Source organism: Lactuca serriola, chromosome 9, assembly GCF_051521515.1.
Source record: "Lactuca serriola cultivar US96UC23 chromosome 9, Lser_US96UC23_V15, whole genome shotgun sequence".
Taxonomy (NCBI): domain Eukaryota; kingdom Viridiplantae; phylum Streptophyta; class Magnoliopsida; order Asterales; family Asteraceae; genus Lactuca; species Lactuca serriola.
Window position 1 is genome coordinate 86182569 of NC_136416.1, and position 72089 is coordinate 86254657.

The 72089-nt window shown below is 39.3% G+C and overlaps 1 protein-coding gene across 1 annotated transcript; it reads right to left on the reverse strand.

Annotated features, from left to right (window-relative positions):
- Window positions 1-26308: 26308 nt before the first annotated feature.
- Window positions 26309-27610, reverse strand: LOC145077259 (transcription factor bHLH51-like). The gene is made up of 2 exons (XM_079022997.1): window positions 27185-27610; window positions 26309-27005 (listed from the first exon to the last, which is right to left on the reverse strand). The coding sequence occupies exons 1-2, from the start codon at window positions 27449-27451 to the stop codon at window positions 26544-26546; spliced, it is 729 nt and encodes a 242-aa protein (XP_078879123.1). The 5' UTR covers window positions 27452-27610; the 3' UTR covers window positions 26309-26543.
- Between the last annotated feature and the right edge of the window lie 44479 nt (window positions 27611-72089).

The following is a 72089-nucleotide window of genomic DNA, read 5'->3' on the forward strand; positions in this document are numbered from 1 at the left end:
CAAGAACTTCTTGAGCGCCAAGCCGCCAAGTCTTTCTAGAAGCCCAAAGCCTGTTGAAATAATGGATTGGATCTCCGAAATGGAGATGGTATTTGAAAGTTGCGTCTGTAGCAACAAACAGAAGACTGTCTTTGCAGTCAGACAACTGAAGACTGGAGTCTTGAGTTGGTGGAAGTTGTTGGCAGATACTATGCCACGAGGAGAAGCCCTGAAAATGTCATGGGAGGAGTTCTTGGAACAGTTAAGGGTGCAATATTGTTCAGAGATAGACCTGATTGATCTGAACAATGAGTTCCAAAACTTGAAGAAGGGGAAAATGAGCATAGATGACTATGCTACTGCATTCACTGAGAAAATGAAGTTATTTCCGTACCTAGTGCCAACGGAACTCTCCAAGATTGAGAGGTTTGTTAATGGACTGCCTGCCGACTTTGGTCCGACAGTCAAGATGGCAACTACTCTGAAAACGGCTGTTCGTGCAGCTAAGAATGTGGAGGCCCAGCAGAAGGAAAAGGGTCTGGAAAGGATAGAAGTTGGTGAAAAGAGGAAATTTGACGGACCTTCAGGGTCCAGCAAGAAAAGCAAATTCTCGAAATCTGGTTCGAGAGGAAGTGGAGGAGGTGAAGCGAAATGGTGCGAAAAATGTAAGAAGAAGCATCATGGAAAATGTGAGGTAGTGGCCACGTACTACAAATGTGGAAAGCCAGGACACTATGCCAATGAGTGTACCCTCTCTAAGAAGGTTTGCTATGGTTGTGGTGAGGAGGGACACATGTCGAGGGACTGCCCGAAGAAGGAGGCAGCTAGACCCAACATTCCGCCAAAGCCAAAGGCGAGAGCATTCCAGATGACACTGGAAGCTGCTAAAGATGAAGCTGATGTTGCTTCAGGTACCTTTCTCGTGAACAATTTGCCTGCCCAAATTTTATTTGATTCTGGAGCCAACTACTCCTTTATATCGCATGAATTTGGTAGAAAGCTAGCTTTGCCTGTTGTTAGACTAGATAATGCTGTATTAGTCGAAGTTGCTAGTGGCAAGTTTGTACCTGTTAGCCATCGTATGAAAAACATCTTAATTGATCTGAATGGGAATAAGTTCCACGAGGAATTATTGCCTATCGAACTTAATGGTTTCGACATCGTTTTGGGAATGGATTGGCTTAGCGCCAATGATGCCGAAATTTTGTGCAAGAAGAAGATAGTGAAGGTGAACCCGCCTGGGAAAGAGTCATTTATGGTGTATGGAGATAAACGCAGAGTAAATTCTGGACTCATTTCATTGATGAAAGCCAGAAAGTGTTTGGCTAAAGGATGTACGTCGTATCTAGCATTCGTGATAGATGCTAAGAAGGAGAAAAAGGCGATGCAAAGCATTCCGGTTGTGTGTGATTATCCGGAAGTATTTCCCGAAGATCTTCCTGGATTACCGCCTGATCGACAAGTGGAATTTCATATTGACTTGTTGCCCGAAACAACGCCAATTGCAAAAGCACCTTATCGATTAGCACCGACGGAGATGAAGGAGCTCATGATGCAACTTCAGGAGTTATTGGACAAGGGTTTCATTAGACCTAGTTCATCACCCTGGGGAGCTCCGGTGTTATTTGTGAAGAAGAAAGATGGAAGTATGAGAATGTGCATTGATTACCGAGAGCTGAATAAGGCAACAATAAAGAATAGATATCCGTTTCCGAGGATTGATGACCTGTTTGATCAATTGCAAGGTTCAAGTTATTTTTCAAAGATCGACCTAAGGTCAGGATATCATCAGCTGAAAGTAAGAGAGCAAGATATCGAGAAGACTGCATTCAGAACTAGATATGGACACTACGAGTTCTTGGTTATGTCGTTTGGACTAACCAATGCTCCGGCAGCATTCATGGATTTAATGAATAGGGTTTGTAATCCGTTCCTAGATAAATCTGTGATAGTATTCATAGATGACATTCTGATTTATTCGAAAAGCCAAGAGGAGCATGGCAGACACTTGCAAGAAGTGTTAGAAGTCTTGAAGAAGGAGAAGCTGTATGCTAAGTTCTCCAAATGTGATTTTTGGATTCGTGAAGTCCAATTCTTGGGTCACATGGTCAACCAAGAAGGTATAATGGTTGATCCGGCCAAGATTGAAGCTGTGATGAAATGGGAACAATCGAAAAGTCCCACGGAGATCCGAAGCTTTTTGGGATTAGCCGGATATTACCGAAGGTTTATCCAAGGTTTTTCTTCGATTGCTACTCCATTGACAGCTTTGACCCACAAAGGAGCTACTTATGCTTGGAATGATAAGCATAAAAAAGCATTCGAGAAGCTAAAGAAGAAACTATGCGAGGCACCGATACTTTCTCTACCCGATGGAGTTGAAGACTTCGCTGTTTATAGCGATGCGTCTGGGGTTGGATTGGGTTGTGTTTTGACCCAAAGAGAAAAGGTGATAGCATATGCATCTCGCATGAAAAGAACTACCCGACTCATGATTTGGAGTTGGCAGCGGTGGTTTTCGCTCTGAAAATATGGAGGCATTACCTCTATGGCACGAAGTGCAAACTTTTTACTGATCATAAGAGTCTCCAATATCTCTTTAATCAGAAAGAATTGAATATGAGGCAACGACGCTGGCTAGAATTACTCAAGGACTACGACAGCGAGATACTTTACCACCTTGGTAAGGCTAATGTTGTTGCTGATGCTCTCAGTCGGAAAGTCAATCTTGAAAGGAAAAGGCTAAGAGCGTTGAGAATTGAAGTTGTCTCGACCATTGTGGAAAGTATAATGAAAGCTCAAGAGGAAGCTTTTGAAAAGAATGACTGAAAGGAGGAACGTTTGGGAAAAACGTTGGTGTTCGGTGTAAACAGTCAGGGACTAAAGGTGTTCCAAGATCAGATTTGGATACCTAAGACAGGAGGAGTTAGAGATCTTCTGATGGAAGAAGCTCACAAAACCATATACTCGATTCATCCCGTTAGCACTAAAATGTATAGGGACCTGAAACCCTACTACTGGTGGCCGTCGATGAAGCTTGATGTTGCAAAGTATGTGGCTGAGTGTGTGACTTGTGCGAGAGTAAAGACGCAACATCAGAAACCGCCCAGAACAAAGAATGGTCACGACATGATTTGGGTGGTCGTTGATCGATTCACTAAGAGTGAGCATTTCATAGCAGCCAAGGAGAAATGGTCTATGGAAAAGCTTGCAAATTCTTACGTGAAGGAAATTGTGAGGCTTCACGGTGTTCCGTTAACGATTGTATCGGATCGTGATAGCCGTTTCACCTCAAGGTTTTGGAAAAGTCTACAAGAGGAATTGGGTACCAAGTTGTGTTTAAGTACAACTTACCATCCGCAGACTGATGGTTAGAGCGAACGAACGATACAAACGCTTGAAGATATGCTGAGAGCATGTACCTTGGAATTCCTAGGTAATTGGGATGAACATTTACTTTTGGTAGAATTTTCCTACAATAATAGTTTCCACTCGAGCATTAAGATGGCACCTTACCAAGCTTTGTATGGACAGAAGTGTCGTACGCCGTCTTGTTGGCTTGAGGCTGGGGAAAATCAGTTTATGGGACCGGAGATAGTCCATCAAACTGCTGAAAAGTTGAAAATAATTAGGGAAAGAATGTTATCAGCTCAGGATCGTCAAAAGAGCTATGCTGACAAAAAGCGAGGACCGATGACTTTTGAAGTTGGAGATTCGGTTTTGCTTAAAGTCTCGCCGTGGAAAGGACTTATAAGATTTGGTAAAAGGGGAAAGTTGAGTGCAAGGTTTATTGGACCGTTTAAAGTTCTTAAGAGGATTGGGAACCAAGCTTACAAGCTCGAATTACCAGAAGAACTGAATGGAATTCATAACACTTTTCATGTGTGTTATTTGAGGAAGTTCACGGGGGAAGTTCCCGACATGATTCCACTTTCGGAGTTGAGAATCGATGAGAACAAAAGGTTGATTGAAGAACCAGAGGCAATTGTTGATCGAAAGACTAAGAAGTTGTGACGCAAGATGGTCGAGTTAGTGCTTGTCCGATAGAAACACACGAATGGGCCGAATCTCACCTGGGAAACGGAGAGTGACATGATGGGTCGCTATCCGCATTTGTTTGTTGATGTGTGATTCCGGGGACGGAATCATTCTAAGGTGGAGAGAATTGTAATGCCTGTGTTTCTGGGCATGTCATTAATGTTGATATAATAGTCTAGGTTATTTGAGTAATTGCTTAATTATGTGGTTTGATTAATTAAGAATAAAAATAAGCGTCAAAATTAAAGTGTAAAATAAACTTGATATCTTTGGATAATGTTGTAGTAGTTGAAACGAGGTTTCCGAATATATATATATATATATATATATATATATATATATATATATATATATATATATATATATAGAACGCCCAAATCTGACTTCGTATGAGAAAGTTATGATTTACCGAAGTTTCGGCTTAGCGGTATGCAGCCTGAAATACTCGATCTGAGATCGAGCGGTTTTTAGCTGAAACAATCTAAACGAGGATCGAAGGTCTCGTTGTTGGTATCGAAGCGATAAAAAGTTAGGTGAGAACGGACGTCAAACGAAGAAGTTATGAATTTATAACGAAGTTTTTCTGTCCCGGCCTATTAAAAATAAATAATAAAAATAAATTCAAAATTAGCCGACGGAGTCTAAACGAAAGTTGTAGAGCGTAGTCTCACCTACGCGTGGATATAAAGAACGTCGAGAACGGAGTTCGTATGAAGAAGATATGAATTTCCGAAGTTTATTAAATAATTAATAATTAAATTTAATTATTAAACTCGGTATTATCCGAAGGGGAGTCACCGGGCATATCCGAAGTACGCCCAGCGTACGGCGAAGCATGACGACCTTCGCACTCGAGTTCTTCGGATGACGAACGCCATGATGATTTCGGACGAGTACGCCCCGCGTACTCCGAGGCTCCAGCCTCCTATAAATAGGATGCGAGGGAGCCGAGTTCTTTTGCTATTTTCTCTCTTCTCTCTCCCGTTTTACCTCGATTTGCGTGCCAGAAGTACTCCGAAGCCTCAGTAATATTCTCGAGCCCCGAAGCAAGTCCAGAGATCCCGAAGATCCCGAGAGGTGCGATTTCTGAGCCGAAGCTCTGCCCGCGAGAAGTTCGATTTTTGTAGAGATGTTCCAGATCTGCTGAGGATTACTACTTCTACAAGTCGTAGTGCTGTCTGATCGTCTTCTGATCAAGTGAGTGTATACTACCTTTCATAAACACGATAATAATACAAGTATGGTTTGAGTGTATTAAGTATATTGTTGTTTATGTGTATAATTTTATTGTTATAAGTGTGAATGTATATTCATTCTCTGCTATCTCATAGAAAATGATATACAGGTTTTAAACTATGTATGAAAATATATATATTTTTATCTACTAATATGTTGGGTAGAACATGGGTAGATAGTTGGTGTGTAATAAACAGATGAGAGGCCTCGATGTTGTTGTTGTTGTTGATCTAGTTATTCAGCGGAGTATGGATAACGACCACAGATTCTTTCTAGACAGTCCTGTGGAACGCTAGCAGGTTCATAACTTGTAGGTGTTGTGAACGATGTGTTCACCGGTGTACTCTATCCCCCTCATGGTTGCCTTTAGGATATCTATTGTTGAGGAAACCCCTTAGCAGTAATGTCCGTCCCGATGAAAATCCTAGATTAGGTCCCTTGAGATAGATGTTATTTTAGGGACGTAAAGTGAGGATAACGGGAATGGGTAATCGGGATAGTGATTGGTTGGTGAAATTAAATATAATTTATTTATTGTGGGTTGAAAACCCTATATGCTCACCAGGCTCCCAAGCCTGACCCACTCACTTTTATTTGTATTACAGGAAGTGGCGCAAGGGCATAAGATGGTTGAATCATCAAGTTGTTTTGTTTACAAGTCTGTATATGTATATATTTGTTGAATGACTTGTAATGTTATCGTTTATGCTTTATGGTCTGTATCGGAACATGACATCCCGAGTTTTGATTATATAATGAAAATGCATCTTTTGATGAAATGCTTTGATAAATATTATTTTATCATGTTTTGTTTTGGGAACAAATTCCGCAACTCTTTTAAATCAAAAGGATTTACTCTGAAATTATTTAAAAAGCATAAATGAAATCGGTCTTTTCTGGCCGAGATTTTGGGGATGTCACATTCTTTATATCCCCGGAATCCTTGTTTCGACCACTACAACTTTATGTAAAGATATCGGGCTTATCTCACTCTTTAATTTTGACGCTTATTTTTATCTTTTATTAATTATACATTTATAAATATGTAATAAGCACACAAATACACATAATTCACATAATACTCAAATATTTCATCTTTATTACTTCAAAAAAAGATTTACAATAGTTGACCTAGACTTTTACATTGTCTAAAATGCTTAGCCCCGAAACCCGGGCGTTACATTCTTAAGCCTTCTCGAAATTGGGGAAACCAGAAAGGAATTAGATTTCTTATCCAATTCCAGTATTGCCTTTCTGAATGTTGGTGGGAAGAAGAGGGAACATTTTGATCCTAAATGGAAAAGGAAAGGTTTCAACAAGAACTTCCCATTTTGAAAGAATGAAATTGGTGTGTCCTATATTCCACGTAACCATGAGTCAAAAAGGCAATTTGCAATTAATGCAAATACAAGGATCAAAGGAAAAGAAGTTTCCTTAAGTACTTCAAAGATCATGGAGATGGTAAAAGTCAAATGCTTGACTCTGCATCAAGTACTTTAATAATCAAACTTCAATTACATCCCATTCGTGGTTCCTTGATGCATGATGGCATTGGAGGATCTATTGGAAAGAAAGAAGCTAAGCATCAAGAGCTAAACCTAATCATTGAAATAGATGAATGTCGCATGTCTCAATGATTAAGGATTTCGAGCTTATACTTAGTAATAGAGTTAGGATAAATCTAGTTATTTGCAATTACTCTTTGGAGATGTGTAGAAAACAAAATTTTCATTTTATGAGTTGTATAAAAATGAATATCAATTTCATTTGATAATAGAAATGTGATATTCTAGTTTATAAAGATGGATGTTTTATGTTTAAAACATCTTCTTGTAATTGGCATTCATAAAAGTGTAGTTTGTGTTTCTAATAATAGTAACGTTAACTTAAATATTGATTCCTCCAAATAGTTTAGATATGATCGCGCTTGTGGCATAATCGTCTTGTCCACAAAAGTAATAATCACATCACTAAGCTCCAATTGGACCGGACTTGGAATCATTGAACTATGGGTTGGATGATGTATGTGAATCTTGTTCATTGGCAAGAAGTATCACCATTCGTGTGGATATGTGAATGAGGTGAAGTATTGTTGGATCTTGTACAAGTTAATGTGCATGGACTCTTAAAACTGACCACAAGGACGACATATACTACTACTTCATATTTAGTGATAGATTCAGTAGACCTGATTATGTTTATATGATTAATCATAAGTCTAACACTTTGGAAAGTTTCAAAGAGTATCAAAACAAAGTAGGGAATCAATTACGTATGAAGATAAAGGATCTCCAATGCAAAAGGAAAGGAGAATGCCTTGGTATCAACTTAAATGACCATTAAAGAAATTGTGGAATGGTTTCCATAATTGGCTTCTCCAAGGACTCCATAGTGTAATTGTTTTGCTAAAGAGATAATCGAATGTTGTATGGTTCGATCCATGATGATTCGTGCTTCGCTACCAATTATGTTTTTGGGAATACACACTTGAAATAATAAAGCATATCTTGAACCTTGTAACCAACTATATATTTTTTGAGGACACCTCTTGAAATGTGGAGTTGAAAGGTTTCCTCACATTTAGGCTGGTGTTGTAAGGTGTTTTGTTAGACGAGAAACCAATGACCAATTTGGATCAAAATCTAAGAAGTGTTACATTGTCGGGTATTCACTAAAGAATTTTGATATTATTTTTAAAGACCCATGAGAATGTGGTGCATATAGCTCAAATGGAATGTTCTTTGAGTGAAAGAACATATACATATCAAGAAGTCAGTGGGAGTCATATCGACCTTGAACAAATTCGAGATATGACCGAAAATGAGCCTATAGTTGGAACTAGCTCTCAACCTTAGTTTAAAACAACAATTGAGTCAAATGGCATTGTCTTACCTCTTCATAGATCTATCAGAGTTAGAGTACCTCCTAGGTTTTATGAGTTTCATATAACTGTGGAAGGAGACACGTTGATTAGTGATAAAACATTGGTCAATTTGGATAAGCTAATTACTACTAGGAAATAATTGTGGGCTATTAGCTTGCCAATGAAAGGAGGTTAAGGATAGCAGAATTCAATCCATGAAGTATAACCAAGTATGAGATTGGTTTATGCAAGGTCTAGTTTTGTGACAATAGGTTGCAAGTATATCTTAAATATGAAGACTAACATGTATAGGAATGTACACACATTCAAAACTAGTATGATACAAATGGTTTTCACTCAAACTCAAGGAATTGGTTATGAGGAAACATTCTCATCAGTAGATAGAAAGGGTCTATTTAGTTATTAGTTATCATTGTTGCCTTCTATGATTATAAGATATGGTACAGTGGATGTCTAAACGACTTTCCTTAACAAGAATCTTTCGAAAGATGTATGACATATTCTGAAAGGATTTAAACATACAAAAGCATATAAGCTTGAGAAGTCTATTTATAGATTTAGACAAGCATAGCATAGGAGTAATATGTGCTTCCATGAGAAAGTCAAAGAGTATTGTCTTTCTAGAAGTCTAGATGAGTCTTGAGTACATGTTAGAGCTAGTAGGAATGTCATTGTCTTCCTAGTATTGCATGTTGATGAGAATACTACTCATAGGAAACATTGTCCCTAAGTTGCAAAGTGTAAAAGCGCGAGAATTTTTTTGATATGATGGGCATGGGAAAAGCGACATTGATACTTGGTCTTACGAATTGGATATATAAAAAAAATTCTAATAGGATTCAGTCAAAGCATATAATGTTTTAAAGGTTTCAACATGGAAAATTCCAAAGGGATAGTTCGTATGCTTCATAGCTAGGAGTTGAGTGAATCTCAAAAGTCCTTTGTACTAGTCATGAAAATGATAGGATGAGTGGAGTCCTATATGCTTTAGATATAGAATCGATCATGAATGCTATGACTTGTGCTTATTCAGATTTCTCAAATGTGTTAAGTATTGTGAGATTGTATCAGAAATCAGCTTGACTAAATTGCTAGACAAATATTAAGAACATTTTGAGGTATTGAAGGATACCAAAGAATTGGTTCTGGTAAACAATAGAGAACTTGATTGAGAAGATATATAGTGACATAAAATGTAGAGATGAATCTGAGTCATAGTCTAAATAGACATTCATTTTGAATTATAATGCAATAACATGAAAGGTTTCATGTAAGAGACGGTGATAGACTCAACTATACAAGTCGGAGTACTACAATGCAAATGACGTATCAAGGAGCGAATCTGGACTGGAAAAACTTCATAGTTGACCTTGGAGTTATTTTGAGTAACAAATTACCATTAACGATATTCTGTGAAAGTGCAGTTGTGTTGACTAATGATTCTTCAGGTTACAAAAGGTCAATGCATAGATGGAGGAAAATTCACTACATCCAAGAAAAGGGTTGAGGATGAATATCTAGTTCTGAAGTGGATATCTTTTTGATGATTCGTTCATAATAGTGATGACCAAAGGAAAACATGATATACCTTGGCATGAAAATATTGAAAAGTTTAGTTGCTAAGTCGATTACCTCAAAACATTTATACAATCAATAAATATGTAATTGTTATGGAGATTAAATGATAGGGAATTATTTATATTCAAATAGTATGATGCTATAGAACAATTAGTTTATTATTGCGTTTCATTTTACATCTTACTTCCTGAATATAGGTTTACATCAACGCATCTGTAACTAGATTTCATAAAGTGTAATTCCATGTCTGATATGATAAGTAAAAGGTATGCTTATATAGTAAAAGTTTACTTGTTCCTTTTTTCCTTAACATGAAAAACAGTATATATGGCCCCCTCGATGATTTGTTATTGACATATGAAGTGCTTGGCCGAGCCCGAACTAAATTGATGTGTTCAATTAGTCGTCTGAATTCAATTGACATAAATCAAAAATTGAGAAATAGAATCTTGGACTATGATATTGATGTGTATACATGTCCCGTGTCCATACAATATCTTGTAGAATGAAGGAATAACGGATCACTTATCTTAGGGCCAACGTCTATTTTAATTAGAGTTTGATAATGGCTTTGGAAAACACTTTTTACTAGTTACTCAAAGTATATACTTGCAATTGTAGTTGACGAGTTATTCAATTGGGAGGTTGTTGGATTAAATGTAGAAGGTCTTAATTAAATTGGTATATTTTTAGTGAGTAAAAGTAAATCCTTTTTGGGTTTCCCTCAAATAAATAGAAATAAACTACGAATAATTTTGGGAGGGAGATAAAAAGATTTGTTAATATATTATATGATTAATATATTAATTATAATTAGTTAATAATTAATTTAGAATTAACCAGAACTAATTGAAAATTAATTTTGTATGAATTAGAACTAATTAGAGGTACAAGGGTTTATTTGTAATTGTTCGATAGATGAGAAAATGAGATATTCTGGAACCTTCTAAGAGTGGACGGTTTTAGGGCTTCTTCAAAAGGGATGTGGAAGCTTCCAATTGCTGATAAGGAAACTGATTTGAATAGGTTTAAAATATTATTATTTTATTATTCAAATAAGGGTTTCCTCTAGCTATAAATACGGAGCCTTATTAGCCAAACTTCACTCTAGCCTTTTGGCAAGCATGAAATTCAAAATTCCTTCTTCCTCCTCTCTCCTAATTAGTTCCTGGGGTTTTTAAGTTATTGGGTGTGAACTATTAGAGGCATCCACATTATTGGTTCTTGCTTTCCAATGAAGGTTTGAAGAAAGTTGCTATGTTTGATTATGACAAAAGGTTTGTAACCATAACTATGTAATTTTTGATTTTACATAGATTAGTTTAGGTTTTTCAAAGTATGTTGCTATTATGAGAAAAGACATAGATTTCTAGATTGCATGTGCCCATAATTTTTTATGTGAAATTTCACTTGCAAACCATGTTTGGTTAATTATTTTTGTAACCTAGAAAAACCCATCATAAAGGTCTTACGGTCATAATGTTCACTAAACTCCCACTAGAGTGGTTATGAGCTTAATTTTCGCAAGAGTTGAACAATGACCAATGTGATTCATTCAACACCATTCAGTGTTCATATGAATGTCACCAAGTGCAAAATATCATACTTAAATACATTCTAGAGGATTATAGGCGCTTAATTCAACAACGAAATTACTAATTCAATTCTATAGTTTCCCAATATGCCCTTATAGCCAATAATCATTTGAATCACTGTAAATGGAAGCAACTCTTCTTGTTTTGGATCCAAATCATCATCCAAGTATCAATTTAATGTCTATGAAAGTCATTTACTCATATTGGTCATCTAATTTTCTTGAAATCTATAAATTAGTAAAATTCAAAATTTAACTCTCTTATCCAATGCGTTAACAATCCTTAGGATCAGTTTAAGGATAAGTAATACTTCATTTTAAGAATTCTAATCGTAGCTATTGTTTCAATTCATGAATATGAACATCCTTTACATAAATAGATAACGTCCAACTAGGTGGAGTTCATTGATAAACTAATTAATCCCCAAATCCAATTCATCAACATTAAATTTTCTCATTTCTTGAGTTTGTACATCCATGCAGGATTTATCGCAACAAAGAATCATAAATGATCACAAAATCATTTGGAGAATAACGTAACATCTTCATTATTATAATTGGGATTCTAGGGTTTATAATGATATTCTTACTCAACACCAAATCTATCAAAGGGATGATATAATTGATTTTAGAACTACATCAAGTACCTTAGAAAGGTTAAAAAAAACGAAAACCTAGCTAGAAATTGACTGTAAAGTCAACATGAATTCCCATCCTCAAGTTCAAATTCGAAATTAAGCTTAAATAAGAGAGATTATACCTTGGAGCCTATGATTTTTTCTATTCATTGCACTAAATGACAACTCATCGATTGAATTCAACTCTAGATGGAGTAATGTCATGGAATCTCCATCCTCTATCTCTCTAGCTTTTAAAATCATGGAGTTAGCTGAAATGAAGAGGGTAAGTGCTTAATATAATTCATTTTTCGATTTCCACCCTTACTTCGTAATAGTAGTGATTTTAAACTTTGGGTGTTAACTCTTTTAGTCCATCTCCTTTCAATTCATGGATTCCCATCCTCTATCTCTTCATTATAGCTAGCAATTAACCGTAAAATCTACATGGATTTCCATCCTCAACTTCAAATTCGAAATTAAGATTAAAGGGAGAGATTAATACCTTGAAGCCTTTGATTTCTTCTATTCATTGCACTAAATGATATCTCCTTGATTGAATTCAACTCTAGATGGAGTAATCTCATGGAATCTCCATCCTCTATCTCTTTAACTTTTAAAATTATGGGGTTGGCTGAAATGAAGATAAGTGCTTCATATAAGTAGTGGTTTTAAACCGTGGGAGTTAACTCTTTTAGTCCATTTCCAACCAAATTATGAATTTAATTATCTAAAATAACAAAATTATTTAAGTGAATCAACCATTTGAACAAACACACTTTTACCACTTTGATACTATTAAACCTAAAACACAAATTGCTATAATTTTAAAATTTAACATTTCTAACGACTATTTAAAACACTGTTATGATTATTTTTTATTATGCTCATCATTTTAAAAACTTTGTTTATCTACTTCTTTATTGTTTATGTATTTAGGTATTTTGTTATGTTTTGTTTTTAACTATTATTATTATTATTATTATTATTATTATTATTATTATTATTATTACTAAAAAATTGTAGCCCAAAAAATCGGGTGTTACATGAAGTGAGGTCGACCCATCACGAAGCATTTCCATTGAGTCTGAATTTATGTTGATATTGAACCCGAAGTATTGAATTCACAAGCAACCATTTATGAGTCCAAAGAGTGTGTTTGGTGAATTGGGATACGAAGTGTTAAGTCAATTTCAAGCTCCAATGAAGACAAGCACAAAACTCAATCGTGAATGCACTTAGGGTGAGTTTTTTTGACTTCAAAAGTCCTTTTCATAAAAGTTCTTATTGACTTATTACTTTTGCCAAAAGAAGTTTTAAAAATATGTTTGGAATATGTTGTAACTTTTTACCTTTTAAAAATCAAAAACCATCAAAAGACAACATTTTGTGACTTTTGAAAATGGTATGTTTTCTTCTTTCCAAAAAGCTATTCTAAAAGAATTTTTAGGCTATGTTTGGCAGACTAGCTGAAAACCTAACTGTTAGCTGAAAAGCTAGTTGATGGCTGAAAAGCTAGCAGATAAAAAATAACGTTTGGTAAACTAGCTGAAATATATAAAATTACATAAAAAGACATGTAAGAGTATGTGTTTCTATAATTAATCAAAAGGTGTATTTGGAAAAATTTAAAAAAAACTTTTAAAAAGTTAGTCTAAGTAGCTTTTCAAAAAGTTAGGTTATAAGCTATTTTTTGGCTTACCAAACACAACAACATAAAAACAGGTTGAAAAACAAGCTAGCTAGCTTATCAGCTAGCTGTGGCGTGCCAAACACAGCCTTAGAGTTTCCAAACATCTTATCAAACTTTTTGACTTATTTAAAAAGAAAAAGACAAAAAATCATTTTAAAAGCAATGACAAACACTCTCTTAGCTATCTACTCTTATAACCAATTAGATACAAAGCAAGATTTTAGAGAATTAGAAGTGGACGCCAAAGTTGTAAGCTTGACACTTAAATTTTGACTTTTGAAATCCAATCTTGACATTCAAATTGATCATTATCGACTTCAATACAAACCATCACGAATCATCTTTTGAATTCTTCTTTACAACCTCGATATTGACTTTTCTTTGAATATAACAAAAGTTATCACATCAAACCATTGAGAATCATCATGAAATTCTGAACCATAACGAAGCAACATTAAGGCTCGGAATGAATCAGGAAGCCATCAATTTCTTTGATTCAATAAGAAGTCTAAAATTAATCAGAATATCGATTTAACCTCAAAATATTAACCATGTCGACTGGAACGTCAAGCTTGACTTCACATTTGAGTTAATGCATCTGAATCATAGGAACACTTCAATAAACATCAAAGCATCTTCAATCCAAGATCAAACAAAAATCAACAAACCCAATGGTTTGATGTGATAACTTTTGAAGATGCGAAGTGCATGATTCAGAACATACGACTCGAGAACAAGATATAGTGAACGAATAAATAAAACACATCGGATAAATCAATCAGGAATACGATTTGGGCTCAACTTAACAGATTAAGACCAGTAACGAACTTAAAATTTGAGCTAAATCAGATGTAACTGGATCAGTTAAGTAACAAATTTATTTTGGGCAGAATTAAATACATTGGGCTGAATCATAAGATTTGGGCTTGTAAACAGATCAGATCTAATAGAAAAAAAAAAAAAAAAAAAGATGAATTAAGAAATGTTCAAACATATAGTGCAAAATGAGTTCCCAAACTTTCAAATATATAGTGATAAGAACCAACAAAATATAATCTGTATTTATTTTGCCGAAAAAAAAACATAGACGCTACATGCATTTAATATGTTAGGTGAAAATATCGTAAGATATTGGCGACCCATATATATTTTCAATTGAATATATACAATATTGGATTTACTTAACACGGATTGAATTAGAGAACGAAATGTTAACACCATTAAATGATACAAACCTACACATTCTAAGAGGGTGGTTATGTGCTATATAGAAAACCAACAATACACCTACCGGAGAATATAGTTTCTAGCCTTATCTTCCATCATGAAAGATTGAAATTCATACCAATATTCTTCCTTTTGAGGTGATCCTGGTGACGTTCTTTTGCAGAGAAAGATGGATTAAGTAATTCTTTTGCATAAAAGGATAGATTAATTCTTTATGCTACTTGTTGGCCTTCTTTTAAATCATTAAGGATTTTTCTTTTCATTCTTCACCTTCAAAATCATCGTAAGCTGCATGTTTGTCTTTTTCTGTAGTAACCTTAATCTTAAACTCATAGTAATGGCAAGTGGAGGGAGGAGAGTACTAGTAATCAATATCGTAATGAGAACGATATACTGGTATGTTGAAATATAGAAACACAATCAAATTGAGATCATAATGAAATACCAACAATTCAAAGGATACCAAAAATTACATTACAAATACATTACCGTTACCTAAAGATATATTCACCAAAAATTGAGATCATCGTAAGCTGCACGTTTGTCTTTTTCAATAGTAACCTTAATCTTAAACTCATAGTAATGGCGGGGGGGGGGGGGGGGGGGGGGGGGGGTTACTAGGAATCAATATCGAATTGAGAACGATATACTCGTATGTTGAAATATAGAAACACAATCAAATTGAGATCATAATGAAATACCAACAATTCGAAGGACACCAAAAATTACATTATAGATACAATACCGTTACCTAAAGATATGTTGACCAAACTCTTAAATAAATGGAAATAAGTTGTCTCGTGACACTTTAGCGATAATATATTATGGTTGCATGTCCGCATGGTAGAATGATACCTCAGGAGAAAGAGCGAAAGAGCAGAACATTAATACGCAAGGCGAAAAAGTGTCATGCGAATCATTATTCAATATTCTTTCATGGGGACTTCCATTGAATTTATCATAAATATTATTGTAGCACCTGGTTCCTGGTATGTGAAATTTATCTAAGTGTTTTGCATTTTTAGCCTTGGACTCAGCGAGTTCTAGGCCCGACTCGTCGAGTAGAGACGGGATATGGAACACGTTTAAGTTGGCAACTCGGCGAGTCCATATTCTAGACTCGGCGAGTTCCCGCTGTCTGATGAAACCCTAAATTTCAAGGGTTTGCACCCTATTTAAACCAACCCTATGCGCCCCAACCTCGCCCCCTTCACCCTCAGAGCTCCCTATATCGTCCAACCCTTGTTCCTTGTGAGATTGAAGTGTTTTGGTGTGTTTCTTGAAGATTTTGAGAGAGAAAAAGAGTAGATCAAGAAGAGAAGAAGGAGGCCAGACATCTTGGTGTTTTTTCAAGTGATTCCCTTGAGGTATAACTCAGTTTCCCTTTGTTTCCATGCTTGTAGTCCCTTATAGCTCCATTAAAGTACTCCTTGATCCATTCCAAGCTTGGGTATGATTTAGGATCTGTAATAAGTGGATTAACATTTAGATCTAGGCATGATTGAGCTCCAGGTGCTCAGATCTACTACCTTTATGGAGCAATATTGCATGAAAGCCCTAGATCTACTCTTTTAGTGCATTTTGAGCCCTAAAACCTTCATTGGTGTTAATCAAGCCCTAGAAACCCAAATCTATGTATGGCATGAGTTGGATTCAAGAAAAATCGAGTATATAGTATTTGCATGTGAAAGACTCGGCGAGTCGTTCATCGGACTCGGCGAGTCGAGCCGCGAGTCCCCGAGTTTTCCCCCTTTTCGTGTTTGCGGAATGGAATAGTGAGTCATGGGGTGTGACTCAGTGAGTCGGAAGCCAGACTCACCCATGGAGGTACTCGGCGAGTCAATGCCCTGACTCGGCGAGTTCAAGGCAATCTTCTTGCCTCAAGAACAGACTCGGCGAGTTGTTCATACAACTCGGCGAGTCTTAGCATAGCATGTTCTTTAGATGAAGATGAACTCGACGAGTTGTTCATACAACTCGGCGAGTAGGATGAAGGACTATTGGACTTTGGGTAGAAGGAAAACTCGTCGAGTTAATGCCTAACTCGACGAGTAGAGACGGGATTTTGGTCTACCAAATGAATAGGGACTCGGCGAGTTGGCAAGCCAACTCGGCGAGTCGGGTCAACTGGAAGTTGACTTTGACTTTGACACTTGGTTTGGTTAGGGTAAATGGTCATTTTACCCTGAGGTCGGTTAGCAGTATTTGACTGAGTATTTTGTGGGAATTATAGCCGGAGGATTTCCGGGGCAGCAGCAGCAAAAGACAGTCAGTTCCCACGCAGATCAGCAGCTACTTTGAGGTGAGTTACCTTCCAATAGCGGTGGGTCAACGGCCATAATGCCGACCCACCAGTAGGAGTTGTACGTTATATGATTGTCTTTGTGATATCATCTAGGTTTGTTACAACCGGATATGTTATATGCTGGAGTGATATGTATATGTGATAGTATTAGAGTTCGGTTGTTAGGACCGAAGGGTAGGTCAGACACCCCAGGTATGTCTGACAATATGTGATGATATGTTTATATGCTGGCATGATATGTTATATGTGACAGTGGTAGTAGGAGGGGAATAGTCCCCAAGTTCAGTCGATAGGACCGAAGGGTAGATCGAACACCCCAGATATGTATGATAATATGTTATGTTATGATATATGTGATGGTAGCAATAGGGGGTGAAATAGTCCCCGAGGATCGGTTGTTAGGATCGATGGGTAGTCAGCACCCCATAATGGTTTGACATGGGTAGTCAGCACCCCAGAACGGCTTGACACGGGTAGGTCGGCACCCCAGAATGGCCATACCGGGTAGGTCGGGCACCCCAGAATTGCCCGGCAGTATGTATGATATGTGATTGTATGGTATGTGGTAATATGGGGGAACTCACTAAGCTTCGTGCTTACAGTTTTCAGTTTTGGTTTCAGGTACCTCTTCTTCGAAGGGGAAGGAACCGGCACGGTAGCGGCACATCACACACACGCCTTGTATTCCGCACTATGAGATCTTCTTGGGGATTTGTACTCTGACATTGTATGTTTTATAAAATGGTTTCCAGACACGCAACATCTTTTATGAAATGATATGATCAGTGGGTGTTTTATTTCTAATGTTTTGCAAAGTGTATGTTTTAAAAACGAAATTTTTGGCTCGTATTTTTGGGACGTTACAAGTTGGTATCAGAGACCTGGTTTGAGGGATTCGGACACGCCTTCGGGGGTGTTTGAACTCAAATCGAGGGATTAAAGGATTTTAAAGAAGAAAATATTTTCTGAAAAGCTAAGTAAAGAGTTTTAAGAAGGAACGAAGTGTGTGATGTGCACGACCGGCCGAGATCAAGTAAGTATTCCCCAAAGTACCCATACCAGCTTATGTTATGTTTATCAGTTATAGTAGAATAGCATGCTAGAATTGGACTAAGGATCTAGGAGTGATGCCTTATGTGCCTGCTTTATGTGCTTCAGTGTATGAAAATTGCATGCTAGAATTGAGTAGACAGCAGTAGGATAGCCTTTTAGGGTTATGCCTGATAATATGAGTTTAGCATTGTATGCTAGTTCAGCTTTTCTCTATGAGGACGGATTTGCTTGAGATTGTTCCCTTTTGTCTGAATGCTGCTTGCTTTGTGCTTCGTGGTACTCTGAGTGATGGGAGTTAGACATTAGATGAATACATCACGTCACATATGATCAGGGATGAATAATCTTAGAGTGCTGGATTTGGTCCTACTGTGCAGCTCTTGTCTGAGTCTAACCGTGTAGAGCCGAGTCTGTTACTCGAAGGATTATTTGAGCCTCACCACATGTGATGGTATTCAGGTAATGACTAATTGGCATTATAAGGAGGCCTTCAGCAGCTGAGGACCGGGTAGGGTGGAGTTAGAGATTTTCCTGGGGCAAGCCTAGGATGAGTATAGCAGTGATCAGTGGTATTGAAAGGGACCTGGTGGAGTCAAGGCAGTCCTTGGAGAAGGTACGGATAGATGTGGAAGGTAGTATGGGCCCGTACTACTGAAAGCAGAGGATCCATACCCGAACCGAGGAAGGCCAAGATAAGACCAGAGAACTTGTAGTAGGTGTGATCCCTCCAGAGGTATCAGTATCGCTAACAATTATTATTTATGTATTTCAGAATGGTGGTACTACGCTCGAGGCCAGCAGTTGGCAGTTCAGGAGAGGGATCGGGTTCGGGATCAGGTTCCGAGCCAATAGATGAGGGGCTACGCGAGTTCATCGCGTTAGAGATCACCAGATGCATCATTGAGTCGACCCCCATTATCTTCGGGTCGATCAAGGAAGGGATATTGGAGTTGATGGAGGATCGCCTTAAGGCATTCAGGAGCGACATGGCATCTAGCCAGTCGGGATCTCGCACACTGTCCTTCAAGGACTTCCGGGGCAGTGGTGTATCGGATTTTCATGGGGCGAAGGACCCAATACCTGCCAGACAATGGATTGCAGAAATTGAGTCTGCACAGATGATTAGCTTGTTCCCTAAGGAGTCGAAGGTGAGGTTTGCAGCAGGGTATTTACGAGATCGAGCTAGGGATTGGTGGGAGTCCGTGGGTGACTCGTTGGGAGCCTCGACTGTCGAGGCTATGACTTGGTCGGACTTCGCGACCAGGTTCAGGGAAGAGTTTGCGCCGCCTGTCGAGCTTCAGCAGCTGGCCAGGGAGTTCTTGGATATGAGACAGACGACGGAGACTGTGGCGGAGATTACCGCCATGTTCCGGGAGAGGGCGTTGCTAGTGCCCTAGTACGCTGGTGATGAGGATATGAGGAGGACCCGCTATCATGACATGCTACGAGCTGATATTCGGGAGCATGTCAGTTTTTCAGCTTGCCCTACCCTGGTCTCTATGATTGTCAGGGCAAGGGAGAGGGAGATAGATCTGGAGCACATCTGGAAAAGGAAGAGAGAGGAGGGACAAGCAGGAGGGGCTTCGGGGAAGAAGCCTAAGGGACCAGATGGTAGGCCGAAAGGCCAGTCAGGACCGAGCAGCTGCAATAAATGCAGCAGGCCTCATGAGGGGGCATGTAGGTTGGGATCGTCGGGCTGCTATAAGTGCGAAAAGACGGGGCATTTTAGCAGGGATTGTACCGCCCCTGCACCTGTGATTCAGGCATCGGAGTTGTTGTGTTTCCACTGCAACCAGAGGGGCCAAAAGAAGGCCAATTGCCCCCAGTTGACAGCATCAGCGCCGGTTAAGGCGCCAGCTCCAGCTACCATGCAGATTACAGATGGCCGGCAGGTCAAGGCAGAGGCTCCAATGGTGAGGATCCGGGCGTTTCAACTGACTACTGAGGAGGCTCGCGCCGCACCCGATGTGGTGACGGGTATGATTCTTTCCCTCTATCTTATTTTTATGATGTTATGATATTGATATGTGCTTTGTGTATGTGCGTTAGGATCGTTCCATGTGAACGGTATTCCTGTTCAGGTGTTTTTTTGACTCGGTTGCCACCCGATCGTTTGTTTCCCTTGCGCTTAGCAAGAGGTTTAGTGAGTCTTCGTGCATGTTGGATTGACATTTAGAGGTAGAGATTGCCGATGATCGATCGGTGTGAGCGTCAGCAGTATTCAGGGATTGTGTCCTAAGGTTATCTGAGGAGCGCTATTTGGTGGATTTGGTTCCCATCCCTTTGTGGGGGAACAAGGTGATTATAGGCATGGATTGGTTGATCCCTAATGGGGCGGTGATAGATTGCGCACATCAGTTAGTGCGGATCAGGACCCCAAGTGGGGGAGAGTTAGTGATCCACGGCGAGAGGCCACAATGTGGACCCACAGTATGTTCAGCAGCGAGAGCTAGGCGCTACCTTCAGCAGGGTTGCGCGGGATATGTCGCGTACGTTATGGATACCCAGGATACGGTTAAGGCGACGGTGAGCGAGGTTCCAGTGGTGCGAGACTACGCTGATGTGTTCCCGGAGGAGCTTCCTGGAATACCTCCGGAACGTCAGGTAGAGTTCAGGATCGACATAGTTCCTGGTGCGTCTCCGATAGCCATGGCACCCTATCGGTTGGCTCCTCCCGAGATGCAGGAGTTGTCTACGTAGCTACAGGAGCTGCTAGACAAGGGATTTATTCGACCAAGCAGTTCACCCTGGGGAGCCTCGATCCTGTTTGAGAAGAAGAAGGACAGGTCGTATCGGATGTGTATAGATTACCGGGAGCTGAATAAGGTAACGGTGAAGAACCGCTACTCACTCCCGAGGATTGATGACCTCTTTGACCAATTACAGGGAGCATCTTGGTTCTCCAAGATTGATTTGCGTTCAGGTTATCATCAGATGAGGGTCAGAGAGGAGGATGTACAGAAGACCATGTTTCAGACGCGTTATGGCCATTATGAGTTCGTGGTGATGTCGTTTGGGCTCACCAATGCTCCTGCCGTGTTCATGGACCTCATGAACCGCGTGTGTAGACCGATGCTGGATCGGTCTGTGATAGTTTTCATTGATGACATCTTGGTTTATTCCAAGACGCAGGAGGAGCACGAGGAGCATCTGAGAGAGGTTTTAGAGACCTTGAGGAGGGAGAGCTTGTACGCCAAGTTCTCCAAATGTGAGTTTTGGTTGCGCGAGGTGCAATTTCTTGGGCACCTCGTCAACTAGAACGAGATTTCAGTAGACTTGGCCAAGGTGGAGGCCGTGATGAGATGGGAGGTTCCGAAGTCCCATCCGAGATTCGGATTTTCCTAGGATTAGCAAGCTACTATCGGAGATTCATTCGGGATTTCTCCAAGATAGTCGTACCCCTGACATGGTTGACTAGGAAAGCCGTGGACTTTTGATAGGGGCCTGAGCAACAGGCATCGTTCGAGATTCTGAGGCGGAGATTTTGCGAGGTGCCAATCTTAGCCCTGCCCGAGGGCGTTGAGGATTTAGTGGTATACTGTGATGCGTCTATCTCAGGCTTAGGCGCAGTATTGATGCAGAGGGGGCATGTCATTGCTTATGCCTCGAGGCAGCTGAAGCCTCACGAGGCGAACTACCCAACGCATGATTTAGAGTGGGGGGCGGTGGTCTTCGCCCTCATGATTTGGCGGCATTACCTCTACGGGGTTCGATGTACCATTTACACAGACCACAAGAGTTTGAGGTATCTCATGGATCAGATGAATCTGAACATGAGGCAGCGTCGGTGGTTGGACGTGGTGAAGGATTATGATTGCGAGATCCTTTATCACCCGTGGAAGGTCAATGTGGTGGCCAATGCGCTTAGCCGTAAGGCGGCACTGATCAGCGATGTGTGTATGAGGATGACGGTGGTGACTCCACTGTTAGAGCAGATTCAGGAAGCTCAGCAGGAGGCTATGAAGGAGGAACATCGGAAGAGTGAGCGAATAGTGGGTCAAGTCACCTCCTTCAATTATGATAGCCGAGGATTATTGACACTACACCGTAGGGTGTGGATGCCGTATCACGGAGGCGTGCGCCAGATCTTGATGGAGGAGGCGCACAAATCCCGATTGTCTATCCATACAGGGGCGATGAAAATGTATAGGGATCTTCGTCTAGACTATTGGTAGCCCTGCATGAAGCGGGATGTGGCGTGGTACGTCGAGCGGTGTTTGACATGCAGGAAGGTCAAGGCCGAGCATCAGAGACCGCACGGCAAGATGCAGCCGTTGGATATCCCGTTATGGAAATAGGAAGATATTACGATGGATTTTATCACAAAGCTTCCCCGGACTGCGCGAGGAGTAGATTCGATTTGGCTCATCGTGGATCGATTGACTAAGAGCGCCTTTTTTATTCCGATCCAGGAGAGTATCTCGGCCAAAAAGTTGGCCGATATCTGTATCAGGGAGATAGTGGCATGGCACGGGGTGCCAGTGTCAGTGATATCAGACCGAGATGTGCGGTTCACTTCCAGGTTTTGGAAGAAGTTTCATGATGAGTTGGGCACTCGTCTACATTTTAGCACCGCCTTTCACCCGCAGACGGATGGTCAAAGCGAGCGGACTATCCAGACTTTGGAGGATATGTTGCGGGCATGCGTGCTAGACTTCGGTGGTAGCTGGGATACCTGTCTTCCCTTGGCTGAGTTCTCGTACAACAACAGCTACCACGCGAGTATTGACCGTCCCCCATTCGAGATGTTGTACGGACAGAGGTGCAGGACGTCGATATGTTGGGGTGAAGTTGGCCAGAGGGTCATGGGGAGCACCGAGGTGGTGCTCAAGACGACCGAGAGAATCCAGCAGGTTCGAAGCAGGCTGCAGACTGCGCAGAGTCGGCAGAAAAGTTACGCCGACAAGCGCCGGTTAGACCTAGAGTTTCAGGTTGGGGATATGGTTCTCCTGAAAGTGTCGCCTTGGAAGGGCGTCATTCGTTTCATGAAGCGGGGTCAAGTTGGACCCAAGATACATTGGTCCGTTCAGGGTTGTAGCCCGGGTGGGCAAGGTGGCATATAGGCTGGATTTGCCAGCCGAGCTCAGTCAGATCCACAACACCTTCCATGTCTCCCAACTGCAGAAGTGCCTAGTAGATGATTCAGCAGTGGTGCCGATAGAGGATATCCAGATTGATGACAGCCTGAATTACATTGAACGCCCAGTCGCAATCCTTGACCGGAAGTCGAAGGATCTGAGGAACAAGAGGGTGGAATTAGTAAAGGTGCAATGGCAGCACCGGAAGGGTTCATAGTGGACATGGGAGCCGGTGGAAGAAATGATGGAGCATTACCCTGAGCTGTTTCAGGATCGAGCAGCAGACTTCGATGACGAAGTCTAAAATAAGTGGGGGAGATTTGTAGCACCTAGTTCCTGGTATGTGAAATTTATCTAAGTTTTTTTCATTTTTAGCCTTGGACTCGGTGAGTTGTAGGACCGACTCGCCGAGTAGAGACGGGATATGGAACACGTTTAAGTTGGCGACTCGGGGAGTCCATATTCTGGACTCGGTGAGTCCCCGTTGTTTGATGAAACCCTAAATTTCAAGGGTTTGCACCCTATTTAAACTAACCTTAAGCGCCCCAACCTCGCCCCCCTTCACCCTCAGAGCTCCCTATATCGTCCAACCCTTATTCCTTGTGAGATTGAAGTGTTTTGGTGTGTTTCTTGAAGATTTTGAGAGAAAATAAGAGTAGATCAAGAAGAGAAGGAGGCCAGACTTCTTGGTGTTATTTCAAGTTATTCCTTTGAGGTATAACTCAGTTTCCCTCGGTTTCCATTCTTGTAGTCCTTTATAGCTCCATTAAAGTCCTCCTTGAGCCATTTCCAAGCTTGGGTATGATTTAGGATCTGTAATAAGTTGATTAACCTTTAGATCTATGCATGATTGAGCTCCAGGAGCTCGGATCTACTGCCTTTATGGAGCCATATTGCATGAAATCCCTAGATCTACTCTTTTAGTGCATTTTGAGCCCTAAAACCTTCATTGGTGTTTATTTACACGTAAAGTTGGAAACTTTACGTGTTAATCAAGCCCTAGAAACCCAAATCTATGTATGGCATGAGCTGGATTCAAGCGAAATCGAGTATATAGTATTTGCATGTGAAAGACTCGGTGAGTCGTTCATCGGACTCGGCGAATCGAGTCGCGAGTCCCCGAGTTTTCCCCCTTTTCGTGTTTGCGGAGTGGAATAGTGAGTCATGGGGTGTGACTCAGTGAGTCGGAAGCCAGACTCACCCATGGAGGAACTCGGCGAGTTAATGCCGTGACTCGGCGAGTTCAAGGCATTCTTCTTGCCTCAAGAACCTACTCGGCGAGTTTTTCATACAACTCGGCGAGTCTCAGCATAGCATGTTCTTCGGATGAAGATGAACTCGACGAGTTGTTCATACAACTCAGCGAGTAGGATGAAGGAGTATTGGACTTTGGGTAGAAGGAAAACTCGTCGAGTCAATGCCTAAATCGACGAGTAGAGACGGGATTTTAGTCTACCAAATGAACAGGGACTCGGTGAGTTGGCAAGCCAACTCAGCGAGTCGGGTCAACTGAAAGTTGACTTTGACTTTGACTCTTGGTTTGGTTAGGGGTAAATGGTCATTTTACCCTGAGGTCGGTTAGCAGTATTTGACTGAGTATTTTGTGGGAATTATAGCCGGAGGATTTCCGGGGTAGCAGCAGCAGAAGACAGTCAGTTCCCACACAGATCAACAGCTACTTTAAGGTGAGTTACCTTCCAGTAGCGGTGGGTCTACGGCCACAATGCCGACCCACCAGTAGGAGTTGTATGTTAGATGATTGTCTTTGTGATATCATCTAGGTTTGCTACTACCGGATATGTTATATGCTGGCGTGATATGTGTATGTGATAGTAGTAGAGTTCGGTTGTTAGGACCGAAGGGTAGGTCAGACACCCCAGGTATGTCTGACAATATGTGATGATATGTTTATATGCTGTCATGATATGTTATATGTGACAGTGGTAGTAGGAGGGGAATAGTCCCCAAGTTCAGTCGATAGGACCGAAGGGTAGATCGAACACCCCAGATATGTATGATAATATGTTATGTTATGATATATGTGATGGTAGCAATAGGGGGTGAAATAGTCCCCGAGGATCGGTTGTTAGGATCGATGGGTAGTCAGCACCCCAGAATGGTTTGACATGGGTAGTCAGCACCCCAGAACGGCTTGACACGGGTAGGTCGGCACCCCAGAATGGCCATACCGGGTAGGTCGGGCACCCCAGAATTGCCCGGCAGTATGTATGATATGTGATTGTATGGTATGTGGTAATATGGGGGAACTCACTAAGCTTCGTGCTTACAGTTTTCAGTTTTGGTTTCAGGTACCTCTTCTTCGAAGGGGAAGGAACCGGCACGGTAGCGGCACATCACACACACGCCTTGTATTCCGCACTATGAGATCTTCTTGGGGATTTGTACTCTGACATTGTATGTTTTATAAAATGATTTCCAGACACGCAACATCTTTTATGAAATGATATGATCAGTGGGTGTTTTATTTCTAATGTTTTGCAAAGTGTATGTTTTAAAAACGAAATTTTTGGCTCGTATTTTTGGGATGTTACAATTATTTTCGAATAATAAGTTGTACTCGCAAATATTTATAGTTGGTGCTTAGTGCCAAAAATGTTTGCCAGCTAGCTCTTGGTCATATTTTCACGATTATTTGGTGGGGTCTTCCATTGAAAAGTGTAACATTTTGGTGACATACTACTACTTTATATGGTCGTTTTAGTGAATAACTATTTATTTAATGCGTCCGATCAGTTTATGATTGAACAAGAAGCCAAAGGAGAGTTGTCAAGAGTGGTAGTCCCTTTTAAATGATCATGAATTAGGAAGAGATTAAGTGCCATGAAACAATCACAATATATTCATTTTGCAAGGTTTTATATAATGTTAGTTACTATGGAGAGATTTAAATCATCAAGGCTATAACAAAGGACTAGTTAAGCTCTAGCTTGGGATAGTATATATCTAACATGTATTCTAGGAAGAAAAAGTTTGAAAAGGATGCAAGTGATAATTTGATATAAGAATAATCAAATCTTTATAAATACCTTTAGATTGCCGAAATACATTGATCAAGCATTAAAAAAAGCTGTCTCGCCCAATACATAAACCTTAGGTGAAACAAAAAGAACATGAAATAATAAACTAAAAACATTGTAATTGACCTAAATGTTGTAATAAGTTATATATGAATACCAACATGAGCTCTTAAGTCTTAACAACGATCTATGTTGTGATGCTCATAATGCATAAATGGTTTCTCTATGAATGATCATTGGTGTCATAATTAGAAGAACAAAAGAACCTTTGACGCTTGCTTTTGATGCGATAGGTTGATGAAGCTGTCCAAGATGACGTTGAAACAATTCTACTTAGAGATTGTTTCAATGTTATCATTTCATTCTCATGCGTATCATTTGTGACACAAAAGATGAAGTTGCATTTAATCCTGCCACCTAAACAAGTCATTTCAGCTTGGACCATGGTCAACCTTAGGCTTTGAAGCGCTTGCTTTATCTCTGAAAACAGTTCTGGTCGATCGTCACAACAAACAGAAGCCTTGATGAAAACATTGTTACTAGAGTTCCCAATATTAGAATCAAGATCAATGATTACTTCATCCAAATCTGTAGGAATTGTACACATTTTGCTTAATTCCATTGTTTCTGACTTCAATTCTTTTAGATGCTCAACGACCTTTCCTAATAGTGTTGCCTTGTCCATCTGGATATACATTAAGCAACTAGTTTTAAACATTTTTTTTGCCTTGCACAAATTTGTACCACTAAAAATAGAATTTATGAAAAAAATAAGAAATATATGACTAGCAAAAAAAAAAAAAATCTTGATTCAAAACTACTTTTAATCATTTAAACTGAAAATTTTGTGTGAGGGTTGATAACCTTATCCGAAGTGGAGACGACATTTCTTAAAGTAGCAAGATGTGAATTGATCCTATCTCTACGCCTCTTTTCAGCTTCGCTATGGTTCTTGGAAGCATTTCCTCCTTTCCCATCTTCCCATTCACCACCACGGTTGCCGCCACCACCACCACCACCGCCGCCGTGATCTGAAGCATTGCATTGATGAAAATTGGAGGCATGATCCCAGTTGCTTGATTGCTCAAAAACAGCATCTTGTTTCCAAGAGGACCAAAAACAATCGTCCATTTAGAGTTAGAGATCCATGGAGGACTGATGTTGAGATATATGAAGGTGACTGGTGAGGGTTTGTTCTCCAATGGAATCCCATGGTTGTTTTGGTGTTATCCACAAGTCACCTCACCACTTTGATTAAATGGCATCATTTTTGATGAAAGAATTGAATGATTAGTCCCCAGCCGCAAAGCAACTTAAATCATTTTCTTCATGCCATAGAAAGAGAAAGATTGGTGAAAATCAAGTGGGTCCAGCAGTAGATTTTTTCGTTGATTACTTTTGTTTAAAAAAAATTATTTTATTTGTTATTAATTTGTTTAAATTTTTGAATCTATGACAACGAAGTTTAAGATTGGTGGTGAAAATACTGGGTCCAATAGTAGATTTTTCCTTGATTACTTTATTGAAAAATATTTTATTTTATTTGATATTAATTTGTTGATGACATTTAAGGGGGTGTTTGGCTTAGCTTTTCAAACCCTAAAATTCTTTTTTGGAAAAGTTACAAAAAGTCAGGATTTCCTGACTTTTTCAAAAAGTTCAGTTTCCTTATGTAAAAACTTCAAAAGTGGCTTTTAAAACTAGTTTGCCAAACATCTTTTGCTTCTTTTTCTTTTACAAAAATGACTTTTGGCTGTGAAAAGCTAAACCAAACACCCCCTAAGTTTAACTCATTTGACCTCTAATGTCAAAAAGCTTTTCTACTATGATGTTCCGAGTTCCCACAAGTATAAATAACTTGAAGTTCAAATACATATTACGATAGTTATATATGTCATTCATTGTGTATGCATAAACTCAAATCCGATGATAAACACAATAATCACAGGATTTCCGATTGTTTTATTTAATGACTGTTTCCAGTTGTCCATCGGTCATGTTTTGTGAAAATTTGATGTAGAAGGACCGACTTGTTTTCAAAATGTGATGTTTATATACTCAGAACGAGTTTTTATGCTATGGTGATGATTATATATCAATCGGTGAACGATTAAAAGATATAGATCAAATAAATAGTGAACGATAAAACATATAAAAATTATTTAGTTTTCTGTTTTTCATGATGAGAAAGATCATGAGTTAAAAAAAAGGACTTTTCGAGTTGGGGCATGTAGAATAAGGATGGAGTATTGGCACATCAAACTTCATTTTCAACATTATGATTCTTTTATACCACTTACATTGGTGGACCTTCTTCATCAATACCTATTCTTACTTTAAATCTAGGTCTAGTAGGATGGATCGGATCAAATCATTTGAAAAAGAAATACTATTCAATATTCTAATATTATTATTTAGTTTCCAAAATGTATTTACCATTATGATCCAAGTACCACCATCAATATTTACTGGTGATAATTTTGATTTGAACATTTTAATACATGATTTCTTATGTTCAAATTCTTCAACTTAGACGATGACGACGACGGCGACAGAGAATTTATAAAATTGTTTAAACAATCATGAATGTTTAATCCAAATCGATAGATTATGATTTATTTTTGTACAAACCATAAATGAATGTGAATCTGGCAAAGGAATCTTGATTCCAACAACTATCTAAATGAAGCTTATTATATCATCTTCGACAACAACATCATCAACATGGGATTGTTACTCAGACAAGAGCTCAAACATAAGGAGTCTCGATTAATGAATGTGCAGAAGGATCGAGTTCGACCTTCGTTAAATCTACTTCTAATGTTGATCTGAAGGACAAAGGAAAAATCATTCAAGTCGTACAATCTAATGAAGAGAAGAAGAAGTTACAAGCTATTGAGTTGGAGAAACAGAGACGAATAAACAACATTTTGAGACAAAGAGCAAACGATCCACCAGCCTTGAACAACGGTGATCCCAACAAGCATTGGTGTTATGAAACGATTGAAATTGTTGTGCTTGGAAAAAATAATGAGTTCTTAAAAAGACCAAAGAAGAGTTATGACACATAGAATTCGAATTTCAATCAACTTGATTTTCCAATAAATCATAAGCTATTCACATCTGCACAGTTCAAGATTGCTGATAATTTCAAGGATAAAAACAAATAGAAGAAGTTGAAGGTTCGACTTCATGTTGTCTTAGGAAAGAGTGAAGATGAAGTCTGGTGACTCTGGTCCCTGGTGAGAATCGTGAAAGTGATGACAATTGTGCATGATATGTGGTTCGAAGGACTGCTACAAAATTTTTGTTATGTTGTCATGAGGGCAAATTGATGGGTATATTACAAACAATCCTATGTGTGCATGCAACCCTAGAGTTGGATCTATGTTATCACTATTAGTTATACAACATTATGAACACATAAGGAAACCTAATATGCTTCTAGTAATTTCGAAAATCACAAGGAAGGATGAAATACATACCTCTTGTTGTTATGCTGTAATAACAACTTGTTTCTTGAATCTTCTTGTCTTTGAAAGCAAGTACCACAAATGTAGTATCTCTAATGACTCACAAACACCAAGAGCAAATGGAGAGGCAAGAGAGAGAGAGAGAGGGGAGGTATGAAATTCGACTCTAGGTACCCTAGGTATCAAGGCATGGACGACTTTCATATGCCAAGGGGTGTTTATATAGGTGTAGGGATTAGGGTTTCAGTCCTTATCCTTATCTGGTTGCTTGCCCACCAAGCAACCCAAAGGATAACCCTAGAAACCTTATCATGAACGAATTCTAAGGCCTTATCCCCTTGAATTCGTCCACCCTATCCCATAGGGCATCCATTGCCCTATTTTGCAACTATCACATAATTACAGTTAAGCCACGTAGTTTAGTTAACTTCTTTTAATCACAAAATTAATTCTTAATTAATTCTTGACCAATGTTAACTAAATAAATATGATTTCTCCTTTAATATATTATTCATATAATATATTAATAAATCATAATAACCTATTTCTCTATTATTTCTTCAGTCAAGTTGCTTTGGTGAAGGCAACCCAAAAGGACCATGCACAACCGGGTCAAGTACTTACCAAATATGGTTATAGACTTAGACACTAATCCAACACAAATAACACGGTGTTCGATTTTACAGTGACATATTTTCCTTTGATGAACTTAAACGATCTTATTATGGTTACAACGATTTTGAGCAATGTTGATGTGTCGAAAATAACAGAGACGAACAAGGATGCTTTTTATTTTTGGATTTGCTCACATCAAGGCATATCTTGATAGTTATTATGAGTATTTGCCTATCACTAGTATAGATCTTGCTTTGGCAGTCAACAAGTCTTCAAAGGTGCCTCAGTCATTTCTGAAAGGAAGAATGAATATTGATAAATTTGATGATTGTGAGATCATTCATCAACCATTTGGTGTGGTATTCTAGGGAAAGAATAAGAAATGGGAGCTGGCCAAGTTTTTGTTTCAAGTAACTGAAATTAAGAGGTATACGAACTCTCATTTCATGAAAATTTTTGTTTAAAGTAACTGATATTAAGAGGTATACAAACTCTCATTTCATGAATCTCTTAATTTGCATCAACAATTGCAAAAAGAATGATGATGAAGACAAGGTAGAGATTACAAAGATCATTCTATCATATATGGAGATTCACAAGGAGCTTTTGCAGACATTGAAGATGATAACTTGAAGTTTCAACTGTTCTTACTAAGGAGGATCGAAAGTACATGGTGAGAGTTGAAGCTGTGTCTTTCGTTTTATGTTTGTAAGTGTGGAAAGCTAAGCACTTTCGACATGTTATCTATTTACAAGGCATTGTAGTTTTGATATGTCAAGTATAGTACTTGTATTTTTGTACGTCTGTTATACCATATGAATAGGGTAGGTACCGAGGTTAGAGTATCGGTTCGAACATTATCATATCATACTTTATACTCTCTTTGTACTCTTCAGATGTAATATTGAGCCAAACATATTTTAATTAGATCTGTATGTTTTGTGTTGCTTTTTCTTAATCAACTGATTCGTTCATCATTTTTAACAGACTTTATCTTCTTTTGTTGTGAAATGAGTTTAACATTTCTTAACAATATTCATAGATTTAGAAAGTTTCTTGTCAATATTGTATCGAACATTTTTGAAAGTAGTCTAAACTTTCTTAGACAACAACTATTACATTTGAAACAATTTTACAAATTTTCTGAGTTGTAGCTGAAATTAACTGTTTTTGCTCACCAAAATATCTTGTAGTGTTTAGATTGCAATCTTTGCATAACACCTTGATGTACAATCACCATGTTTTCAAAGTTTGAGGTAGAAAAAGTTCAAGCATAATGAATTAAAGAATCCAACTTCTTATTCAAAACACGATAATCTTGACGATTCATCACCTCATTAGCTGTAGCATCATCATCACTATCCCCATAAAAAAAAAAGCTACCACAGGAGGTGCAACATTTGGTTCTGAAACCTTTGGTTCATCAGCAACCATAATATTATCATCTGTTCTAGGTGTCGCTTCATGTCCAAATGGAGAAATAGGGATTGGTTCTGAAACTAGAACATTTGTGGTAACAGGTGGAATAGTTGTTGAAATAGGTTCTGAAGTGATAAGTTCAACAATAACAACTTCATCTTCAGAAATAAATGGTTCAAAATCATACTATATATGGTAGATATGGTTTGAGGTAGAGAAATTGATGTATTTGTAGTGGATTCTATAAAAATAGGTTATATGATAGGTTGTGTAATTCGTATGTGAGTGGTAAAATCAGTAAAGGTAATTTTAGGAATTGGTGATATGGTTTGAATAGGAATGATAACAGTATGAATGGAAGTGGTGGTGGTCAGAGTTGAAGTTGAGGTTTGGTGTGAAACAAATGGTGGTGTTTAAAATTGCGAAAGGTTCAAAATGGGATTTTCCAAAATTGTCTGAATGATATATGAATCCAACTGAGTCACAAAAAGAGTAAAAATGAATAAAGTTGGAATAGGAGTGGATACGTTCGGAAATTCAGTCTGAATTACTTGCTCCGATGTTTGCTTTGGATTCTCAGATGTGGCCGTAGTAGTATCAATAATCAAAACATCATCAGGAACACAAACATCACTTATTGTGTCATCTTCCGACTCCTCATCAACAATAGTAAAATTAGCTTTCTTTAATTGTCTCTTCTTTTGAGGTTTAGATTTCCCAGGAACAACCTTTGCATCCGTATTTGCTTTCCTCTTTATCCCAACCCTATTAGGAACATCACCAACATCAAGGACTTCATGAAGAGCAGGTGGAATATCTCTTTCTTCGATTGAAGGAATTCTTCTGTAATTTAAATGATATCACTATGCAATGGAACTCTTCCCAACATTACTTCTAGAATCGAGCCAACAAAATGAAAATTCCTATTATCTAAAGTAACAAACGTAGATGTATTCATCTTCTGAATATCAGCCATCTACGTTTAGTACTTTAGATAGTAGGAATTTTCCTAAACAACTTGCATAAGATTGCATTTACAATCACTATGTGATTTTCCTAAACACCAAAAGTAATAGCTCCAGACTTCTTGTTGTAATTTTCATTTGAATAAGCCATAATCAAAGAAGATAGAGGAACATGCTCGAAATGCGTCAGTGCTTTCTTCAAAATCGAGTTGTTCAAACACTTAATCAGGGTTTGAGTTGAGGGATTATACTTTGAATGATCCAAATCAGTAATCATTTTCTAATAATGTTTCGCATAAAGTGAAATGGATGAAGTTGTTTGATCGCTAGTCTCATGTGTTGCATACTACATATTATAACTCTTTTAGGGAATTTATCGATAAGCGATAAAACAATATATTGACAGAAGATTAGTTACGATAATAATCTTAACCAAAGTTATAGTAGATATAACGAGGATCCTGTACATATAGAGAACTCTGAGATGCAATTTCGTATGAAAATTTATGCTTCTTCAATGTTTCGTGATTAAACCGACACAACTATGCACTTAGGAAAAAATGAATTATAGATGGATATCTTATTAGAATTATCAATCTAAATGAAAGTCGTAGTATTCGTAAAAGCAAACTCATGTATATAGATAACATCCAAATATGACTTCGTGAGAGGTACTTATGATTTTCCAAAGTTTCAATAAAATATTATGCGGCAAAAAACCGAAATTGAAATCGATCGATTATTAGGAAAAACAATCTTAATGAGAGTTGAAGATCTTGTCAATACCTATCCGTCGAGATAAAGACAACCAATAATGGATATCGTATTAGAGAGTTATGATTTTTATGCGGACTTTAACAGTCTAACTCTATAAAAATATAACTTTTAAAATAAAGAGAGAAGTAGCCAACAAAATCTACATGAAGGTTGTAGCACTCATCGATAGCTATGTGTGGATATAAAGAACGTCAAAAATGAAGGTTGTATGAGAAAGATATGATTTTTAGAAAATAATTAAATCTCGTATTGCGTGGCTCTTCAAAAAGATGGGAAGCGGACTACCAGAAATGTGATACATGGAAACATGGTAGAGGACAAAATTCCTAGAAGCACACGACTTGCATGGAAAAAGCCTGTGATGTGCATGCCTAAAATTGCCAATAAATAACAGCATAGGCCCATTTCATTCCTCACACCACAACTCTCTATTTTCTCTCTCTGTTTCCGTTTTTCTAGAGTATTTTCAGGATTCCGGAGATTTCTACTTTAACAGGACACTAGAGCATCAGAGAGCTCAGAGAAGTCAGTGACTCCAAGTCATTATAATTGTTGATCTACTTACGAGAGTGATGTTTAGGATGGATTAAGTGAGATCTTTAAAGTAGGATTTCTAACCTGTATACTCTATATACAAAGCGGACCGTGCCTCCAATATAATTATACCTAGTCATTCCTTACTTGGTAGATATTGATGTAGACCATGGGATTGTTGAGAAATCCAGACTACCATTAGTCACGAGGAATATCAAACTAAGACTTAGTAACTATCGTACCTAGGTTACATCAAGGGAAACATCATGGTGTTAGGCAAAACAATGCCCAAATTTTGAGGAATCCACTTTTATCAGGTGAGTGAATATTTACTTTCAGCTTCACATACATATGAAGTATCTATTAAATGTTATACATGCTTATTATATGTGTTCTTGATATCTTTGCTATAACTAATAATATGATACGAATTTTACATTTATAAATTACTTCATCATATTTAAATTTGAATTAGGTAGTAAAGGGTTTTGGAAAATAAAATAATGTTGAGAGGCCACGCATTGTACTATCTATACTACCGTGATCAGTTATCTAACAAAGTATAACAAAGTATAGATAACAACCACTGACTATTCTACATAGTTCGATGGAACACTAGTAGGGTCGCCACCTATAGGTGTTAATGATCATACTTTTAAGGAAAAATGAAAGTTGTTCATTCAGGTACTCTATCTCCCTCAGGGTTTCCTTATCGACATATATTGCTATAGATTCTCTGAAGTAGTATTGTCTACTCACAAAGATCCTTTAGAGTAGGTCTCTTGAGATTAGCATTTAGGTATCAGAGAGCGAGAATATAAAGAACGGGTAATCGTGTTAATTTCTAGTTAAGAAACAATACTAATATTATTGTGGGTTAAAAACCCCATGTGCCCACCAGGCTCCCCAACCTGACCCACTCAATTTCTTTGTATCACAAGTAATCATATGAAGGCTCATGGATATTGATGTTGAATCAACCGAGAGATTTATGGAAATTTTAGGTCAATTAATGTAAGGCATGTAATGACTATGTTTATGCTTATGTTTCTTGTGTCAATTATGTCATCCTAAGTTTTTAATAATAAATGAAAAACATTTATGTAGAAATACTTTTATTGGAAAAATTGCACAATAAAAAGAATACTCTACTTTAAAATAAGCATAAATAAAAGGTCTTTAGGTCCGTGAAAAAGGGTATGTCATAATTGGTACGAGACCATTAATCTAAGCAAACGAGGAATTTTGAGGATTTCTAGACTTAAACTTAGAATGCTAAGTGATGATTGTGAGGTGTGTCTATTGTATTTTAGTTAGTATACATGAATTGACACAAACAATAGAACACTTAAAGGAATGTGTGGTAATTGCTATTATGTACTAAATGATTTATATGATAACATGCTTTAAGATAGATGCCTAAATTGTGATAGTTATAAGAACTAGCATACTATACGGAGATGCCTTAATGGCTAAAATGACCTTTTTGTTGTTAGGTGCTAAATAAGTAATTATACATAGTAAGTAAAACATTACTATATTAAAATACTCGAATGTACAAGTATAGAATGACATGAAGATCACAAGGAGTGGTAGAGTCGTCAATAACGAAGGAGGTCCATCATCTCATAACTCAGGAGTAGGAGTTTTTCAGTTCATGATGGATTATGTTTGATTGATGATGCAAAACATGCTAGATTAGAAAGGCATGAGTTTAGAGAAACCCTAACTCAGAAGCTAGATAACACTAGAGGTGGAGTATCATTGGTCAACGAACTGAAAGTCGTTGAACGAGTTATCAGTGGGCCTGTTCCTTCTCGTGACATAATGGTCCAGAAAGGAAACAATGAGTTTGAGAGTTATCAAGGACTAAAAGAACTAGAGGTCCAAACAAATGATGAACCCCGAGGCAACTGCAAGTATAAGCCATCATCATTTACTGGGAAAGAAGATCCCATAGAATTCATGGACTGCATTTCTGAAATAGAGCTAGCCTTCATAACCTGTGGTTGCACGGGCAAGTTTTAGACCACCTACGTTGTAAGGAAGTTCAAGGGTGCAGCGATCCGTTGGTGGAATACATTGGGAAAAACTTTAAGTCCTATCAAGCCATTGCAATTGACTTGGTAAAAATTCTTAACCCACTTCAAGCGCAAGTTATGCTTAGTAGAAAATATGTTGGAGTTACATAATCAACTCCTAACATTGAAAAAGGGAAGCATTTTGTTGATGAGTATATTAATGATTTCATTAACAAAATGGATTTTGCATTGCGTGTTGTTCCGAATGAACTAGCAAAGATCGATTGGTATACCTTTTGCTAGTTAAACAAGCACATACTTTCAAGGCACTCGTCTAGACCACAAGGTTTGTGGAAGACATGACCAGGAGAAGAACCGCTGATAAGAGAAAATTATCGAAGTCTGGCCCCAACAATAGGAAATTTGGGGATAATGGTGAAGCAAGGTGGTGTGAAAATTGCAAAGGGAAGCATGTTGGACAATGAATAGAAGTTGTGACCTGCTATAGGTGTGGAAAAACTGGTCACTATGCTACCAAATGTACAGCTGACCATAAGCTGTGTTTCAAATGTGGAGAAGCTAGGCATTTCAAGGATGACTACCTGAAAAAGATGGGAACCGCAAAGTGAAATATGCCTCCAAGGCCATAGGAAATGGTGTTCCAGGTGATCCTAGATGCAGTTAGAGATGAAGAAAATGACGCATAAGGAAGATAAGAGAAGGTAGCGTCTTCTCCAAGGTTCAAGACGCAAAGTAGTCATCCTATATAGATAGTAATAGGTTGTATAGCCTAATGTAAGAGCCATGAAGTATGAATAAATATTGTAATCGTTTTCAAAAGTTATAAAATCCCTAGTTATGTTACATTGTTCCTTTTATAACAATAACAAATTATGATTTCAACATAATGGGTTAGTTAAGCTGAATGGAGTAGGATAAATTCTCGTCTAGTGTGGCTTATAAACAGGACACCACACGAGAAAGAATTTTTACATGGGGTTTCAAAGTGGAATCATTGTCAAGATAATCTTAGGAGTAGAAATTCCTAGTAGAATATAGAAAAATTTGCTTTACATTGTTAAATGGACATATTCATATGTATTAAGTTGTTAGATGATTTTGATTTGTGGTGACTTGGGGATTATGAGACAATTTTAGGAGTAAGTATGAGTAGGTGTGGAAGGTAGTATGGGACCATACTACCAGAAGCACAAGATTTGTACTTCAATCAAGCTGAGTCACAAGGTTACTAAGGAACTAGTAGTTAAATTTGTTTTGTTCATGTCTGTCGTTACCATCATTTCGGTAATGACTAAGAAGATGAATATTATTCCGAACCTAGTGGTCAAAGAAAATCGAGTACGACTAAGATAAAAGCTACGGATTTAGTTAATTGGATTAAAGAACCAAGTTCGATGTACTATCCGACTTTAGTTAAGAGATTGAAGTAAAATACATTTTAATTGATCGATAGAAGTATCGTAGTCGTCGCTAGAAATGATACATGCAATTTTGTGGTTGTTCCATATTAGAACATGAAGGAAGGTGTCTTTCGTGCTAGAGTCTGACTTAAAGAGACACGAGTCTAGACATTTCATCATGTGATGGATGGTTATTAAGGTATAACCATTCAGTCTGTAAGATTTCCAAATTAAATACCTTATCATAAATTGAATCTGCTGGAGATGGAACATGAGTCTCCGATAGAGATCGTGTTTTAATTCGAAGGTTAAGACTAATGGTCCAAGATAGAACGAAGAGTGGGTGCATGGTCGAGCATTGCCAGAAGCTAAGAAGTCCAAGAGTTGATACTCACTCAGAAGGACATAAGAATTAGGGTTACACCTTAGGATGGAAAAGTGACTTGCGGGTCATCATTCAACCTTTTTTTGCTAATGATTTTGGGACGTAATCTTCCTTAGGAGGGAGATACTTATACTTCATGCGAATTCAGCCTAGACAATTAAGATATAATAAGTAACGATTATTACTAATTGAACCATCAAATGGGGAGATCGCTAGTCTCGCACTCTCCAGACTACATATTATATGTCTTTTAGGAAATTTATTGATAAGTGATCAAACGACATTTTGATAGAAGATTATTCGGAATAAATAATCTTAACCAAAGTTATAATGTACATAACAAGGATCTAGTTGATATAAGAAACTCTAAAATCTGACTTTGTATGAAGAAGTTATGTTTCTTAGAGGTTTCATGATTAAACCAAAGCTGCTATGCTCGTCGTATAAAGTGAATTCTTGATAGATTCCTTATTAACCTAAAAAATCTAAACGAAAGTCATAGTAATCATAAAAGCGAACCCATGCATATACAGAACGTCCAAATCTGGCTCCATGAGAGGAACTTATGATTTTTCAAAGTTTTAGTACATCAGTGTGCGACACAGAAACCGAAATTGAAATTGGTCAATTGTTAGGAAAAACAATCTAGACGAGAGCTGAAGATCTCGTCAATACCTATCTGTTAATATAAAGACTGTTGAGAACAACTATCATATAAGAAAGCTATGATTTTGATACGAACTTTAAAAGTCTAAGCCAGTAAAAATGTAACATTAAAAATAAAATGAGAATTAGCTGACCGAGTCTAAATGAAAGTTGTAGTAATGGTCGATATCTATGCTAGGAAATTGTGACACATGGAAAAACAGTTGAGGAGAGACGTCCCAAAATCGCACAACACACATGGAAAAAGTGTGCGGTGTGCATGCCTACAATCGCCTTTTAATACTACCATATGCCCCTTTCGTTCCTTACACCACAACTCTCTATTCTGTCAACGGTTTGATTTTCTGGAGTATTTTCAATATTCTTGAGATTTCTACTTTAATGGGACTCTAGAGCATCGTGTAACTCAGAGAAGTTGTAGATTTCGAGGGGAGATTTTGCCCGCAAAATTTCCTCTTTTCACTAGAAATCTCTATAAGTTAGGCTACACTTACAATGCCTTAACTATAACTTACATTAATATTCATAGTCGTTGTTATTCATGTACAAATAATATTCATTAGTGATTCCAAGTCATTATACTGATTGATTTACATATAGGAGTGATTTCAAGGCTGAATTTAGTGAGGTGGTTAGAGTGAGATTTCCAAACAGTATAATCTGCATACCAAACGGTCCCTACCTCCTATATGATCCTACCTGGTTATTACCTACTTGATAAATCTTAATGTAGACATTGGGATTATTGAGAAATCATTAGTCCTGAGGAATCTCAAAATAAGACTTAGTAACAATTGTACCTAGTTCATGTCAAGGGAAACATCTAGGTGTTAGGCGAAACATTGCCCAAATTCTGTGGCATCCACTTTTATTAGGTAAGTATATAGTTACTTTCAGCTTACATATAGATATGAAGTATTTATTAAATGTTATACGTGCTTATTATCTGTCTTCTTGATATATGTGTAATATGAAAAATATGATATGAATTTTACTTATATCAATTACTATATCATAGTTAAAATTTCATTGGGTAGTACAGGGTTTTGGAAAATAAAATAATGGTCTGATGGCATGCATTTTACTATCTATACTACTAGGACCAGTCATCTAAAAGAGTATAGATGATGACCACTGACTATCCTAGATAGTCCGGTGGAAGACTAGCAGGTTCGCCACTTGTAGGTGTTTAGATCATACTTTTCAGGTAAAATGAAAGTTGTTTATTCAGGTACTCTATCCCCTTAGGCTTGCCTTATTGACACATATTACTACGGATTCCCCGAAGTAGTATTATCTACGCCTCTTAAGATTAGCATTTATGGACCATAGAGCAAGAATAATGGGAATAGGTAATTGTGTTAATTGTTTGTTGAGAAAAATAATATTATTAATGTGGGTTGAAAACCCTACGTGCTCACCAGGCTCCTTAGCCTGACTTAGTCAGTTTCTTTGTATCACATGTAATGATATGAAGGTTTAGGGATGAATATGTTTATGCTTATGTTTATGGAAATGTTAGGTCAAATAATGTAAGGCGTGTAATGACTATGTTTTTGCTTATGTTTCTTGTATCAGTTATGACATCCCAAGTTTTTAATAATCATTGACAACATTTCTTCGAAAATACTTTTATGGTACAAATTCTGAAATATAAAAAATACTCTGTTTTAAAATAAGAATAAATAAAAGGTCTTTTCTGGCCATGAAAAGGGGATGTCACATGATAAGAAGAACTAAGAGAATCAAAGAATTGCTTGGAAAAACTTTGAATAATTTTGAATGTTCTATGAGCGTAAAGAGAAGATTGAAGACCAATTTGGGTATTTATAGTGTTTGAAACACAATTGGTTCTTTTTGAATTTGACTCTATGAGAGAGAAAACCGTTGGCTTATGCAGTTAATGCCAATCACTTCATACGGTAGCGTAAAATCCCATGCCAATGATCAGAAAAATATGGTCCAGTAAGAAGCCTCCATCGCATCATATTTTCCAATAGAAAAATTACAACGATTAATGACTTTTGATAACATCATATTCCCTTAGACAATATGGTATTTCAATTTGTTGAGGTTTATAATCACCGATTTACCCTTCAATTTTGCAAAAACTAAAATTGAGTCCATTAAAATTACGACTATGATTATCCTTACAAAATGAAGCTTTTCAGAAAGAAAAGCAGGCTAAAGAAGAGTTTCATCCAATCATGGGAATAATGATCAAAATCATAAACTAGAATTTATGAAATCTTGGTTCAAGTTGGTTTGAGTTGAGACCTCAAGGATTCCAAGTGAATGTGTGAAAACCGCGAGAGAAGTTACTAGAAAAAAGTAGGTGTTGATAGGAACCTCATATATATACCATGGTGATAATATATATATATATATATATATATATATATATATATATATATTCATAAGTCTATTCTTGGCGAAGTTGTGGCTCAAGTTGTTTTATACTTGAAACATTATGGACCCCTAGTGATGTGTGCGATTTTGCAATAGAATTGTGATTTTGGAGGAGCATCACGTTACCCACGATAAAAGTAGAACGATCATCACACAAACTTTTATAAATCCATATGTTTCAAATTGGCTTGACCCGAAAACTCAAGGGTGTTATGTGAAATGTGAGTAAGATATGTGAAGAGTGCTTGAAACAATGTTTGAATCAATCGAATATATGAAAGCAATAAAGAACAATTTGCAACTGGAAAGTCAAGGCCATCAAACCTCAAGATCTAAATATGATATGTTTTGCTTCGATTACGTCTGCATGAGTACAAAAGGTTTTAGAGTACAAAGAGTAAAAGCGGAAAACATTCCTTCCTCTAGACGTTAGTACTTACCCTATTTATAGGGTACAACAGACATACAAAAAATTAAGGACTAGTCTATACATATCGAAACCTATAATGCCTTGTAGATAGCTTAGATAATAAAAGTGCATAACTTTCATTACTTACAGACACAAACTAAAAGATATAGCTTAATACTCTCCTTAAAAATTTTGACTCTACAATCTCCCCGTTAGTGAGAATAGTCGAAACATCAAGATATAATCTTTATTACCTGTAACAACTCGTTTCGAATCTCCATGTACCAAAGAAAGATTTTCCAGATCTCCACTTTTTCTTTTTTATCATTCCTCTTGTAGTTATTGATACAGATTAACAAATTCAAAAAATGAGAGTTCAAGTATCTCTCAATGTCATTCACTTGGATAGAATTTTCGTTACGTTAAACTTCTTGTTTTGTCCTTGAATTACTATGCCAAAAGGATCATGAATAATCTCATTGTCTTCAAACTTATCAATATTCATCCTTCCCTTCAATAAAGATTGAGGCACCTTTGATGTTTTATTGATTGCCATGGCTAGATCTATATAAGTAATTGCCAAATACTCATAGTAACAATCAAGAAACGCCTTTATTTGACCATAGCCAAGAATAAATGCATCTCTATTTGCTTCTGGTACATTCGAAATGTCAACATTTCTCAAAATCTTCAAATTGGTGATAAGATCATTCAAATTTATCAATAGAAATTCTGCAATTGTGAAATCGAATGCCACATTGTTTGCCCTTACAACTGAGTATCAAAAGTTTTTTGCAGCAATCCTTCGAACAATACATCAGGCACTATTGACATTGCTTTGATAATCTTTACCAACAAACAAACATCCTCTTCTTTCTTTCCTTGGATTGCATGAAAGTGAATCTTCAATCTCTTGTATTCGTCTTTGTTGTTGAATTTGTCAGTTATGTTGAACTGACTAGACGTGAAGAAAAAATGATTGATTGGGAAATCAAGTTGATTGAATTCTAATTTTTCAGTGTCATAACTTTTCTTTGGCCTTTTAAAGAATTCATCATTCTCACCAAGGGCTACAATCTTTATTGTTTCATAATACCAATGCTTGTTAGGATCACCTTTGTTTAAGGCTAGTGGATCATTCACCCTTTGACTCAAAATGATGTTAATTGTCTTTTTTCTTTCAATATCTAAAGCTTGTAATCGCTTCTTCTACTTGGCAGTTTTCTCAACTAGAACACATTTCCCTTTGTCTTTGGGATGATCATTTCATGTTGATTGGACAAGGGCAGAACTGGAACCTCCAACTCTTTCATTAATTGAAATTTCTTTATTTTGAGGTTTCAAATGATCAACATTCCCTTGTGAAAGGCTCACTGTTGAAGTGGATGTTTTTTTATGACATGATAACTGGATTTATTGGAATTTGCATAGACATAACTTTCCCAACAACTACTCCTAAATCTTCTCCAGACCCTTAGACAAACAAACACCAACACCTCTATCTCCCCCTTGTGAAATATGCATAGGGTGTTAAGAATTTGTTGGTAGTCAAAGCGCCAAATTATGGATCTGAGCCAACTCAGGCTTGATTCTTGTTTTGATGTTTGAAATCATAGCAGAAATGGATTCTTGAGAAATAAAAGATTGAGTCATATGATCAAATTTTGATAATGTCACTTTAAGATCAGATAAGAATACTTCAACTTTCTCAAACACCTTGTTATTCTTCTCATACTTGACTTTTAGATCTTGCGAATAGTCTTTGTTGAAGGCAGTGATATCTTCGACCAGTCGAGTAGTTGCATTTGCTATGACATCAACATTTTTATACAACAAATTGTAATTACCATCCAATTATGCAACGTCCAAAAAATATGATCCAAAAATTTAATTTTTAATTTAAATAAACCAGTATTCCAAAAACATTATCCATACATCTGAAATGAAAATTAGTATCTCAATAACATATCAATCAGATTGATTTCTCAAAAGTGGAATCCATGTGGTGTGTGCGATGCAGTCATCCCGAGCACTTCCCCTTGGAACCAGAAATACCTAAAACATAAGCTGAAAATCGTATGCACAAATCTTAGTGAGTTTCCCAAACTACCTCATACCATACATAATAAATCACATACTAGGCCCCCACCTTACATCAGGTCTCGCCCAACATCGGGTCCCGCCCGACATCGAGCCCTGCTCGGTTTATAGATCTGTTATTCTCAGGCCTCGCCTGTCACAAGGCCTCGCCCACTATACACATACAATCTATATTACATAATCATGCTAACACATTTAATGATCATAAACACTAGCATATGTTCTAGTACTCAGGCCTCGCCCGACATTAAGCCCCACATGGTATACATAGCAGCACATAACACATGCAGCGCCACGCAGACTCCTGGCATCCTAGCATAATCAATAAGGGTCGGAATTGGTGCCTTAGATCCGCTAAACCTAGTGAGGAGACTCACTTCGAATGCTAAAACTCACTGAAGATGCCTTACTGCTGCCCTGACGACTCCTCGAGCTATCACTACAAAATAACACCCAATTAACACTTAGATTCCATTATAAAATTCAATAATCCATACTTGGAGTAAAATGACCATTTTACCCTGGCCTAGCTTGATCCAAGACTAAGGCCCAAATCCATAATCTGAATAGCCCAATACCAGAAGACCCTTTAGGGCCCACTCGTGGCCCAATTTTCCAAATTGGGCCTAAACCCCCAATATGGGCCTCACCCTAAAGCCCAATAAATTTTCTTAGCCCAAAATCTTGATTTTAGATGGCCCAAATAATTTCCAACCTTCTAAGCCCAACACATGGCCCAAACCTAAAGCCCATCATCGAAGCACATTGATTGCGCTACGTTGGGCGTAACCCTAGTACGCCCCACGTACCAGGTTGCTTTACTGGATTGGGAGCGTACTACCATTTACAGTAGGCATAATCGTCAAAAGGCCAAAGAGTCCATTAAGCACTTAATGCTTAATACCAAACATCCAAATCATGGATCTAGCTCCTAATAGACCTCTAAAACCATAAAGCCACTGACTTGGTGAATTTGCATGCCCCAAATATTCCCAAACTTGAAATATAACATTCTACTTCCATGAAATGAACTCAAACTCATGCATGGGTGAGTTCCAACCCAAAAGATGCTAACTTTAAGACTTAGAAACCTCAAAAATGTCAAGAAGGGAAAATCATAACTTCTGGTATTGCACCAAGCCACCAAAACTCACTCATGGTACCAAAAGTTAACCAAAAGCAAGCTAGAACTAGATCTACGCTATAACACAACAAGTGTAGAGCTTTATACCTCAAATGAGCGCCAAATGATGAAGATTTTTCTGATCTATAAGCTCCTACTCCTCCAATTAAGCTTCAAGACAATCTCCTTCCTTCAAAGCACCAAATTACACTAAAAAAGAACTTCCAAACTCAAGAACACTTAACAATGGAGTTAGGGTTTTATGGAGGCTGATTAGGAACAAGAGGGATGCTGATAGAAAGGATCCTTGAGACATAATGTTCTTTAAATAGTGCTCAAGACGTAAATATTAGGATTTTGGGGTGGTACGCCCCACGTACGACATACCCCAAGCCCACAATGAAAAAATCCAATGACTTCAAGGCCCACAATCAAAATAATTAAATAACCAAATTTAAATAAATACCTTAGAATTATCGGGCTCCTAAGTCCATTCTAACCCCTTATGATGCAACCACTGCACCTTCACTAGCTCTACAACCTTGTTCTTCAAGGTCTTCATCTTCTGATCCAAAATTGCCACCGATCTCTCAATATAATTCAGGCGGTCATCCACTTGAAGATCTTCAAATCATACAACTACGGAATCATCCACCAAACACTTCGCAGCTGAGAGACATGAAACGTGATATGAATCTTACTAAGCTCGGCTGGGAGGTATAGATGATACACAACCCGGCCCACCCGAGCCAAATCATTAAAGGGACAAATATACATGGGGCCCAGCTTTCCCCGCTTCCTAAGTCGGATGAACCTTTCCAATGTGACACCTTCAGGAGAACTGTATCTCCCACCTGAAACTCCAAATCTGATCGGCGCCTGTCAGCATAACTCTTCTGTCGACTCTGAGCTGTCTGGAGCCTGCTCTAAACCTACTGAATCAACTCACTGGTCTTGAGTACCACCTCAATACTCCCCACGACTCGCTGGCCGACCTCACCCCAATAAATCGGGGTCCTGCATTTCCTCCCATAGAGAATCTCAAAAGGAGGTCAATCAATGCTAGCGTGGTAACTATTGTTATACGAAAATTCTGCTAATGGAAGATACGTATCCCAACTCCCACCAAAATCCAACACGCACGCACACGACATACCTTCAAGGGTCTAGATAGTCCGCTCACTCTGCCCATCAGTCTGCGGATGAAAAGTTGTACTTAAAATGGGGACGAGTGCCCAACTCGTCATGAAACCTCTTCCAAAATCTGGAAGTAAAATGAACAACCCTGTTAGATACCATTGATATCGACACCCGATGACGTACCACCACCTCCCTGATATAGATCTTGACCAACTTCTTTGCAGAAATACTCTCCTGGATCATAATGAAATGCGTGATCTTGGTCAAACGATCCACGATGAACCAAATAGAATCCACTCCGTGCACAGTCCTCAGAAGCTTCATGATAAACTCTATAGTGATATCTTCCCATTTCCATACGAGAATCTCCAATGACTGCATCTTGCCGTGAGGACGCTGATGCTCGAACTTGACTTTCCTGCAAGTCAGGCACAACTCGACATACCATGCCACATCCCACTTCATGCAGGGCCACCAATAATCCGAATGAAGATCCCTATATATCTTCGTTGCCCCGGGATGAATGGAGAACCTCGAATTGTGGGCCTCCTCCATCAAAACTTGGCATACACAACCTAAATACGGAATCCAAACTCGCCGATGTAGAGTCAACAATCTGCAGCTATCATAATCGAAGGAAGCCACCTGTCCCACAATGTGCTCACTCTTCCGGTGCTCTTCCTTCATAGCCTCGGCCTAAGCCTCATGAATCCGCTCCAACATTGGAGTAATCGCGGTCATCGTCAAACATATGTCTCTGATCGGAGCCGTGACCGCCTTGCGGTTGAGAGCATCGGCCACCACATTGGCCTTCTCCAAGTCATAAAGGATCTCACAATCATAATCCTTCACCACGTCCAACCATCGATGTTGCCTCATGTTCAGATTCAGATGATCCATCAAGTACCTCAGGATCTTATGATCCGTGAAAATAGGAAAACGAACCCCTATAGGTAATGTTGCCAAATCTTGAGGGAGAAAAGAACGACCCCAACTCCAAATCATGTGTCGGATAGTTCACCTCATGAGGATTCAACTGCCTTAAAGTGTAAGCAATCACACGACCTCTTTACATCAACACTGCCCCCAGACCGGATATTGAAGCATCAAAATAAACCACAAAGTAATCAACACCCTCTGGCAGGGTTAGAATTGGCGCCTCACACAACCGATGTCTAAGAGTCTTAAAAGCTGCCTGCTGCTTAGGCCCCCAACAAAATGTCACCGAATTCTTGGTCAGTCGGGTCAAAGGAACAACGATCATGGAGAAATCCTAGATGAATCTCCGATAATAACCAGCCAAACCAAGAAAACTCTGAAACTCAAATGGAGACCTCAAAACCTCCCATTGGTTCAGGACATCAACCATGGCGGAATTGACCAGAATACCCTTCTGGTTGACAAGGTGCCCCAGAAACTGCACCTCGCTCAACCAGAACTCACACTTAGAGAACTTTGCGAAAAGTCTCTCCATATTCAATGTTTCTAGCACTTCCCTCAATTGCTCCTTATGTTGCTCTTGATTTTTGGAATAAACCAAGATATCATCAATAAATACTATCACAGACCGATCCAACATCGGTCTACACACACGGTTCATGAGATCCATGAACACAGTTGGAGCATTGGTCATCCAAAAAGGTATCAACACGAACTCATAATGACCATATCAAGTCCGGAAAGATGTCATCCACACATCCTCATCCTGACCCACATTGATGATAACCCAATCGCTAATCAATCTTGGAGAACCAAGATGCACCCAGAAGGTGGTTGAAAAGATCATCAATCCTCGAGAGGGGATAACGGTTCTTCACCATTACCTTATTCAACTCCCGGTAGTCGATACACATACGATACGACCATTCCTTCTTCTTCACAAACAGAATCGATGCTCCCCAAGGAAAACTTGTCGATCTAATAAATCCTTTGTCTAACCGCTCCTACAGTTGTGTAGACAACTCCTGCATCTCGGGAAGAGCCAGCCGATACGGTGCTTTGGCTATCGGAGTCGCACCTGGGACCAGATCAATCCTGAACTCCACCTACCTCTCTGGAGGTACCCTAGGTAAATCCTCCAGGAACACATCCAGATGATCCCGCACAATCGACACATCGTTCACAGTCGCCTTACCCGTATCTCGGGTATCCATGAATTAGGTGACAAAACCCGAGCAACCCTGATGAAGATAGCATACGACCCTCGTTGTAGAACACATAATCGGTCCACACTGTGGTCTCTCACCATGAATCACTAACTTTCCCCCACTTGGGGTCCAAACCCGAACTAACTGTTGCCCACAGTCGATCACCACCCCATTAGTGCTCAACCAATCCATACCCACGATAACCTTATTCCCATGCATAGGAAAGAGAACCAAATCAACCAGATACTTTTCAATAAATAACTGAGGAGTACATCCCCGATGAACCCTCTTAACCCGAACCGTCCTATCATCAGCAATCTCAACATGAAGAGTTCAAACCAGCTCCCCTGGAGCTCTAGCAAATCTCATGCTAAGCGCAAGTGGGACAAAGGATCAGGTATCCCCCGAAACAAACAATACCAAAGAAGAAATACCGTTCACAAGGAAGGATCCTAAAATGAAACACATAAACATAAGCAAGCAATTCAATATAAATAAAAATATAAGGCGACAATACATACCCGTCATAACATCGGGAGTTGCACGCGCCTCCTCTGCCATCAGCTGGAAAGCCCTACTCTTCACCACAGGTGTATCTGCCTAGCCCTGTTGGCCGTTAGTAATCTAAAGAGTCGCAGGAGCGGGTACTGACATCGGTCCTGCTGCAGCTAAACTCGGACATTGGGCCTTCTTGTGGCCCCTTTGATTGCAATGAAAGCAAATCAGGTATGTTCCATGGATGGTGGTAGTAGTACAATCCCTGCTATAATTACGTTGTCGGCCGCACTTGAAGCAGCCAGAACCACCACCACTCCTACACGGTCCCTCGTGCGTCTTGCCGCACTTGCCACAGTGGCTACGACGCTGATGGTCCCTCGCTCTGGAATCCGATACCTTGGTCCTCTTTCCCAAACCCTTGATGTCCGAACCTCATCTGGCTTTCTCTTCCTCTCCATCTCCAAGTCAATGTCCCTTTCCCTGGCTTAAGCTATCATATCCTCTAACATCTTGTAGTTGGATCGAATCACAAACTACCGAATGTTGTTCCTCAGCATCTCATGATATCGGGCCTTCTTCATCTCCTCGTCCGCCACATAATGTAGAATCAGAAGTGCCACCTCCCTGAACATTGCGGTGATCTCAGCCACCGTCTTTGTAGTTTGGCAGAGATCCTGTAACTCTCACGCTAGCTGTTGGACAACAATCAATTGTGCAAACTCATCTCGAAACCATTTCGAGAAATCATCCCATGACATCACATCAACTGCATCATCATGCAGTGCATGACATACTTCCTCCAACTATTCTCGTGTCGTGTCCTTCAAAAGGCAGGAAGCTAATATAAGCTTGTACCCATTATGACAACCACTGGTGCTGTAAGCGTTAGCAACTTCCGCTAACCTCCGCCTGCTCACAATGGGGTCCTTTCACCCCATGATAATCCGGAGCTCCGCAAGCCTATAACTCCTTGAAAATCAAAGATCGTGCTCCTACTGGTGCCATCATCTCAGAAAGAAACGAGCTCAACCGCTCATCCAAAAACCTCCAAGATACCCTCCTTCATCAAGCCAAAGATCACAGGAGTCGGATCGAGAATGCAAAGCGTAATCTTTGCCAAGAGAAACTTCCTAGTCTGCTCCTCGAGCTGCCCAGCTCCAAATCCTGAGCCTGAACCCTCCCCGACACTAGAACTGCCAATAGGTATTCCCCGCAATACGACCATACTGAAAATAGACCATATAAACCATCATAACACATACATCGATATATATATATATATATATATATATATATATATATATAACTCCACAAGCTCCCTGATTTTATCATAACTCTCCTTGAATCGAGTACAGATCCTTTGCTTCCAGTAGTACGAGCCCATACTACCTTCCACATCTATCCGTACTTTCTTCATGGATTATTTTGACTCAAACAAGTTACTATATATCCATACATCCTTCCCTTTTAGATAAATCTCCCATCACTAGATCTCACCTTACGTTTTGCTAGGGTAAACTCCATACTACTCTCCGCCATTAGCTATAGAAGGAACTCCTATTAACTTCCTCTAACTAGCTCACGAATATAATTACATATCACTAAAACTAGATAATTCTTCGAATGAGAGGTCTCACACTACAATGGCTGGACTCAAACAAGAGCTGCACAATAGAGTTAAAACCTAACCCTCTAAAATTATTTAGTTCCCATAATATGTAACTCAACATATCCATTTACTAGTTAGCTGAAGCTAGTTATAACTTGTAAAAGTACAAAGCAAGTAGCATTTGGGCATCAAGAGTTCAGAATCAAGCATAACCTAAACATGCCATCCTATCACTGACTGATCAGTATTAGCATGAAAGTCTACAAGCTCCTACAAAAGGCTTATAAAGGCATCTCTCCTAGCACTTTATTATGCAAAAACAAAGCATATCCTTAGCCCTAACTAGCATGCATTTCATAGTTTCACAGATCAAAGCATATCAAATAAAATGTATGGGTAATTTGGGAAAACTTATTTAAGCTCGGCTGATTGTATGCACCACACCCTTTCTTATTTTTGAAAAACCCTTTTTCTTAAAATATTTTTTCTTTTCAAAAAACTTTACCAAATCCTTAGTTTGAGTTGATACACACCCGAGAGTGTGCCCATTCTGTCATACAAATGCTCTGATACCAACTTGAAACGTCCCAAAAAATATGATCCGAAAATTTGATTTTTAATTTAAATAAAACAATATTCCAAAAACATTATCGATACATCTCAAATGAAAATACGTATCTCAATAACATAAAAATCTGAATGATTTAGTGAGTTCCCCAAACTACCTCATACCATACATAATAAATCATAAACTGCGCCCTCGCCCTTAATCGTGCCTCACCCGGCATCGCACCCCGCTCGGTTTACAAATCTGTTATTCTCAGGCCTCGCCTGTCACTGGGCTTCGCACACTATACGTATAGAATCTATATCACATCACCATGCTAACACATATAATGATCATAAACACTAGCATATGTTACAGTCCTCAGGCCTCGCCCGACACCGAGCCTCGCCTAATATACATAGCAACACATAACACATGCAAGGGCCACACAAACTCCTAGCATCCTAGCATAATCAATAAGTGTCAGAATTGGTGCCTTAGACCTGCTAAACCCAGTGAAGAGACTCACTTCAAATGCTGAAACTCACTGAAGATCCCCAGTTGCTGCCTTAACACTTAGACTCCATTCTAAAATTCAATAATTCATACTTGGGGTAAAATGACTATTTTACTCTGGCCTAGCTTGATCCAAGACTAAGTCCCAAATCCATAATCTAAATAGCCCAATACCAGAAGATCCTTTGGGGCCCACTCATAGCCCAATTTTCCAAATTAGGCCTAAACCCCCAATATGGGCCTTACCCTAAAGCCCAATAAATTTTGTTAGCCCAAAATCTTGATTTTAGATGGCTCAAATAATTCCCAACCTTCTAAGCCCAAAACATGGCCCAAACCTAAAGCCCAACATCGAAGCCCACTGATTGTGCAACGTTGGGCGTAACCCGGGTACACCCCATGTACTAGGCTGCTTTGTTGGATCGGGATGTTTCATGAGTACGCGTAGCGTACTCCCATTACGTTAGGCGTAATCGTCAAAAGGACAAAGAGTCCATTAAGCACTTAATGCTTAATACCAAACATACAAATCATGGATCTAGTTCCTAATAGACCTCTAAAACCATAAAGTCACTGACTTGGTGACTTTGCATGCTCCAAATATACCCAAACTCGAAATATAACATTCTACTTCCATGAAATGAACTCAAACTCATGCATGGGTGAGTTCCTAACAAAAAGATGCTAACTTTAAGACTTAGGAACCTCAAAAACGTCAAGAAAGGGCAACTCATAACTTCTGGTATTGCATCAAGCCACCAAAACTCACTCATCGGACCAAAAGTTAACAAAAACAAGCTAGAACAAGATCAAGCTATAACACAACAAGTTCATAGCTTTATATCTCAAATGAGTGCCAAATGTTGATGATCTTCTGAATCTACAAGCTCTCACTCCATCAATGAAGCTTCAAGAGTCTCTCCTTCCTTCAAAGCACCAAAATACACTCAAAAAGAGCTTCCAAACTCAAGAACACTCAACAATGGGGTTTGGATTCGTGGAGGCTGATTAGGAACAAAACGGAGGCTAATAGAAAAGATCATTGGGACATAATGTTCTTTAAATAGTGCTTAAACCCCAATATTAGGGTTTTGGGGGTATGGACACGTACGTCGTGCATACCAACTCATATGATGTGCATATGTGCATGGCATCCGCGTTCCTTTTACTCTAGTATGTGTCACACCCCAAACCGAGATGGTGGAAGCATTCGGGGGCGGAGGATGTCATGTACAATATCATAACGATGAGTAATAGTAAAAAAAGCAACAACATCCATAGTATTGAAAATATAGTTATTACATTTGTGTTCTTTGTATTGTTTGTATGACACAAAAATGTATAGCAAAAGTAGAAGAAGAGTCATGAATTCTCCGTCTTCTCTAAAACCTGAGCGGGTGTACTTGTCTACTGGTTCCCTAAGAATACAAGTTATTTTGAAAAGAAAGTATCAACATTTAAGTTGGTGAGTTCATAACCATTTAGTATTTGAAATATGTCTTTGTTTCATGAAAATGTTAGTGTGTTTCTCTAGAAAATCCAATATTTATATAATAAATGAAAAGTAGTCTTAGGCCTTATAACCAAAATGTTTGTATTTTATTTTACTCTGAAATAATGTAAGTGTATGTTTTTCATAAATGCATGCTTTCTTTGCTAGAAAATAGTGTGTTGTACTCGTATGAACTCTACTGTGTGTATGTATCGGAAAATAATGATAGGAAGTCTTATTACCTAGAATAAAACCATTAAAGTAATGCTTGTCTGGTAAACCTAAATATTTAGTTAATTTTAAACGTGAGTGAGATTATAACCATACTGAACTGACTAGTGGCCTGCACGACGTTCTTCAGGTGTTGTAATGTTATGACATTTGTCACCCCTAGACCTGCAGGTCCAACTGTAGCTAACAGTCGAGGTGTGGGTTTCTCTGTCCCATATAGATCAATACACAAATTCACGCTCTCCCTCCAGGAGACTCTAGCTATAATTTAGGGCTTTTACCATGTACTCTAGTAGGTACCATGAAGTAGTGGCTCACATTCTAGAATTAACTCATTTACGTATAGTGTGAATATGTTCTCTTGTTCTTGTAAATGAAAAGTATACTGGTAGTGAAAAGTAATTATACTTATGTAATTGTTCATGTAATGTATCCTTAAACTAGTAAATAGTATGAATTTATACCTAAAGTATACCTATTATAGTTTATAAGTTGTTTATATTTGTACTGAAAATGATTAGGGACATACACCTTTTGGTCGACAAGTTAAAAAACGGTTAGAAATAGTCGTTGAAATAAGTTTTATACTTATATATATATATATATATATATATATATATATATATATATACACACACACACACACACATATATATATATATATATATATATATATATATATATATATATATATATTGTAACATCCTGATTCCCCAGGTATACCATTTTATCAAATTAATTTGGAGTTTGAGGAGGAACTCGGCGAGTTGGAGCCAAGACTCGCCGAGTAGGGTCGCGGATGTTCATCCGGGTTCACATCCGGACTCGGCGAGTCCACGCTGATTAATGAAACCCTAATCACCCGGGTTTAGAGCCTATTGAAGGGCACTTATAGCCTCCCATTGCGGCTACCAGTCCCTAGAGAGAACCCTAAGTGAGCCAAATCGTTGTGAGGGAGAAGAAGTCACTTCTTGATCCTTGAACCCTTGGTTTAGCAAGAAGAAGGTGACAAGAGCAAAGAGGAGGTGCAATTCAAGCAGTTCCAGAGTTCAAAGACATCATTTTGAGGTAATGGTTCGAACCTCCTTCAGTTTTGGTGTTGATCATTAGATTTAGGGTTTTCTAACCCCTTTGGAGAGTGATTATGTGGAGCAAATGGTCCCTCTTCGAGTTTGTGCCTTGGATCTGGACTCAAAGAGGTCCAGAGACCTTGACCCTTGGAGCTTTATGGACTATTTTGGGGTTATTGGCCTTAGGTTGCCATTTTTGGGACTAAATCTCCTTTTTATGCCTTGATGTGGTTATACAAGCAGCAAGTTTCGAACTTTACGTGACATTCATGCTTAGGGAGGCCAGATCTATGGTTTGGGGAAATAGATCTGACCTCAGGATGTTAGTAGAGTTTGTGCATGGCATTAACTCGCCGAGTTGTTCTTGAGACTCGGTAAGTAGGGTTAGGGTTTCACATAAATTACTCAGTGAATAGACTTTCCGAGTTAGGGGATGACTCAGTGAGTCAGGAGGGGTTAGAGGACTGGTGTTCAAGGCGGTACTCACTGAGTTGTTCTTGAGACTCGGCGAGTTGAGTCGGGGTGGCCCCGCGATTCCTGTCTGGTATGACTCGTCGAGCATAGGGAGGGACTCGACGTACCAAGCGGGACAAAGAGTTAGTGGACATTAGTGTACTCGCCGAGTCACCGGAGTACACTCGGCGAGTTGGGTCAAAGTTTGACCGTTGACTTTTGTTGACTTTTAGGGTTTGGTCAGCAATGTGGCCTTTGGACCAAGAAGGGGGTAAAACAGTCTTTTACCCTTATGAGGGTGCCAAGAGAGGATTGAGTCTAGTCTCGAGAGTTATGTTTAAGAGAGCTTTTGCCTTATGTGATAGATGGTGGCGAGTTCGAGATGCAAGCGTGAGGATATCTGCTTCCTGCTTGCCAGGTGAGTCTTCTCACTATACTTTACCTTGAGTAGGTGACCAGAGTTATGTGACAGAGTATTTGTATGCTATGTATGTTATGTGTTGTAATGCATTATTTCTATGTGATTTATGTTGTGCATGTTTACAGAGTTAGAACCGGAAGGTTCCCAGAGTTAGAACCGGAGGGTTCACGGAGTTAGAACCGGAAGGTTCACAGAGTAGGGTCCACGGACCCACAGAGGTATAGCCTCGAGTGGCTAATATGTGTTATGTGTGGTATCTTGGGGAACTCACTAAGCTTCGTGCTTACAGTGTTTTGTGTTATGTGTTTCAGGTTTCTCACAGAATCACGGGACGGCACCGGCTCGATTGTACACACCAAAGGAAGAGGCATGTTTTAAGGATCCTGGTTTATTATGCAAGTGAAAAGGGAGTTATGTTTTGTAATTCGATTATGAATGAGATTTTAAGGAAAGTGTTTTTAAGAATTAAACGATTATTTTTAAACGAAAAATTGTTTTGAAATTTTCGGTGTTACAAGTTGGTATCAGAGCCTTGGTTTGAGGGATTCGGATGCGCCTTCGGGTAAATCTGGACTCAAACTGAGGAAGTAAGAAAAGTTTTCAAAGAAATAATTTTCTAAAGCAAATAAGAGTTCAAAGAGAAAGCGAGAAAGAGCAGTGTGTACAATCAGCCAGAGCCCGAACGGTGATTTCCCAAAATACCCTTACTTTTGTGTTATGAGATATTTATGATGCACTTTATGAGATATTATTGCATGCTAGAGACATGCTAGGTATTCCATATCTTAGGACTAGAGTGGCATGATTTGTGATGCCTTAGCCAGGAATTGCTGTTATATGCGATGTGATTTTGAGTATGTGATGAGTGAGAATATTTAGTTGGAATACTTTAGGGGATTTGAGTAGAGGAGTAATCTAGGGGAGATACCTAGATAAGTACCGTGGTATATACTTAGCGAAAGAATAGTTAGAACCCATGAGGGGAAGAGTTGCATAGTTCGATGGTACTTTCGAGGATGAGCAGAGCAAGCAGAGTTATCACCCAGAGTGAGTCATATATATTCTTCGATGCTCGAATGCTGCTTGCTTCGTGCTTTGTGGAACTCTCGATGATGGGAGTCAGCTACCAAGAGAATATGACGATATTCAGGAGGTAGATGGTTGGCATCCTTAGGAGCTCTTCAGCAGCTGATGGCAGAGAAGTGTGGGTATCTAGGAAGAGCCTAGGGAGTAACCTTAGCCAGATGAATGCGCTGGCAGAGTAGAGAATTTTGCTGGGGAGCGAGCACGTGCGACGAAATTGGTAAACGAGAAGGTCGATCAGCTACTTAGGAGCTCCGGGATAGTCCGTGTGGAAAGTATGGGTAGATGTGGCAGGTAGTATGGGCCCGTACTACTGAAAGCAGAGGACCCATACTTGATGCAGGGAGTATTCTGAAGGTTCTAACGAGCGGATTGAGGAGTGATGTTATGGTTCGAGTACCATACATCGGAGCAGATGGAGGAGTGATGTTATGGTTTGAGTACCATACTTCGGAGCAAATGGAGGAGTGATGTTATGGTTCGAGTACCATACATCGGAGCGGATTGAGGAGTGATGTTATGGTTCGAGTACCATACATCAGAGCAGATGGAGGAGTGATGTTATGGTTCGAGTACCATACATCGGAGCCGATAGAGGAGTGATGTTATGGTTTGAGTACCATACATCGGAGCAGATGGAGGAGTGATGTTATGGTTCGAGTACCATACATCGGAGCGGATTGAGGAGTGATGTTATGGTTCGAGTACCATACATCAGAGCGGATCGAGGAGTGAAGTTATGGTTCGAGTACCATACATCAGAGCGGATGGAGGAGTGATGCTATGGTTCGGGTACCATACACCGGAGCATATTGAGAAGAGATGTCATGGGATGAGTACCATGGTTCGTAGTGAATGATGCTTGTAGTTCTCTGGTTATCCGGTCATGATTGATGAGGTAGAGATTGGACGCTATGGGTTTTAGGCCAGTGGGCCATGACTGAGTTCGAAGAGGCGTCCCTTGAGAGGGAGGTCGAGAGCCTTTCAGAGTATTTTGGTAAGGAGGGGAGAATTTCGGTCTGAGTTGAGCAATCAGTCGATAGAAGAGATGTCACCTTCTATGACCTGGGTGGTGCTATTTATGTTCGTGTGCGAAACATGAGAGGCATGATGTTTAAGTTTTGGGTTTGGGGATAAACCCTGCAGGTTGTCATTGATGATGATTTTCCATCAGAGTATCAGGTAGCATGTGTGCCGCGAGGCAGTGATTTACCATGAGCAGATAGTCAGTCGGGACTGAGATAGTCGAGGGCCACGTTACACCTATTTGAGTATAGTAGGGCGTATTGTAGAGGTATCAGTGGGGAGTCCAGTCGAGTTTTTCAGTGCAGTGGTTTTTCTATCTAGGTTGGGTATTGAATATGGGAGTGGGTCCTTGTTCTTCGGATGATCCATGTGTTGGAACGTCGGTTGATGAGTCGAGGTGGAGGAGTATGATGATTTCGTGGTCCAGTCTATGAGTCAGTGATGTTATTGGTCAGTTGAGTTGTTTGGTATTGGATTGGTACGAGACTTGGAACGAATAGAGGCATTCGTGACGAGAAGTTCTTAAGGATTTCATCTGAGGTTCAGAGTATATAAGATTGATTGATTTCCTTAAAGGGGATGATCGGGCGTTACGTAGCACTTTCCAAGGGCAGGTGCATTATTGTTGGGGAAAATAGTTTGTGAGATTGTTGATATGTCAGATAGTGATGGTTCGAACCCTAAGTGGGGGAGAACCGGGTGGTTTATTTAGAGAATCAGAGATTTGTGCAAGAGCGGTTAGGGGTTGGATACAGAAACCTGCGGCTTGAATTCATGAGATCAGGGTCATTGGTGATCAAGGAAAGGTGCAGGGCGAGATAATGCATATGGTATATGTCTGAGAGAAGGATGGGTGTCTCCACGGCGGGTGGTCAATGGTCAGGAATCTGGTGGGGTCAGAGACGTTTCAAGTGGAAGACTCGTAATGATGGTATGGGCAGTTGAGAACTTCTGGGTTGAAATATGGGTTGAAGATTGTCGAGTATCCAACTCCCGGGCTGGGATGTGTATTCTTGCTTGGATTTTTGAGCAGTAGTGGAAAGGGTTTCGGAGGATCTTCAGTGTGTTCTGAAGAGTTAGTGCCTTCCTTATATTCCAATTGAGTGCTTGGATGCACTGAAGTTGCACATTGAGTGAGATAGGAAATTATTATGGGATTCAGAGGAAATGTATTGTTGTGTGTGTATGGTGCTGGGAGTAAGGGAATCAGTGGTAAAGGCAGGACATTGTGATGCTCTGTTATGGTGTTCCGTGGTTTCCGCGTATAGCGTCTCGATTTCGGAGTTATTTAGAGTCTTGGGTTTAAGACGACTGGTGATGTATCATGTATCTATGGTTCCAGTGGGAGCCCTTCGTGTATTGTCATCATGAGGGATTATTTAAGGAAGTAGATCTCCGCAGAGGTAGGTTCTATGTTATGGCGGTTGCCGCCAGAGTCTGTAATGCATATCGGGGCAAGTGTGTGTGTGTAACTATCTATGATAGTCTTCGGTGCATGAGTTAGTGAACATAGTGTGGCGTTGTAATGAGAATGAGAGTATAGGGTGAAGCTACGGGGAGCCGTAGTACTCACAAGCCAGAGAGAGAGTCGTGATACTACGGGGAGTTGTAGTATTCACCAGTCAGAGGGTGTTGTGATGCTACGGGGAGCCGTAGTACTCACAAGCCAGAGAGAGTTGTGATACTACGGGGAGCCGTAGTATTCACCAGTCATAGGGTGTTGTGATGCTAAGGGGAGCCGTAGTACTCACAAGTCAGAGGGAGGGAGCCGTAGTACTTACTAGTCAGAGGATGTCGTAATGTTGCGGGAAGCCATAGTACCCACTAGACGGCAAGAGAGTGTGATGAGAAAGTGTTCTCCGATAAGTGCATGGTGCAGAAGAGTTTTAGGCTTGAGTAGCCCTAGTGTTGAGTTTATGGAGCCTAGTGGTTAAACCGGGGCGAGACCGGGGTCTCCGTATCTGTCGGGAGGATCAGCGAGGCGTGCGGGAGAATATGCACAACAGACGCCAGAGGTTAGAGCTGAGTCGATCTTCGATTGGATTGTATTTTTATGAGGAAAAGGAAATTTCGTGACTTGAGTGTCACTGGGCTGTGATAGTGGTCACGGGGAGGAAGTTAGTGAGATATTTTGGATCATGTTATGTGTGACCTTTGGGGGTTCAGTTGTGGGGCCAAAAGCTGATCTGGTGCTCGGTATCGAAGATGAATATGAGAAATGAGCTAGAGTTTACCATGGTGATGTCTATGGACACTTCAGAGCGAGCGAACGATTCAAACGCTCAAGGATATGCTTCGGGCATGTGTATTAAATTTCAGGGGGGAAATTGTGGCCCATATTTGCCCTTGGCAGAGTTTTCCTACAACAGCAGCCATCATTAGTGCATCAGTATGCCACCTTTTGAGCTGTGGTAGGGAAGGGGGTATCGGACCCCATTTGCTGGGGGAGAGGAAGAGCAACGTGTGTTAGGAAGTACAGAGATCGTGCTTCAGATGTCAAAGTAGATACAGCAGGTCAGACAGAGGTTGTTGACCGCTCAGAGTCGCCATAAGAGTTATGCGGACAGGCGTCGGTCCGAGCTCAAATTTTTGGTCGGTGACTTTGTACTCCTGAAGGTCTCTCCTTGGAAAGGAGTGACCCGATTCAGGAAGAGAGGCAAGTTGGGGCCCCGATATATCGGTCCTTTTCGGGAGATCACGAGGGTAGGCAGGGTAGCCTATCGGTTGGAGCTACCTGCAGAGCTAGGTCAGATCCATGACGCTTTCCATGTGTCACAGCTGCAAAAGTGTATAGCCGAGGAGTCGGCAGTAGTGCCATTAAAGTATATTCAGGTGGATGTGGGGCTGAACTACGTTGAGTGACCGGTGGCTATTCGGGATCGAAAGATCAAGGGTTCTGAGGAACAAAGAGGTGCCTCTGGTGCAGGTCCAGTGGCAACATCGGAAGGGGTCAGAGCTTAATTGGGAGCCAGAGCGCGAGATGCGTGAGCAGCATCCGGAGTTGTTTCCAGAGTGAGACTTCGAGGGCGAAGTCTGATTCTAGTGGGGGAGAATTGTAACATCCTGATTCCCCAGGTATACCATTTTATCTAATTATTTTGGAGTTTGAGGAGGAACTCGGCGAGTTGGAGCCAAGACTCGCCGAGTAGGGTCGCGGATGTTCATCCGGGTTCACGTCCGGACTCGGCGATTCCATTAGTGGACTCGGCGAGTCCATGTTGTTTAATGAAACCCTAATCCCCCAGGTTTGGAGCCTATTTAAGGGCACTTATAGCCTCCCATTGCGGCTACTAGTCCCTTGAGAGAACCCTAAGTGAGCCAAATCGTTGTGAGGGAGAAGAAGTCACTTCTTGATCCTTGAACCCTTGGTTTAGCAAGAAGAAGGTGACAAGAGCAAAGAGGAGGTGCGATTAAAGCAGTTCCAGAGTTCAGAGACATCATTTTGAGGTAATGGTTCGAACCTCCTTCAGTTTTGGTGTTGATCATTAGATTTAGGGTTTTCTAACCCCTTTGGAGAGTGATTATGTGGAGAAAATGGTCCCTCTTCGAGTTTGTGCCTTGGATCTGGACTCAAAGAGGTCCAGAGACCTTGACCCTTGGAGCTTTATGGACCAGTTTGGGGTTATTGGCCTTAGGTTGCCATTTTTAGGACTAAATCTCCTTTTTATGCCTTGTTGTGGTTATACAAGCACCAAGTTTTGAACTTTACGTGACATTCATGCTTGGGGAGGCCAGATCTATGGTTTGGGGAAACATATTTGACCTCAGGATGTTAGTAGAGTTTGTGCATGGCATTAACTCGCCGAGTTGTTCTTGAGACTCGGCAAGTAGGGTTAGGGTTTCACATAAATTACTCAGTGAATAAACTTTCCGAGTTAGGGGATGACTCAGTGAGTCAGGAGGGGTTAGAGGACTGGTGTTCAAGGCGGTACTCACCGAGTTGTTCTTGAGACTCGGCTAGTTGAGTCGGGGTGGCCCCGCGATTCCTGTTTGGTATGACTCGTCGAGCATAGGGAGGGACTCGACGTACCAAGCGGGACAAAGAGTTAGTGGACATTAGTGTACTCGCCGAGTCACCGGAGTACACTCGGCGAGTTGGGTCAAAGTTTGACCGTTGACTTTTGTTGACTTTTAGGGTTTGGTCAGCAATGTGGCCTTTGGACCAAGAAGGGGGTAAAACAGTCTTTTACCCTTATGAGGGTGCCAAGAGAGGATTGAGTCTAGTCTCGAGAGTTATGTTTAAGAGAGCTTTTGCCTTATGTGATAGATGGTGGCGAGTTCGAGATGCAAGCGTGAGGATATCTGCTTCCTGCTTGCTAGGTGAGTCTTCTCACTATACTTTACCTTGAGTAGGTGACCAGAGTTATGTGAAAGAGTATTTGTATGCTATGTATGTTATGTGTTGTAATGCATTATTTCTATGTGATTTATGTTGTGCATGTTTACAGAGTTAGAACCGGAAGGTTCCCAGAGTTAGAACCGGATGGTTCACAGAGTTAGAACTGGAAGGTTCACAGAGTAGGGTCCACGGACCCACAGAGTTATAGCCTCGAGTGGCTAATATGTGTTATGTGTGGTATCTTGGGGAACTCACTAAGCTTCGTGCTTACAGTGTTTTGTGTTATGTGTTTCAGGTTTCTGATAGAATCACGGGACGGCACCGGCTCGATTGTACACACCAGAGGAAGAGTCATGTTTTAAGGATCCTGGTTTATTATGCAAGTGAAAATGGAGTTATGTTTTGTAATTCGATTATGAATGAGATTTTAAGCAAAGTGTTTTTAAGAATTAAACGATTATTTTTAAACGAAAAATTGTTTTGAAATTTTCGGTGTCACATATATGTTGCATGTATAATTATAATTTAAAAGACAATCAGGAAAGCATTCCTATCCTAAGCCCATAATCAAACAAGGAACAGGAGTTAAGGTAGAAACACTGGTCCTAAGCTTGTTAAATCATAATTATACATACATACATACATACATATATATATATATATATATATATATATATATATATATATATATATATATATATATATAAAGAGTTTGATAAAAACAATAATTTAAGCGGTTGAAAAAAGTTTAAAATGATTTGATAAGTTTATAAAAGCATTAAATATCTTGAGATGATTTGTAACCGTATTTAAGTGTTAACACGACTACTTTGTGTTTTGCTTGTATTCTCCCCCTAAAAACATTTGAAAATGGTAAAAAATAGGGGTAGGAACTCACCTTAAGCGAGTGTATGCGTGGGGATACGGTGTAGCAGTAATGATTCTCACGTTAGAATCTGTACAAATTTTTGTATCCTAATAATAATTATACCCAATATAGAACTCAAATTAATAGAGTATCAAATTTAGTGATAAATAACACTAGAATCATGAAAGAAATACTTACAAAAAGTGTTAGAATTATTCGAAAACAGGAGTTTTCGGTTGCTTGAGTGTTTTCGGTTGCTTGAAGATATGAAGAGTGTTCTTGGTGTTCTTGGTGGAAATAAGGAGATTGAGGTGTTTTCGGTTGGTAATATGAAGAACACTTGATGATTCAGCAAGATCCTATGTAGATTCAAGTGTTTTTGTATGATACTTGAGAGAAAAGATGGTGTTTTCGGTTTAGTTTTTGAGAGAAAAAGGGAGGGTTTTCAGTTGGGAAGTGTGAGAATGAGGATATGTTTTCGGTTTCATTTATGTATGGACTAAAAACCGATGTGATATATGCATTGGAAATCGCAATTCCACTTCGCAATTTGTGTCAAAGGATAGAATTTAGGTGATTTCGGTCTCGGTTCCACCAAAAACGAAGTGTAGTTTACGGTCTGAAGGGTGTTTGTGGTCCAAAGGATGTTTGCGGCCGAGAACTTCTTTTCAATGCGAGGGTTTGCTGCTTTGACCGAAATCTAGTTTTCGGTCCGAGGCTAGTGGCTTGCGAGACTTGTCGGATTTCAAAGAAAAGGCATTTTTTACATCGGGCTAATTGATTTCTTTAACAAAACACATAATTAAATATTTATAATTATTATTAAATCACATGGTTTCTAAGATTTTGGCCCTTGTTTGACTTTCATTGACTTTTGTTAACTTTTTGGTTACACGAAATAACGGGTTGTCACATCATCCCCCTATTAAAGGGAATTTCGTCCCAAAATTAAGTCAAAAGTGATACACATGGACTAGGGAAAAAGATGTGGGTACTTTTGTTTCATTTGGTCTTCCTCTTCCCAAGTGAATTCAGTTCCTCGCTTGGTATTCTAGCGAACCTTTACTATGGGTATACAGATTTGTTTGGTTCTCTTGACTTCCCTATCTAGGATTTCTACTAGTTCTTCCAAGAAGTTGAGGCTCTCATTTATCTCTATTTCATCGAGTGGGATCACAAGAGTCTCGTCGTATAAACACGTGGAAGGTAGGGTGTATGTTGCTAAGTTCTTGGGGTAGTTGGAGTTTGTAAGCTACTTGGCCGATCCTAGTGATAATCTTGAAAGGACTAGTGTACCTTGGATTCATTTTTCCACACTTTCCGAAGTGTATCATGTCCTTCCAGGGTGAGACCTTCAATAGCATCCGGTCATGAACCTGGAATTCAAAAGGTTTTCGTCTTTTGTCTGCGTAGCTCTTCTGTCTATCCCTAGAGGCATTCAGTCGTTCACAGATTTGAACAATCTTCTCAGTCGTCTGTATGATTTTCTCCGGGCCAGTGAGAGTACTGTCAGGAACTTATCCTTTAGCTATTTGCATATCACCCACTTCAGCCCATCATAGAGGTGATCTGCACTTCCAGCCATAAGGGGCTTCAAATGGGGCAACCTTGATGCTCGTATGGTAGTTGTTGTTGAATGAGAATTTGACCAGTGTAAAATTGGTATCCCATGCTTTACCAAAGTCGATCACACAAGCTCTCAGCATGTCTTTTAATGTTTGAATCATTCTCTGACTCTGCCCTTCAGTTTGTGGATAGCAGGCTGTACTCATGTCTAGCCTAGTTCCTAGGGACTTTTGTAGTGACTGCCAGAATTTTGAGGTGAATCTACTATCCCTATTAGAGATAATAGATATGGGCACACCATGAAGTCGTACAATCTCTCTAATGTATGTTCTAGTCAGTTTCTCTATTTTGTTAGTTTCTTTAATCTGTAGGAAGTGTGCGGACTTGGTTAACCTGTTAATGATCACCCAAATGGTATCAAGACCACCCATTGTCTTGGGTAACTTGGTTATGAAATCCATTGTAATCCGCTCCCACTTCCACTCAGGTATTTCTGGTTGCTGTAGTAAAACTGAGGGATTTTGGTATTCTACCTTAACCTTGGCACAAGTTAGACACTTGCCCACAAAGGTAGCAATCTCTAATTTCATGTTTGGCCACCAATATAATTTCTTCAGGTCTAGATACATCTTGTCTGAACCAGGATGAACGGAATATCATTTCTTGTGTGCTTCGTTCATGACAACGTCTCTAAATCCACCGAACTTCATTGTCCAGATCCGGTTCATGAGATAACGAACTCCATCACCCTTGACTTCTAAGTTCTTGTCCATTCCTCTTAAGGCTTCATGTGCCACATTCTCGGGCTTCAAGGCTTCCTACTGAGCCTCCTTAATTTGTGTAGACAGATGTGAATGGATGGTCATGGTCAGTGCTTTAACTCCACAACCTAAGTACTCCTTTCGACTAAAGACATCAGCTACTACATTGGCTTTGCCGGGATGATAACTAATTTTGCATTTGTATTTATTTAGTAGTTCTACCCATCTTCTTTGTCTCGTGTTGAGCTCCTACTGGTTGAGTATGTGTTGAAGGCTTTTGTGGTCTATAAAAATGTTTCTCTTCGTACGATACAAGTAGTGTCTCCAGATCTTTAGAGCAAACACTACCGCAACAAACTCAAGATCGTGAGTAGTGTAGTTCACTTCGTGTGTCTTAAGCTGGCTTGAGACATAGGTGATGACCTTTCCCAGTTGCATAAGAACACAGCCTAGCCCTTTATTGGATGCATCGCAGTATACTACGAAATCTTCTATCCCCTATGGAAGGGACAATATCGATGCGCTGCATAGGGCTTGTTTAGCATTTGGAACACATTTTCTTGTTTCTCTTCATAGCTGAAAGTCACACCCTTTTGATTTAGGGTGGTAAGTGGTTTAGCGATCCTTGAGAAGTTCTAGATGAACCTGTGATAGTAGCCAGTAAGGCCTAAGAATAGACGGCTATCCGTAAGCGTTTGTGGTGCTGACCAGTTCTTGATTGCCTTGATTTTGGAAGGGTCCACGTGAATTCCCTCCTCGCTAACCACGTGACCCAGGAAATCTACTCTCTGAATTGCATAAAGTTTTTCTGCTCGTAATGTTTCCAAGACCTGTCGTAAGTGCTGACTATGTTCCTCCTTACTGTGTGAGTAGATAAGTATGTCATCTATGAATACTATCACAAATATATCTAAGTAAGGACAACACACCCTGTTCATTAAGTCCATAAACAATGCGGGTGCATTGGTTAACCCGAAGGGCATCACTACAAACTCGTAGTAACCATAACGAGTTTGGAAGGTTGTTTTGGGAACATCTTCCTCTGGAACTCGTAATTGGTGATACCCGGATCTTAAATCAATCTTTGGAAAGTAGCTTGCTCCTTGGAGTTGATCGAACAAGTCGTCTATATGCTAAAGAGGGTATCGGTTCTTAATGGTCAGTTTGTTTAGCTCGCAGTAGTCTATGTACATGCGGAAAGATCAATCCTTCTTCTTTACGAACAAGACCGGTACTCCCCAGGGAGAGAAGCTTGGTCTAAAGAATGCCTTGCTTAGAAGTTCGTTCAATTGGTTGGATAATTCTTGCGTATCTGCTGGTGCTACAGTGATTTGGCTACAGGGGTAGCTCCAGGAATTAAGTCGATTCTGAACTCAACTTGGCGTTCTGGTGGTACTCCAGGGAGATCTTCGGGAAATATGTTGGGAAAATCACAGACTTCAAGAATGCTCTTCATGTCTTTCACTTCCTGATTCCCGTCTACCACATGAGCTAAGAACGCATGGTATTCCTTTCGTAAGTACTTCTAGGATTGGATGCACAAGATGATTCGAAGGTTCGTGTCTGGTTTGTCACCATATACGACTAGAGTTTCACTACTCGGTAGACTAAGCTGAACGGCTTTCTCATAACATAGGATGTCAGCACGATAGGGGCTCAACCAAGCTAATGATAACGTCGAAACTTTTTATTAAAATAGGCATAAGGTCAATTTGAAAAGAATAGCTATTTAGAGTGAGGGTGAATCCTATATATATATATATATATATATATATATATATATATATATATATATATATCGTTAGTGCTCCCGGTCTTTCCATTAGCCATTTTTAAAATAAATGTTTCCTTTAGTGTTTGTGGTTGTTGTTTGAGTAAGTGTTTAAATTTGTGGCTCATGGAACTCCTCTCCGCTCCACTATCAAATAGTATGCCTGCATAAGAGTTATTGAGGAGAAACGTACCCGTGACCATCGTGGGATCTGCCACAGCTTCTTCATGACCTATCGCCAACACTCTCCCCACTCCACCAACATTCTTTGCCTTTGGACAGTTCCTTTTGAAGTGCCCAGTTTCGCCGCACCCGTAGCAGGCCTGGCTTACTCCAATACTAGGGATTTGGGTGATTGTTCTTGTCGGTGCCTTACAGAAATGGGCAGTGTGCCCCTTACTATTGAGGTTATCATAGTGCATCTCCCGACAGGGTCCATGATGGTGGAAATTTCACTTGTTGCACTTTGGCAGATTTCCAGCATATTGCTTTGCTGGTGCAGGAGTAGCAGGGTTGTTGCAGCATGAACAACCATTATTTGTTGTTTCTTGGCGGTGTTCTATGCATGTTGGTTCTAATTTCTGTCCCAAAACTTTCTTTTGTTGCCCTTCACCTTGGCTTGTTCGGGGACAAACGTGGTTATGCTTTGGCGGACTCCATGGTCAACGAGACTTTGAGCCAAGCGTTTAGCGCTATCGAATGTAGTGGGTTATAAATACAATACATTCCCCAGAAGTGGAGGTAACAGTCCTCAGATATATCTCTCTATCTTCTTACTTTCCGAGGGAACCATCCCGGGACTTAGAGCTACTAGGTCACTAAACGTAGTGGTGTAGGCTACTATGTCAGAGCCTGTCATGGTAAGGCTCCAAAGTTCCTCCTACAGTTTATGTACCTCACCCTTCGGGCAGTACTCCCCCGTCATCATTGTTTTTAAGTTCTCCCAGCCCAATGAGTTAGCCACAACGAGTGTAAGTGACTTAACATAACCATTCCACCATGGGAGGGCCCTATCAGAGAAAGTGCAGGAAACAAATTTCACTTTGCTCCTTTCCGGGCAGGAGCACATCTCGTAGATTGACTCCGTTTTCTCGAACCATTGCGATAGAGCAATGATTCATCCACACCCATTAAAGGTTTTGGGTTTATAGTTGGTAAAATCCTTGTAGCAACACTCCTTAGGGTTTCTGTGGCTATCTCCGTGGTTGGATTTGGTACCAGTTCCATCCCCACTAGCACCACTAGTATTTATTTGGGACAGGGCTACTATCACAATCGTTGTTACTGTAGTTTGGAAAACTACAGGATCGAATTACGACGACGACGGTGGTGTTCAAGTTATTGGTGTAGGTTCGACTCGTCTTCTAGATCTATGAGGCGATATCTTTCAGCTATAGAGGTTTTTAAGATGAAATGATGGTAAGAGTTCAATAATGTTTATAAATCAGGAGATCTTGAACCAATTTACACTGGTTCAATACGTATTCTACAAAGAGTTTGTATAGAGTCTCCCACAAGTAATAACTTGTAAGGTAACATCAAAAATTTGATAGTAATTTTTCCAAAGAAAAGAGGATGCATGCCAATTTTATTGGCATATTAGATGTATAGAGATCGGAAAATTTGACCTTGAAGTAGGTCTACAATATACCAACTTAACGAGAAAACTTTGACAACATACCAACCTATCGAAAAATGCAATTTCGAGGTCGAACTATAAACATGAAAAATAACACTAGTGCATATACATGGACTTATTCTATATCCAAAAGAGTGAGTAGAGTACGCCCTACTCATGAGGAGTGTTGTTCTGCTTCATACTAGTTTCAACCGTGGATTTAGCCAAATGGCGTTCTGTTTCAAACACATATCTTTCTAATGTTACTTGGCGCTTCCGAAGTTCTCTAACCTCGGCTTGGTTGGCACCAAGTTCCCTCTGCAGGTCCTTGGTGTGATTCCTGGTTAACTCTTGATCTTCGTTCAGGTGGTGGAGGTGAACCGTCTTGAATACAGTGGTACCACCAACCTCCACGACTCGGTTGATGGTTGCTCTTGCTTGCTCATCGTTACGAGCAACTCGATGTACTACCATTGGGAGGGCTCTGTCTACTCAGCCTCCTTCATCAAGATTGTAGAAGCTTCGGTCCCCATTATAGGGAAGGTGTGGACCCTGTTCATAACTCCACCTCTCTAAGTTTACTGCCCACTGAGGTGTCAGACCTTGGAACTTTGGTCGGGGATTCGAATTTTGGGAAACTTGAGGTGGATCATAGACTTCTGGTTCCGAGTCAAAGTCTTCCTGAATTTCCTCTTCATCCTCTTCCTCGAAGTCTTATTCTATTGGAGCCACAGGGTCATCTTATGGTTCCTCTTCAAGCCATCCTCCGTTCCCCTAATTGGGGTAGTACGGGTCTCCTAGCAGATGAAATCCAACCATGATATATATGCGAGAATAGGGGTATAAGAGATGTTTTATAGATCTAATGATTGTGTGGTATCGTGTTATAAATACTCCTATAGTATTTAAATCTATGTTATGTTCTATCATCCTTTGGTAGTAGGGTTTGGTAAGCTTTTAGACTTGTCACAACACCACGACCATTCCTAGGCATATTCTAATCACCTCTCGAATGGATATAGTTGATCAGACTATATCAATCCCAGAGCTGATTATATATCCCAATGCGTACTCGTGTTGCTCATCAATCATAATATTTTTGTTTTGTTCCGTTTATAATATTGATCTAGTATGTATTTATGTATGTTAGTATACTTTTTATAAAATACTTAGATTTTAAAAGTATACTTTTAGTCAGAGCTTTTTAGCCCCAAAGCATTTATAGTTGTATATATTACATGGTTTGATATACTTAGTTCACTATAAACAATGCTCTGATACTAATTTGTAACGCCCGTAGATTAGGGCTAGTCAATTTAGAGACGATAAGCATCAAAAATGACTTTTTGATGGAAAATTATTTAGAAGGATTAATCTTAACCAAGTTGTAGTATATGTGACAAGGTTTTCGTGCATATAAAGAACGCCGAAATCTAAGTTATAACGAAGAAGTTATGACATGTCAAAGTTTCGCGACAGAACCGGCACGACCTAGCGCGACCCAGCGCGACGTAAATAGTGAATTTAAGGTAGATAGATATCTATCCTTAGTGATCTAAACGAGAGTCGAAGATTTCTTCGATAGTAGTCCAACGATAAAAAGACAGACGAAAACAGAGTTCAGATAAAGGAGTTATGAGTTTATAACGAAGTTTTCCTGTCCCGGCCTACTAAAGATGATATATAAGTAATATACTTATAATATATTAAAAATAAAGTCAAAATTAGCCAATGGAGTCTAAACGAGAGTTGTAGATCATAATCTCACCTTTGCGTCGATATAAAGAACGTCGAAAACAGAGTTCGTATGCGAAAGTTATGAATTTCTGAAGTCCGGGGCACGAAACCCCAAAACTGTCAGAGACCACGACGTGGCAAGCAGTGCCACGACGTGGCAAGTCTCCTGACACCTCCGGGAGGCCCCCAAATGCAACTTGGGATGACGCATGCAATGACGACCAAGCCCACGACGTGGAAAAAGGTTGCCACGACGTGGCAAGGGCCAAATTTGCCCTATAAATAGATTTGAAGGGCCAGACATTTAGGGTTGCTATTTTCTCTCTTCTCTCTCCCCTTTTACCTCGATTTGCGTGCCAGAAGTACCCTGAAGCCCTGGTATCATTCCCGAGTCCCGAAGCAAGATCCGAAGCCCCGAGAATCCCGAAGAGCGTGATTCCCGAGCCGAAGTTCTGCCCGCGAGAAGTTCAATTTTTGTGAAGATCTTCCAGATCTGCGGAGAGATACTACTTCTATAAGCCGTAGTGTTGTCCGATCATCTTCTGATCAAGTGAGTGTATAGTCACTTTCTTCTTACACATAGATATGAAGTATTTTATAAAATACGTGCTATGTGTATATATATAGTTGTTTATATGTATGAGTGTATAGTCACTTTCGTCTTACACATAGATATGAAGTACTTTATAAAATACGTGCTATGTGTATATATATAGTTGTTTATATGTGTGAGTGTGTAGTTACTTTCTTCTAACACATAAATATTAAGTATTTTCTATAAAATACGTGCTATGTGTATAATATAAAGTTGTTTATACGTGTGGGTGTATAGTCCCTTTCATAAACACGGCTATAATACAAATATTGTTTGAATGTATTAAGTATATGTTTGGGAGAGTGTGTGGTTACTTTCTTCTAACACATAAATATGAAGTATTTGTTATAAAATACGTGCTATGTGTTTATATATTGTTGTTTATTTGAGATGAGTATGGAATGAATGTTTTATATAGTTTTTAAATGAGTTAAACTGTATATGTATTTTATATCTACAAATATGTTGGGTAGAACATGGGTAGATAAGATAGTTGGTATGTGATAAAATGATGAGGTATGAAAGATGATTAAGAATGATATTGGTAGATGCACCAATTAAGGAATGTCATAAAACTAGCAGATGCGCTTGAGAATAATATCGGTAGATGCACCAAGTAGTAAATGTCGTGATCTTGGCAGACGCGCCAAATAGAGATTGTCGTAACAATAGTAGATGCGCTTATTGGGTAATCTTGGAAGATACGCTTATAGGATAATCTTGGCAGATGCGCTTATAAGATAATGTCGGTAGATGCGCCTAAAAGAGAATGTCATAAACCTGGCAGTCGCGCCTCATAGTGTATGACGTAATCCTGGCAGAGGCGCTTAAAGGATAATGTTGGCAGATGCGCCTTATGTAGAAATGGAAGTTTGTGCTAATTCCTTAGGTCAATCCTTAGGAATGAATGAAGGAAGGATAGTTGATTAATAGGGTAAAACCTTAAGAAATAAAGAAGATAATGGTGATCGGTAATTGGGTTGATTGTTTAATGGTTGAATATAATAATTATATTATTGTGGGTCGAAAACCCTATATGCTCACCAGGCTCCCAAGCCTGACCCACTCAGTTTTCTTTGCATTACAGGTAATGGCACAAGAGTATAATTTGGTGGACTTGACGAGAGATTTTGGATTATAGGCCAATAGTTATGAATAACTGTTGTAAGGTCTATTTTGCTCTATTTATGCTTTTGGTCTGTATTGAACATGACATCCCGAGATTTTGTTATATAATGAAAATACATTTCTTTAAGGAAATGCTTTGATAATTTTTATCATATTTTGTTTTGGGAACAAATTCCGCAACTGTCTTCTTTAAAAGATTACTCTGATTTTATAACACAAAGCATAAACAAATCGGTCTTTTCTGGCCGTGAAAAATGGGGATGTCACATAATCTGTCACACCCCTAAACCGAGATGGCAGAAACATTCAGGGGCGGAGGACGTCATGTACAATATCAAAACAATGAGTAATAGTAAAACAAGCCACAACATCCATAGTATTCAAATATAGTTATTACATTTGTATTCTTAGTATTGTTTGTATGAAAAAAAAAAGTGTATAACAAAAGTAAAAGAAGAGTCATGAGTGCTTCGTCTTCTCTACAACCTGAGTGGGTGTACTTGTCTACTAGTTCCCTGAGAATACAAGTTATTTTGAAAAGATATTATCAACATTTAAGTTGGTGAGTTCATAAGCATTTAGTATTTGAAATTGTTCTTTGTTTCATGAAAATGTTAGTGTGTTTCTCCAGAAAATCCAATATTTTCTATAATAAATGAAAAGTAGTCTTACGCCTTAAGACCAAAATGTTTGTATGTTATTGTACTCTAAAATAGTGTAAGTGTATGCTTTCCATAAATGTATGCTTTCTTTGCTAGAAAATAGTGTGTTGTACTTGTATGAACTCTGATGTGTGTATGTATTGGAAAATAATGATAGGTAGCCTTATTACTTAG

Coding starts and splice junctions, on each gene's coding strand:
- LOC145077259 (XM_079022997.1), bottom strand. CDS start 27,451: ATGGACGATTGTTTTTGGTCCTCTTGGAAACAAGATGCTGTTTTTGAG. Junction 27,006..27,184: donor TCGTCTCCACTTCGGATAAG/GTTATCAACCCT, acceptor ATGTATATCCAG/ATGGACAAGGCAACACTATT.